The 72,089-nt window shown below is 37.7% G+C and overlaps 2 protein-coding genes and 1 long non-coding RNA gene across 3 annotated transcripts; 1 reads left to right on the top strand and 2 right to left on the bottom strand.

The window, feature by feature from the left end:
- Positions 1-8,920: 8,920 nt before the first annotated feature.
- LOC149147993 (uncharacterized) lies at positions 8,921-32,289 on the bottom strand. Its single transcript, XR_016263020.1, has 3 exons — positions 30,989-32,289; positions 29,910-29,955; positions 8,921-9,433 (listed from the first exon to the last, which is right to left on the bottom strand). It is a non-coding gene; the product is annotated as an uncharacterized LOC149147993 (long non-coding RNA).
- On the bottom strand, positions 17,090-24,843 carry LOC149147994 (replication protein A 70 kDa DNA-binding subunit A-like). Its single transcript, XM_089441937.1, has 2 exons — positions 23,580-24,843; positions 17,090-23,464 (listed from the first exon to the last, which is right to left on the bottom strand). Exons 1-2 carry the CDS (start codon positions 24,032-24,034, stop codon positions 22,762-22,764), a joined length of 1,158 nt encoding a protein of 385 aa, XP_089298063.1. The 5' UTR covers positions 24,035-24,843; the 3' UTR covers positions 17,090-22,761.
- Positions 32,290-69,379: 37,090 nt separating the features above from the next.
- Positions 69,380-69,751, top strand: LOC149147995 (uncharacterized). Its single transcript, XM_089442037.1, has one exon. It carries the CDS (start codon positions 69,380-69,382, stop codon positions 69,749-69,751), a length of 372 nt encoding a protein of 123 aa, XP_089298163.1.
- The last annotated feature ends 2,338 nt before the right edge of the window (positions 69,752-72,089 follow it).

Genomic DNA, 72,089 nt, shown 5'->3' on the forward strand with positions numbered 1-72,089 from the left:
TTCTGCTAAGGCTTGGGTTTTGAAAGTCAAATCGCACATAAACATTTCTAATAACCATTCAAAGATCATTTTGCTTTGCAGCTTAAAAATTGTTTATAATCTCCATGTGTAATCAGGAAAGTTGGATATCTTTTCATAGAAGTGAAGATTGCACTGACCTTCTGTCTTCAATCCATCATCAATTTATGACCATTTCCTACAAATTCCATGTACAGTTTAAGCTGGATGATGAAGAGTTTGATAAGTGATAGCAGCAGCTCTCATTTTTTTCACCATTCATCATGCAAAAGCCAATTGAATTGTCTATCAACTGTTTCTTTTCACCATCCAATCCCTCGGAATAGCTCAAAATTTTTGATCATTGTGTGGGCCCAACTACAGCCCCTCCAATAACAAAGGGTCCATCCTTCCTTCCTGTTGTTAAGTGTTCCATATGCATAACAGTTGTGAAACAGATGTTTTATAAAGCATACCTGCACCGAAAGATTTGCCAATCTGAAAGTTGACTTTCAGATCATTACCAAGGATCATATTACCTACTATTGTTTTTGGAATATTTTCAGTGTGATCACCATGTCAACAAAGAATGAACGAACCAGACAACAAAATCTAAACAGCTGGTCCCATAAGACATTACTGGGCTGGTCCTCACTGAAAGACTACCTTATTGGTCGATTGGGACCTTCTTGTCTGTAAGGACCCTACATATATTTTAGCTTAAGGCCTTGAAGACAGTGTTAACCAGAAGCTTGTTTATGCCATGTACAATTTAAGCTGGGCAATGAAGAGTTTGATAAGTGATAGCAGCAACTCTCATTTTTTTACCATTCATCACGCAAAATCCAATTGAATTTTCTATCAACTGTTTCTTTTCACCATCCAATCCCCCGATATAGCTCAAAATTTCCGAGCAATTGTGTGGACCCAACTACAACCCCTCAAATAACAAAGGGTCGATCCTTCCTTCCTGTTGTTAAGTGTTCCATATGCATAAAAATCATGAAACATATGTTTTATAAATCATACCAGCACCGAAAGGTTTGCCAACCTGGAAGTTGGCTTTCAGATGCAAGTCCCCATGTTGATGTGATAGCACCTCCCACACTAGGATACTAACATTACCGATGATTTCAATGCTATGCCTTGTGAAATCATATTTTCCTTGCAGTTATTATCTATGGGCTGTTGCATGCTAGCTTACCACATTGACATGTCGATGTGTTGAAGGGCCTCCTATTGATTAGCCCACAAATGATAGTCGGCCCCATAAGCACAGGAAACAACCATTTACCAATTTCCATCCATAAGACCAGTACTGCCATAAAAACTACAAATGATTGGCTGCAAGAAGAAAAAATGAGAGTGCTGCCCTGAGGGAGGGCACAAACGCACAGAATAACCCCTTGTATCTGCTGAAAAAGGCCAACAAACAGCCAAGAAAGGAGGGCACTGGAGGAAATGAGGATAAAAAAACTTTAAAAACAGTTTGTTATGCAAAATAGAATGATGAAACCTAGTTTCATACCTAAAATTTACCCTAGCTTCAGACCTAGAACAACTCTGAAACAATACAGAATAGAGAAAGAAGAGTCCACAGTAGCTATGATACCATGTTGAGATTATAAGATAGTGGATTTACAATGAAACATTCAATAAAACCTAATCCATTGCAACAGAAAAATATGACAGCACTTTAATAATGAGCACAATATATATGAACCCATACAATTTGCTTGAATGAGAAATTCAACACAAGAAAGGATGATCACTGTCGAAACACAAGTATTCAAGAGAGGGGCACTAATAGTAAGATTACCCCTACGTCTTTTATCAAAAAAAACTTGTGATTAATTTACAAATGAGGATGGTGTACACTGTATATATACAATATTACACCTAAAGTTCCTTTCAGGTTTAGAGTGCTAGCCCCCAGATGATGAGATGACTAGGCCAACATAGTCAAACATTGATAACTGATAAGTACAATAAGGTGGGTTAATTATCAATATGTAGGCTCAATAAAAAAACACTCAGACCTCAAATAGAGGGTTGACACATGGCATCAAGTGTATATTAGCCATAATCTCAATAGCAATAAGTGTGCCCTTAATACTGTTGTACTTGGTCACTGACTGTGCCCTGCTACACTAGAGAAGACTGCCAGAGCAAAACAAGGTAAAAATTTTAAAAAAATCAATCTAATTATATTCTATTTTATTCCACTTCAAGCCATTCTAACTCTGCAGGATTTACGAACATAATGTTTGGGAACTTTGCAGGGTTGTCCTGCAGCCAATCAATTAACATGTGTTTCAGATGCTCCACCTCCCACAATTGAACTTGTTGACCATCAAAATGTCTTTTGGTGAGATTTTCATTTTGAAAGTACTGTACCTGGTCACTGACTGTGCCCTGCTACTCTAGAGAAGACTTCCAGAGCTAAACAAGTAAAAATTTAACAAAATCAATCAAATTATATTCTATTTTATTCCACTTCAAGACATTCTAACTCTCCAGGATTTACAAACATAATGTTTGGGAACTTTGCAGGGTTGTCCTGCAGCAAATCACTTAACATGTTCTTCAGATGCTCCACCTCCCACGATTGAACTTGCTGACCTTGAAAATGTCTTCTGGTCTTAAACCTAAATTCTTTGTTATCATGCCTACTCCAACCATTATAGCACATTACACATAGACACATAGACATTTCCCCACCAAGATATGCAATACCTGCACTTTCGAAACGAAACGATAGTATACTACCCATGTTGCCATGGAAGTGATCCCAACACTAGAAGCAATCACAGGAAACAAATATGCATATCATTCAACCTTCTTCTTGCATCTTTTCTCAGACACCTTTCTTTGGCTTTCATTTATTTTCATTAACTCAAATGCTAACTTTGACTACAAGGGCTCATCAATATTTTCCTTCTCATCTTTCTCTAGGCCTTTCTCTGTTGCTATTTATTGAGATCCTTCACTCAATGCCATGTTGCACAATGACAAGCTTTCTACACAATAATATTAAGCAATCTTAATACTAGCAAGACCAAGGCCAGGAATGTCTTGTCTGGGAAATGGTTCAGTCCAGAAAAAATCCAACGCAATTTGTTCAGCTATAATTGCATGGTAGGGGAATTTATTTAACCTTGTGGTCCATGAAAAAAATGAATTCATCACCAATGTTGTCAGAAGAAACAAACCCCACATAACTCCCTCCTAATGCTCGTTCATTCCTTCCTTCCTTGATTACATAATTTACAGATAAACTCTTCTCAAGTCTATAATCCTTGCATGGCTGGAATTATTCATATTGGTTTTACAATAATGAAAGTATTCATTTTGCTGGCATTACAAATGGACGATGCATGGTTTGTCACAAACCTGCAACTGTTAAGCATGTTATGTGGAACTACAAGATTGACAGAGACATTTTGGTATGGCTTGCTGTTGAGTACAGGCTTCTCTTTGTTGCAGCTCTTTGTTATTAAATGGTTCCTTTTGGGGGAAAATAGATAATCTCCAAGGACAAAAACCATGGGAAACCAAATCAAACTAACATACAGCTCCTTATGGAAACAACGGTGCAGAACAACCTTCTAATCCAGTCCATTTTGGAGAAGTTTCAATTAATAGAATGGAGTTGGCTATGCAAATCTCTAATATGATTGAAAATTTTAGGGATGACGTAGATGCATTGAGATCAGACACAAAATGGACATGCAATTGTGTGGGCCCAACTACAGCCCCTAAAATAACAAAGGGTCAATCCTTCCTTCATGTTGTTAAATGTTCCATATGCATAACAGTTGTGAAACATATGTTTTATAACGCATACCTGCACCGAAAGGTTTGCCAATCTGGAAGCTGAATTTCAGATGCAAGTCCCCATGTTGATGTGATAGCATCCTCCCACACTAGGATACTAACATTACCGATGATTTCAGTGCTATGCCTTGTGAAATCATCTTTTCCTTGCATTTATTATCTATGGGCCGTTGCATGCTATCTTACCCCATAAGCACAGGAAACAACCATTTGCCAATTGCCATCCATAAGACCAGTACTGCCATAAAAACTACAAATGATTAGCTGCAAGAAGAAAAAATGAGAGTTCTCCCCTGAGGGAGGGCACAAACCCGCAGAATAAACCCTTGTATCTGCTGAAAAAGGCCAACAAACAGCCAAGAAAGGAGGGCACTGAAGGAAATTAGGATAAGAAACCTTTAAAACCAGTTTGTTATGTAAGATAGAATGATGAAACCTAGTTTCATACCTAAAATTAACCCTAGATTCAGACCTGGAACAACCCTGAAACAATACAAAATAGAGAAAGAAGAGTCCGTAGTAGCTCTGATACCATGTTGAGATTATAAGATAGTGGATTTACAGTGAAACATTCAATAAACCCTAATCCAGTGCAACAGAAAACTATGCCAGCACTTCAATAATGAGCACAATATATATGAACCCATATCATGTGCTTGAAAGAGAAATTCAACACAAAAAAGGATGATCACTGTCAAAACACAAGTATTGAAGACAAGGGCACTATAAGTAAGATTACCCCTAGGTCTTTTATCAAATAAAAACTTGAGTGATTAATTTACAAATCAGGAAGATGGTGTACACTGTATATATACAATATCATACCTAAAGCTCCATTCAGGTTTAGAGTGCTAGCCCCTAGATGATGAGATGACTAGTCCAACATAGTCAAACATTGATAACTGATAAGTGCAACTAGCAATTGTTCCAAAAGGTACAAAGAGAGGTCGACAGGATTATTAAATTAGAGTTTTCGAATTTCTCTAAAAGAGATATTGGTTCAAGCCTACAAGGAGCAAAGAGATTTGATGTTTGGAGTTCTATGCTATTTGGACATCATATTTCTTTAAATACAACTTAATTTTTTAGAAAATTTCAAGCCAACAGTTCTGCCATGTAGACATATACTTAAATTGCTACTGGACTTATGATATTGACAAATTCAAAGTAAACTGGTATACAAGAGAAAGTACCAAGCTAAACCACAAGTTACACATCTTCGAACCTGAAAAAGTACATAACGATGGTCTGGCAAATCAATAGCGATGTCATAATTGCTTTTCCTTCCACATACATACAATTGCTCCAAAGGCAAGGACAAGAAAATTTCCAGCTCTAGTGAGCACCAGTGGGTCACTAAAACAAGTGACCACAAGAAGAGACACAATTGTATTAATCCAAAGAAAATACAAAGTTGTTAATTAAAATTCTATTGTCAAACACTATTGTTCTCATAAGTAGTGTTTGTTATCACATGCGTTTACAATAGCTATTCAAGTTTCAATTTTATTAGATCAGTTAGAACTTGTTTTGGTTCACAATCAATATCTGTTATTCAACTATATGTGTTTTATGTTTTGCAGATAACATAAGGAACAAAATGGTAAATCTCATCCTTTCATCAATAATCACTATTAAGTTGTTTACATATTCTACTCTTCAGTAAACCAATGAACTGTAATTAAGATGGCCTTCATTCCAATGTCAGCCAATGGAGTGTAAGTTAGATGACCATAATTCCATTTCCAGTCACAGTGAGAAATATTATGTAAAATATTATATTGATAATAAAATGCATATAGAACCTAAGGATGTTGCCATTGTCCTAACTCAATAATCATAGACTCATCCGATAGAGATCAACCACAAGAATAATGTCAAGCTCTATCATCCAACAATAAGTTTTTCTTTTCAATTAACAAGCTACAAGTTCTTCGGCTGTCGCATAAAATATAAATTCAGGAGTTAAAGACACTAGGGCCATTATAGCTAAATATGCACCAAGGTTTACTGCTTCACCTGACCAGAATGCAAAAAAAAATGCTACAATGCAGTAGCAATGGATTCTTCAGCTAAAATTGGCCAGACTTTGATTAATTCACATAAACCTCGAACGATATCAATTGTTCAAAAGTTTTAAACAAGCAAAGAAACACAGCAGATACATCTAGTTCTTTGATCCTTTTTGTGTTCGAAAAAACAGGACAACTTTTGTAAAAGTCCCAACGCGCTCACCAAAAGACAAGAAATGTGCAAATGATTAAATTAGTTACTGAGGTGTGCTGAAATGCCTTAAAAAGTGCTTATAGACTTTAACTATATTTATTAAGGACCCCAAGAAAACATAATTTTTAAAATATGCTTATCTTTGAGATTTGAATTGATTTATCTACTTATTTCTACAAACCCTAATGCATTTCATTGAAAGACAATATGCAGGACATACATACAATTGATTAATGAAGTATGTACAACATTAATGATGCTTATTCTAACAGGTCCCTGATAGTAGTCCTTTGCCCCAACTGGAATTTGCAGAGCAAAAGGTTTTGCCCCTACGTTTGTTGTTATCATGTTCTTGTTCTCTAAAAGTTTGCTCCAAGTAGATCCATTTTGTAAAAAAAATGGAGTGGATTCTCTCTGTTGCTAACGTTGGAAACCTATAGTTGGTGCACGTGTTCTTTATGTGGAACTAATTTCAATTCTTAACTTTATCTTCTTTAGAGCTGAAAAACTATTACATATTACGCGGGGCTATGGTATCCCACATATTTGTTCTATTTATCCCAAATTATGGCCATAAGCAAACCTATCTTATCTCATAGAACAAGAAAAGAGGTTGTGCCAAAGTGACCTCTTTGTATTGCTAACATGAGAAGAGTATTTCTGTGTGTCTCTCTATTTTCTTCAGCTTAATTTACTTTCTACTAAGACAATGAATCTTAGGGAATTGAAGTGTGCAAAACTAGCATTCATTAACGTGGGGCTATGACATTTCTGTTTTTAACTGTGAAGGAATTCATCCTGGTCATTTGTTGTCCTTAACATAAATAATTAAGGTAGTAAGTGTCTACATTGTTTGACATGCATACCCATATTGTATTTGGTATTTCTTCCTATAAATAGAATGGAGATGTTCAATGCACTGTTCTTTAATGTACCATTTATACCTTTTATTTATTATAGATAATTTTGATATATTCTTATTGGTATCTCCACACATCTTATAAAATACAAAGTGGTGAAAAATGTGCCATACAGGGATGATTTTACTGATGTGTGTTTTCTTGATACTGATAATTGATGGCATATGTCCACACTACTGCCGGAGATGCCAAATAAGGGCTCCATGTTGTAATGAAGTCTTTGACTGTAGGCATTGTCATAATGAGGCCAAAGTATGCTTGTTTTTCTTTACTTCATTCGTAGCTATTTCAAGTTCAACGGTTGTGTTTGGTTTATATACTTTTAAAATAGAACTGGAACAGGGTATGCAGATCCATGGTTACATAATAAGAAATGGATTTGAATCTGATATTGTTGTGGGCACTGCAATTATAAACATGTATGCCAAATGTGGATATGTTAGCATTGCCCACAAATTGCTTGAAAGAATTCCCAAACAAGATGTTGTTTCATGGACTGCAATAATTGTTGGTTATTCTCAAAATGACCATTCCCATGAAGCCTTGGCAGTGTTCAATAAAATGCAAGTTCAGGGTATTAAACCCAATTCAGTTACCATAATTAGTGTTCTGCCTGCATGTGCCAATTTACTAGCTCTAGAACAAGGCAAGCAGATCCATGGTTACGCAATCCGAAGTGGATTTGAACCTAATATTGTTGTGGGCACGGATCTTGTTGACATGTATGCCAAATGTGGGAATGTTGACATTGCCCACAAATTGCTTGAAAGGATGCCTATACAGGATGTTGTATCATGCATGCACAGATTTATTGGCTCTGGAACAAGGTAAGCAGATCCATGGTTATGCAATACGAAATGGATTTGGATCTGATGTTGTTGTGGTTAATGGACTTGTTAACCTGTATTCTAGATGTGGTAATGTTAAAGTTGCCCACAAATTGCTTGAAAAAATGCCTAAACAGACTGTTGTGCCATGGACTGCATTAATTGCTGGTTATACCCAAAATGGCCACCCACAAGAAGCCTTGGCATTCTTCAACAAAATGCAAGTCCAAGCTATAAAACCTAACTTAATCACCATAGTTAGTGTTCTTCCTACATGTGCCAATTTATTAGTTCTAGAACATGGTAAACAGATCCACTGTTACGCAATAAGAAGTGGATTTGAATCTGATGTTGTTGTGGGCACTGCACTTATAGACATGTACGCCAAATGTGGGAATGTTAACATTGCCTACAAATTGTTTGAAAGAAGGCCTAGAAAAAACGTTGTGTCATGGAATACAATGATTCTGGCATATGGAATTCATGGACATGGTGAGGATGCTCTTGCTCTTTTTTCCCAAATGCAACAGACAGGCACAAAGCCAGATCATATCACCTTCACTGCTATTTTGACTGCCTGCTCTCATGCAGGGTTGGTCGACCAGGGTTGCCGATACTTTCAGTGCATGATACCAGATTATGGACTTTCACCTGTGCTGGAGCACTATGCATGCTTGGTTGATCTTCTTGGGTGTGCAGGGAATCTAGATGAAGCTCATGACATTATCAAAAAGATGCCATTTGAAGCCAATGCAGATGTGTGGGGAGCATTTCTTGGGGCATGCAGAATTCACTGCAATATTGAGCTTGGAGACAGAGTAGCTCAGCTTTAGATTATATAGAACAATGCACTTCTTGTACAGGTCATGAAAAGATAAAAATAATGTTGTTTTTTCCTTGAAAACAGCTTTAGCTTCATATAGTACCATTGTTCTAGTAGTAAATGGAAGCAATTATTAGGTGAGTCTGCAGAACATAGAAAAGAACAAGAAGACATTTTACAGGAAAGCATGACAATAAGCAGAGGGGTACCAATACCATATAAAACCTTTAATAGAGTACCAAGAACATGTCTTTGAAGGCATAAAAGTTGTATAAAAGCAAGTGAAACTTTTTCAACGGGGGAAAACACCATTGATGAGTGAACTGAACATTAGGAGCATGACTGTTGCATTTCACTTTAACATATGGTCTACACATAGAGATGTGTTTGGTAGGTTATAACTAAAGATATATACAATGAAAGTATTTGCTGGCTTATAAACATATGTACAATAAAAGCATTCTATCACATATAGATGTAATTGACAATGAGCAGCTAATCATATATGCATGATGGTCCATGGCATCGACAACACCAATTAGTGTTTATTGTGGTTCCAAACTGTGCAAGTTGTTCCTGCAATTGATGTCGCATTTTCCTGTGTGCATCCCTTTCATGGATGTGAATTGTTATCTTAAGTATTTTTCTTATTTTCTTTAACAACTCAATGGTTGGGCACAAACGGTAAAGAGGCAATGATTGTTGGGGCAAGATCCTTGTTTGCATATCTTGTAATGTAAGTTCTTGTTGCTGAATTTCTTGGCAATACTCATACAGCATTCGTAGGTAGCCTGTATCCATACCTATTTCCATCCAAAAAGGAAACATTGTAAGTGAAAATGGATGTGTTTGACGATTTTGTTTGAATATTTCAAATAAAATAAACAATTCCAAACGAATATAAAATCATATGAGGGTAAATGTAATAGCAAGAAAATGTATGTGAAATTTGGTTATGTAGTGAGTGGTGTTTACCATGTGGGTTATTCTGGAAGACAGGTTGTATGATTGGCTAGAGTGTATTCTCCTGAATAGATTTTGATGCAAGCAATGATTCGTCTTGCTGTCTACGCTTAAGATATGGATTCTTGTGCATTTGTGCAATGTGTGAGAATGGGAATGCTGGATTGATGTGAATGTCTGCCAATGACTGCACTCTTGAAATTGCAGTGAATGTTAGCCCTTGGCGTTCTCTGGTGCCTGTTATCACCCAGGTTGTTCCCTATGACTCCCAAGGGAATACGGCCGGGGTAACCACTAACCAATCTTTTGATCACTGTTTCTAGCCAAACTGTGATCAGAGAGGGCTCTCTCTTTATGATTTGTATTTGTTTATGATAGGGTTTTAGGCTAGGTATTTATACACAGGTTTTGTTTATGTTTTGGTTGAAGAGTTTCTTTCAGGTCTTTGTGATGTAGTATTCAAAGAGTCAGATATCATTGGGCAATGGAGTCTATGGCTGTAGGTGTCCAGAAACCTTGAGGTGAATTGGTGAAACTTACAGGGCCATTTGGATACTTCATAGAACAAATTTTGATTTATAACATGAACAGGTAAAACAAGCAGTGAAAGCATTTAAGAATTTTCACTAAAGTGTTTAAGTATTTCCACCAAATAGTTATGAGAAACGGATAGATGTCTCAGGGGCAAACCTGAATCCCTGGGAATGTCTATCACTGTAAAAGATATAGTTTTAAAGTGCAGCAATTAAGAATTACACTTCTGTCACTGTATCTGAAGAAAACATGGATAATAGCTTAGTTTGAGTTCAGGGTAATCATAGATTAAATCCTGGAACCATTCTTCTACTTTGCTATTAAGTGTAAAACATCTAATCAATAAAAGAGAACAAAAGACTCGAAAAACATGTAATACAGAGATTTAAGAAAGACTTATTGTTTTATGAAACATTCTGGAATCCTGTAACATTCACCATTCATCACAATGCATCAAGGTACGCCAAGCTTTGGAAATTCCATTCTCCCTTTGTATTATTTCTCTGAGAATTTTACAGCAAGTGAGATCTCCAAAAGGAAAATAACAACAACCCCTTAAGCTTCTGTGAGGGGTGAATATATACTTGCGATTTTTACAAAAATATCTGAGTTCTAAGTTATCTCAGACTTAATATTCTCACCAACTTTTGAGATATTATTATCAGAAATTTATTACAGCATTGAATACAAAATAAAGGCGTCTTGATGTTCTGTCAGAAGATATTTTGGCCTTTGGGAGCTGCTGAGTCGGTTGAGATACTTTGATCAAATGCTGGAGAACCCGACTTTATGGCTCGTGCGCTGTATTTTGGGTCTGCTACCTTGTGATGGTGATTGCTGCTGTGGTGAGTAAATAGCCCTGCTGAGTTGGCTCAGCATCTGTCTTTTCCTTTTAGATTTATCCACCAACATTCTGCCCGAGCATGACTGCTCAAAAACTGGAGACAATTAGCGCTACAGGTTCTGGCCTGATAAGATTACCTGTGTCAAATTCCTCCACACTTCCTGTGTGGGCAATTGGTGTCTTATGATTGCTTCCAAAGTTTCATCTGCTTCTGTATACTTGAAGAAATTTGGTGGTGTATCAAACAGGTGATCAATTTCATTCATAATGAAAAACAAGTTATCCACTCTGTCATACAAATTCTGCCCTGATGCTGGCCCTGTTTCTGCTGAGGTACTGGGCTGTTTTGCAATTTGTGCTGCAGCATGGGCATCAACCCTTTTGATGTAATTTTCCAGGGTAAGCAGCCTTCCTACACTGCTTAATATGCTGGGGAGGCCTCTGTTTTGTAATGCCACAAATCTGTCCAGGAATTTATTGATCTCGGTCTGCATATCCTGTGTTCTCCTCTCCAGCGTTCCAACTAGGTTTCTTAGTGTCAGGACTCTTTTAGCTACTGAAATTGTTTCAGTCCTGTTAGTAATTCCCATGGTAGCTAGTTGAGAGCTAGTTTTGTTATTTAGAATATTGATCATTCTGCTGGCAGCATCTGGCATGTGGCCAAGGCTTGCTCTAGCTCTCTGTATTTCCCTGTTTGCCTTGGTAATGAGTACTATTTGCTCATCCATAGTCTCAATATACTGCCACTGATTGGTGATGGACCGACCAATGTTACCCCAGAGGACTGCTTTTAGCTCTGCTGTTACCTTTTCTAGAGCGAGCTCCTTTTCAAGTTCAGTTATCCTCTTCTTTAGAATTTTTATTTCTTTTTCCTTTGCAGCCTCACTCTGCTTGCTCTTATCATATCTTTCATTCACTTTAGCCAAAGATTTTTTGACTTCATCAAGCTCTTTCATTTGAGCCTCAAGAACTTGGATTTCTGCTTGCAGCTTCTGCATATCCAGACTAGGAGTCTGCTCTGTTGGTGGTGTAGCTGTTGCTGTAGTTGGTGCTGTAGGCCCTGTCTGTTGAGGAGGAGGAGTAGTTGTTGGAGGGGCTTCCTCAAGATTGATTATCACAAGAGGAGGCTGGGAGGGTTGGCCCTCTTCTTTTTGCTTTAGTGCTGTTTGTAGTGCTGCCTTTGCAGCCTCTAATTCTCCCAGTTTATCTTGAGTCCGAACTAGCTCCTTGTACAGGGATATCATTAGATCTGTGGCATCTTTTTCCTGCCTTTGCTGGGCAACCTCGTCTGTTTGTGGATGGATGGTAGCTGGGAGCTTGATTTTCTTTCTTAAGGCCGCCATGTCTGCATCCCTTAGCTTCAAGAGTTCTTGGATACCTTTAACATCTTTAGGATCATGTCCTATTTCTATGATTACATCTTCCAAGGACTTGATTCTGTTGTCCTTGGCTTGTGATGATGCTCTCTCCAATTCCAGCTGAGAGGCTGTATTGTCAAGGCTGCTCTTTAATTTGTAGTTTTCCAATGTTTCATCTGCCAAGGAGGCATACACCATTTCACCCGTTTGTTTATGCAATTCGATTTTATCCATCGGGTGTATGTCTTTAGCCAGAACCTCCATGTTGGTTCTTAGGTAATCCGAGGTAGATTGAGGATGCAGAGTTGTGGGCATGAAGTGACTCATGATCATCTTGCCTTCACTTACATCAAAGGCAGACATGAGTCTTTGCTGATTGGTAGGAGCCAGGTTCAGCAAATGATTGTACAGCTGTACTTTAATAGGATCACTCCTCCTTTTAATATCAATAAATTGTTGTTTGATGCTTACCTGTCCTTCTGTGTGCTGGCTGGAGGAGCTGACCTCTCCTCCTATAACCCTATCATGTTCATGCTGGAATGAACTGGCTGAGACTTCTCCGCTGGGTGGGCCCATGCCCGTTGCTTGTCTAATTGCTATGTCATCTTCTGGAAAGTCATTTAGCCTTTGTCTTTTCTCTCCCTGATTGATGAATGAAGTCAGGGGAGTCTCTCTATCTCTTTTCCTGGTTAAGTCCTCCTTTTGTGGGGTTTGGAGGACGGAGGTATCAAAAGTGGTTTCTGCCCCAAGAGGCACTATTTTCTGAGCCTGTTGCTCAGAGGAACTTGGAGCATCAATAACTTTTTCTTGCTGCAAGGGCTGCTGTTTATCATATTGTACCTCTTCTTGTTGCTGCCCTTGTTCCTGCTGCTCCATCTCTTCTTGCTGTTGTAGCAAAGTATCCACTTGTTCTTCTGTCAATGGAGGTGGCTGTTCCACCTGCTTCCCTTTATCTTTGCTGGCTGTCTGTGGTGCTTTCTCGGCAGTTTGCTGCTGTGTTGTTGATGATGTAGTGGCTGCTCCAAGCTGCTTTTTGTATGAGAGAGGCACCTGTCCACAAATTTCTAAGTCAGCTTCCTTTTGCATATTTCTAGCCTCCCTCTCAAGTAGCTCTTCACTAGTAATTTCCTCCTCTAAAGTACCCTCTTCCCAACTTGATGCATTGGCATACTGTTCAATCTCAGGTTGTCTCTTGTGTGCATAGCTACCCAATTTATATTTTATCCTCCTGAGGGAGACAAAATGATTGGGGTCATAGGGTATCCATTCAAAACTAGTTTGCAGTTTGAAGCCCTCCAGGATATTGGCTGCCTCCTTCCACCCCTCCTCTTTTCTGTTGTATAAGAAAGGACCCAGCTGGCTCCTTACTTTTAACTGTGACTTCTTGTTTTTGCTCTGAAAATGGAGGTAGTCTGAGTTCCCAAACTGTCTGAAATATTCCAAGGCAAAGAGCCTCATGGGGACATACCTTGGCAACCTAAAAGGGTTCAACTCACAGCCATATATCCTGATGACTGTGTGGTTTTGGTAGAGGTACCAATTACCAATGCTGTAGGACTTATTCAAATGGAGAATTCTCCTCATGTCATCAGTTAGTCTAGGAGGAGGAGTACCATGTAATACTGTCAGGGCTGGGTAAATGAATAAATCAATGAATTCAGAGTATGTGTAAGGTGATACAGAGGAATGATGAAAAACAGAGGTCCAGAACACAACTGACCTTGGACTTCCCTGGGCATTGAGTGGCTTCAAAGGAAAAGAGAAGGTGGCTGGCTGATAGAACAAGAATAGGTGGTATATATATGAGGTATACCTGAATAGTCTTTCCCTCCTCAAGTTCATAAACTGCTCATGGATTTTTTCTGCAATGTATGTAGCATAGTCATAGAGTACAGCTGGGGGTTTACCAGGAGAGAATATAGACAGCATTGCCATTATGCTATCATCCACATCCTCCATTCCCTTGAATCCTAGGGCATAGCTGATCAAATCCACTAACATCCTGCCCAATTCATTCAAGTACTGATATCCAATAGGAGGAGTTCTGATGGATTCAGAGCCTGGTTTTACAAACAGCTGATTGATTTTAACAAGTTGGTCACTTGACAGCTTGCTCCCTTTCTTTATCAAGCTCTGCATATGAAGGGGGGTCAATTGCTTGGCAGTATGGAAGTGCAACATTTCATTGATACTCTCTGGGGTGATATAGAACAGGACTGAGCCTGTGGGGCTGATGACCGCTCTTTGGTTTGGGTCATATCATTCCTAGCAGCTGTAGACCAACTCTGGCATAGGATTTACTTGGGGGAGGTTGTAGATGGGCAAGTTTGAGTCCCAAATTCCCAAGATGTCTGCCCCACTCAGGTGCTGGGCTTTCAACTCATTCATCATCTGGATATTGTATTTGGAGCCCATAAGGAACCAGTCCAGCATTTGATAATCCATATCTCCCAGGGCTTTCCATGCTAATTCCTGGTGAGGAGCATTGAGGGGCTTGATATTCAGAGCAATAGGAGTCTCCATGATCTTCTTCAAAGTTCAACAATTGTAGGTGGATGGTTTAATGGAAGCAACACAGAATAGAAGTGATTTTCTGTAAAAACAGTTTGTATCTCAGATACCAGAGGAGGAATTTACACAACAGCAGTTGAAATACTGTTTGTTTCAGGAGCAGGGCTTCTCTATGGTCTCACTATGTCCTCTTTTAGCGGGTGAATTGAGTTTAACAAGAAATTTGCCGGGAATACGCGGTGAATGTTGTTTTTGAGCGAAATTACAGGTATTAAGGCTCGACTGGTGTTTTTTGGACTTCACAGTTGCAAATGTGGACGTGCAGAGGGAAATGGCCGGTGAAAATATAATTTTTAAGGTCTCCTTAGCCCTCTGAGTAACTTTAATTTCAATAACAGGCGTATGGGGGGCAGCAAACGGTAAATACCTGTTAATTGACGAACAGAGGTCGCATGGGCGTGCACGGTTGGAGCTCTGGAGGTCGCCTTGGTTAACTGAGTAGGTTGGCGAAAATTTGGATGTAAACAGTCATGCAGAGCCGAAGTAGCGACAGGAGTAAAAAGTGAAAAAAAACACGGTTTTTTGGGTTAATATGGACCTTTTTACCATTTTGGCGCTTTTTAGTGATGACGTCAGCATGACGTCATTGGTGGGCCAAGGTGAGGTGACGTCAGCTGACGTCATCGGGTGACGTGGCGGTAAGCTATTGGTCCATCGGGGCGATGAGGTGGCAGCCATGTCATCAGCGAGGTGGACCAATCAACGGCAAAAGGATAAGCAGAAATGACGTGGCGATATGACATAGGAGGACAGCTGGCGGTCAGGACCGTAGCGGTTACGGTTAAGGCTAGCCGCTACGGTCTCTCGGGGCGGTTTGGGTACGGCGCTGAAAGTGTCAGGCCTGGCTCCGAGAGCCCTTATTGTTTGACGCGTGGCCTGCCCGTGACGTGACGCAACGTCACTTTCTCGGGCGGTAAAGGACCACCATGGGGGCCGCTCCGATATCCGCTGTGGATCGTCGGATCCTTAAGATCTGATCCGACGGTGGGTGAGGTAAAAAGGTGCTTGATTTATAAGCGTAGACGGAAAACTTTGTAATATGGTTTTTTAATGGTTTTTCAATGTTTTCCATTAAAACAAACTGCGCGCTAACCTTTTGGAAATGTGCCAGAGGCGGGCTTTTTAGACTTTGGGTAATTTTTGCAAAGGATTTTAAGGGTAAAAGAGGGTTTATAAGGGTTTTTTCAATGCAAATGGTGGTTTGAGGAGCAAGTTGGCTTGTAGCAAGGGGGAATGGGATGTGATAGGTTCACCAAGGTGACCAGAGGTCACTTTGGTTCCTTTTGAAGAAGATATGGCTATAATGCCAAGGGGGGGAGTATTTATAGAATTTGGGGCTTTTATACACCATAGTGTTAATATTATTAGGGGAAAAGGTAAGATAGGGGAGCTATATAGTAGAATTAGAGGTTAATATGAATGAGGGGGGGCAAATGAGGGGGATCTCACTGAGTTCATGTGAAACTGCTTTAGTTTAGAGACTAGATCAAAAAGTTTGAGACAAGAAATGTGGCTTCTGAATGAACTAGAACCACCATAAAACCATGATCTCTCTTCATGAATCTCAGCTAAAAGGGAATGTTAGTAATGAAGTGAAGGGGGAAAGGGAGGTTAGTCATGCTCCTTGATGTAATTTGATGGAATTAACCACTTTGTCCATTGACAGATTTTGCCTTGGCAAAACACCTTTTAACGTATGTGCCATGGTGAAAATACCCTTTCTGCAACCACAACTGCTTACCCAGCTATTTTCCTAGCATTTTTTGTTTCTCCTTGGAGGGTGCATTTGGACTAGAAAACCCTTACTTGCCTTTTCTTTTCTTTGGCTTTTTCTTTATTATTTTCTATCTACTTCTACCCTTATCTCTTCCAAGGTCCCAGATTAAGCTGTTGGGAACCTTTTCTTCTCTACCTGAACTACTGGTCTGCCAAGATTAAGCAGTTTGGACAGACTTCTTTCTCTATTCTATAACTCAAAATTGAAACATGGCATGATCCAGATTAAACTGTTGGATCATCCACAAAATTGAAATAAGGTCCTCAACATTTGAAACCATTTACACACCTCTTGTTCTCTAGGAAATATGGGATCTTGGTGATACCAAAGCAGAGCATATTTGGACTTTCCTTGGCCAATCATGAAATATGAAACCTATTGGTATAGGTATCCAACAGTGCCGATGTCTATTGTTGCTTTGTCTAATGTCATTCCTTGTGACTTGTGTATTATTAAAGCCCATGCCAGTTGAAGTGGTATCTGACGGCGTGTACCCCTTGTGATGGGAGAAATGGGTACATATATTGGGTGTGAAATGTCCCATGGTGTTCCTTTGTATTGTCTAAAGCTGACAACAATGAAGGATGGTAATTCTGGGGGCTTTGAGCCAATTGAATAAAATATTGAGATGACCTTCCGAAGTGCGCCATTGACGAGGCCTGCATTTACCCATAAGTTGCTGGTGAGCATAACTTTTTGTTCATTGCATAAGAGCACTTTTGCAGGCAAATGTTCATCTTCTGTTGTAGTAGGAGTTTTCTGCCTTTGTTGTTCTGCAGATCAAAGCGCTACTGCGATTTTCAATTTTTAAGCATTTTCCTATTATGCAAGACAACTGAGTTGTTTGTTGCATATAGGTGCATGGATTCTTCAAATGTGCATTTCTCTTCATGTGTAAGAGACAAACTTGTTCTTGACATTAGGTGTTGCCAATCTTCATGTGTAGATATTCCATTTCTGAGATTTGCAAGTATTTGCCGGAAAGCAACCTGGGATGGGCTAGCTACTTGTTGACAGAAAACGGTTGTTATGAATATGTCGAAGCTGCACCAAAGTGCAGTGCCACGTGATGTCCCAGCATATAAAGGAATGTCTTTTACAGGTGTTAGCTGGCCTAAATATCCAACAAGGATAATTGAGAAATTACCAAATGGTGCATTGCGGTGAAGAGGGAATGCCTCTCTTAGACGATCGTCAATGCGAGAAAGCATTTTTGGACCATTGAAGCTCATTTCATCAATGAGAATGTATTCTACATGACGGAGTTGCTCTTGCAGTTGTAGGAGTGGTTGGCCTTTGAGAGGATGCAATGTTTGGATAGGGATACGAAGGGCAGAGTGAATGTGAGGGCATTTATGTTGAAAGCTGCAACGCCGGTTGGTGCAAGTAACAACAAAGGGTTTTTGTTTTCTAGTGAGTTTTCCACAAACGCTTGGTGCAGGCATTTAATCAAATGGGATTTTCCTGTGCCAGTTGTTCCTTGTATGATGATTTTGCGTGGGGGTTTTGGCAAAGGGGTTTTAAAGTGTGAAAAAATAGTGGTAAAAGCTATGTTTTGGGTAGGAGATAATGTGCGATCTTGGGAAAGGTTGGGAAAAGAATGATGTTGGTTTTGAATGGTTGAGCGGTTGAATTCAATGAAATTTATGGCAGTTTCTTGCAAGTGGGGAGGGATAGTATTATGTGACCAACTGTGGTTGGCATCGAAGTCGCAATAGCCAATCATGTCGAGGTCATCAATTGCAATATTGTAACCTGGGTGCAGTTGCGAGAGGATTTGCCATTCATTCATCTACATGGAATCAGAAGGGGTGTGCGGGGTAGTTTGATCTTCAGTATGTGGGGTTTGTGGGTTCTCAATTTCTCAATGGACATGCCATGGTGTATATGTACCCTTTTTTTTCTCCCAGTGTGCAATAATTTCTGCATCAGTTGAACCAATATCATTGGGGAGTGTTCGAAAGGGGAAATACAATAGTAATTCACTTCAGCAAAAGGTGGCATAAGAAGGATCATCAGAGGAAGGAATGACATTGTAATGAGGCAAGACATGTACAATCATTGGAGGGAATATGTGTTTCCATTGGTTTTTTCTCCGCTGGGCAGAATATGACCACGAGCGTGTAGCTTCAAGGAGGGGGAGTGATTCTAATGAGACAAGCTTGTTCATATATGCAAGGATAAAGTTTGGTGTCGAACCGGGATTCTCAGTATCTTATGAAACACATTTGAAAACAACCCTGTTGACATTCAAAGAACGAAATGTACGGCTGCAGAGAGAGAGAGGTAGCTTTTGTAACATATGGCATATTTCTTGTGCACCAATGTCTCTATCTGCAATGGTTTTTGTAAGGAGTTTTCAGATGACAACAACAGTAGGTGCTTCTGGAATGGCACTTTGTGATAGCCGTGATAGCATTTGACGATAGCTCTCAGATATTGTTTCTACTTTTGCTGCACACTTTGAAATATATTTCAACACAGCATGGCGAGAAAGGACTGGTTGGAAATCAATATTTGCTCTCCAAATAGAGAGTAGATCGACCTTGTGAATATTCAATCTCTCATCATTGCGAGCAAGGACGTAGGTTTTATGACCTTTATCATCAATGAAAAGTGAAAAAGTGGACTTCAACTCCCACGTACTCCATATCGGTAGCTAAGTACATTGTCTTTCTTGTGAAGACAAGAAGATTCATCACACTTTTTATGACATTAAACGTAGTTGACGAGCTTTGTATAGTCTTCAAACTGACTGGACGTGAATATTGATGCTGTGTCAAGAAGACATGGGTTATGAATTGTTGATTGGTGAAGCGGAATATTTCGGTGTTCTGCCTGACGTGGATTCCAGGTAGTTACGTAGTGGTCGAAATATTTCTGTGCATTAGCAACTTCTAATGCATTATCCCAGTCAAGTGTGTCCATGTTTGGTGCATTTTGCAGCCAAAGGAAGCCATGAATGTCTGCGGATCCTCTATGTTGCCATTCGTATCTGAATATAATACGAAGGTTATATTTGGTTAATACATATATATGAAATGTATAAAATTAATGTAGAGGGAAATGGATATTAAATAATACCTGCACCAGTAGTCTACCGCATGGAAGCCTTTTTCCAGGATTTCTTCAAGGAAAATTGTAAATCTGCAATGCATATATTGCGCTGTTAGATGTGGGTTTTTAATTATGTTTTGAATTTTCCATTGGAAGTGGTTGATTGAATTGGAAGGAACACTAGTAGACATGATCGTGTGCAAGTCATGCCATTTAGTATCAACTACGCTGAGAGTGAAAAAGAATGTCGGGCTTCCTATTTGCGTGATCATGTCAGTCAGCTCAGATCATCGTTTGTTCCAAAAAGACCGTGTTCCTCGTAGGGCTGAACTAAACCGCATTATTTTCTCTGGCAATCTTGAATCTGGAGAGTCATGAAGACACTGGCGTAGGTCTGAAACCGTTGTTGGCAAGTTGTTCTCAATGTACTTCTTGATGAAAACACTAGAAGTTACTTGGCTACGCGCATTAGAATGTTATAAAGATAGTAGCGGAATCTTGGGTAAATCGGTTATCATGGTAGTGCAACTAGTGTAAAGCATATTCATGCATCTCAACTTTTGTAAGTCTTGGTTGCATGATCATTGCAATGCCTGTAGGGAAGAGTGTGGGGAATGCCATGGCAAAGAGGCTGATGGTGTTGTATTCATTTATAGCAGTTAAATATATTGGAGGCCAATTGATAGAGCTTGTTGAATTTGAATGGTTCAAGTGCAAATAATTACAAATGTGCTCAATCTCAGTGCATGAATTTGGGAGTACTGGAACGAAAGAAGAGGGTTGGATTTCTAATGGAGGTAGCATGACATTAGTATCATAAGTAGAATCAGGAGTGGTTTGATGGTTCAAACGAGGAGGCGGTTACGTTATCGAGAAGAGAAGAAATATCTATAGGGTGATCTGGTAGCGCAAAAATTGCAGATGAATTGAATTGAACATCACAGTAGTGAGGGTCATTTTTTTATTTTGTATTCAAGGGCTGCAAGGACACGTGATTTGCAAACGAAGAATTCGTAAGCCTTTTCAGATGGATTTTTCCTTTTCACAATGAGGATGTCTAAGTCAGAAAGCATTCGGGGTAAGTATTTGGCAATAGTGGTGATGTCTTGAGGGAAGCTAATTGTATGGCCACTATATTTGTATTGACCACCACGGGCATGAGTGACTTGTAGAATGGGGTTGACACGTGCAATGAGCATTTCTTCAACTTGTGTTAACTGTTGAAGGACATAGGGTTGTTCTCCAGGGTTCATGTTGTTCAGTTCAGAAAAACAATTGGTAGATTTAGATGATGCACAACGAAAACAAGAAAGTCTACCATGGAAAAGCTTTGTTTTCATTCCTGGTATGCTTCCTTGCATATTCTGCAAACATGCATGGTAGAAAGTCCATCAATCCTTTCTCGAAAGTGACAGTGTTCTTCATTAAGGGGAGGGTTATATTGGATTTGATGAATGTGAGATGGGTTGGTTTGTATAGTTGGGAGAGCATTTGAGGTGGGAAGGGATGTAGAGAAAATAGTAGAGTTGTTGCGGTTTTCATAAAGTAGCCGCCGTCATGCATTTATTCTATCCTTTTGTTGTGCATAAAGAAGACGTCACCACTCGTTTGTCTGCATTTTGATTGTTTTTGGCATATCTAAACAAGTACAAATAATTATTGTTAGTTTTCATAAACGAGTAGTGCATGTTTGGAGAATGTATTACAAGTTTTAGAATTAACTTTTTTTATTTGAACATAGAATTAATTTTTTTTTATTTCAACATCGGTGAAGGTAGGTAGATTAGGTAGAAGGAAAAACATGCAATTAGGAGTACTATAAAATCATATGTTATTTTGGCATCTATTATTGAGAGGAGAGAAGCAAGATAAACAATATTTTGCTCCCTTCTTCTTCATTTTTTTTTTTGACAAGTTTGAACGATAACATGAATAGATTAGCAAGCAAGAGATCAATGTATAGCATGTAGACAACGAACGGGAAACGTATGTAGTAACTCTTTACAAATGTTGATATCTATATTATGTAAAATGAAAAGGGTAAACATACATATTTTGGAATAACTGGAAGAGAGTATTTGCAGCGACAACGACAGTCTGCATCATAATAACATGGGTGTATAATTTACAACAATATGAAAAAATGAGTTGTGCGGAAATGTTTGTTTATGTACAAACAGTAGTGCTAAAAGAGACCCTCAAAACATTTCAAAGGCGGCGAACAATAGGTCGTTTTGAAGTGGACATTGCTTGAATGTCAGTGAGTGCTTCCTTACATGCTGAGGCATATTGAATTTCTTCTGAATTGATCAGTATTGGTTGCAACCGCTGAACATCGTTGAAGTAATATGCTTTAATGGAAAGTGTTAGCAGGAAGCGGCGTCCTGAAATTCGACCACAAATTTCCTACAAATCAGTTGGTTCGATAGAAAGAAGGAACAGGTCTTTTTCCGTGATACCCATGAGCTCGTTCCCTGCATCATTGAAAGTTGTGACGTTCTGTAGGTGCCCGGTGTGGTCATGTAGCTCAATTTTAATTTTTTAATGGTAGTCACATTCTCGGAAGTCACCGTTACATTTTGTACAATGCCAAAGATTATTAGAATGCTCCACAACCTTCTTCATGAATTGTTTTGCATTGAAATCTAATGGACATGCTAGAAAGTAGAAGTCGTCCATATGAAGAGCAGTGATTGTTGCTCGAACTGAAACCCATATTTCTTTATCGGAGGTTTACTTCCCAACAATTTCATGAAACGTCTTTCGTGGTAGGGCACGTTTCAAAGCAACACCATAGTTTCTACTCAAAGATGGAGAAGAAGAGCTATAACCTGTTTCACGGAACCATGCATGTAGTTGGTGAGTTTCTTCAACTTGTGGATTTATGATGAGAGTGCTTGTTGATATCGTCTCTATTGTGGTGCCATTAAATTCAGATACACGACCTCCTTTGATTGCAAGGATTGGTGGGTTTTCGAAAGAGTAGAATTCAGAAAGATTTTGTCCTATATAGTCACAATGGTCTCCTCATAATGTTACATCAATGCTAAAATCCGAATTGTCTTTTAATATGAGTGTTTTCCTTAATGTTTCACTTCCGTCTTTTCGTCGAATTGTTGATGCAGGTGAAGTGGAGGTAACAACACCAATGACATCCACATTCGTATTTGGACTTGCACTTTTTATTTCAGCAATAGTCTTGAAGTGAAAGCTCTGGTAAGGAAACGTTGGATCATCTATGGGACATGGATTGATAGTGGAAGCAGCAAACAAGTAAATTTCCCATTTGTTCTTGAGGTGGTTGTAGTTTGGATTTGCTTCTTTCACTGTGCCATTTGAAACAATGTATAGCTGCCCAACTTGAATTAGATTGTAAAGAGATTCGACCAATTCAGCAAATGCAGAAAGGTGGATCTCTTCCTTATCACAATTGATAAGGTCAAATCCAAAAACTTTTCCTGAGCCTCGCACATTGTTGTAAGTCTTCAATGATGTTTTTGTAGATGCCCTACCTTGGATTGACCAATATTTGCGGTAAGGACTGAGTGTCGTGAATGAAATTGTTGTAGTTATTGCCGTAGTTGGTGGAGTAACTACAGAGGGCAAGGTATCTTCTGCTGATAAAGAGCTAAATTGGGATGTACCTGCCTTTACATGTAGTAGCGTCGATGAGTCCTTCGTCAATGTTGCTGAGCGCATCACAACTTCAAGCTCAACCACTCGGATGGACCTTATGTAAACAAATGAGAAATGAATTAATGAAGATTCCATTTTCCTTTTTGTAATGCAAGAAGCGTTTAGAAGGAAAAAAATAAAAGAGGGTAACTTCAAATGGTGGGCCTTACGAGGAGTTTTGAAGCACTGTGCAAGCTACTTTTTTAAGCAGAATTATCGAGCCAATTTGGATGTCTCCAGATACAACCTGTGGGCTATATGCGGATGGTAGCAAAGTCTTGTGTTGATGTGTTCCATCAGATAGAGTAATGTGGAAGTGTGAGGATGTTGTTTTTAATGACGTAACAGAACCAACATCAATTATCTGAAGTAGTGGTTGAATCTCAGTGGAACCATTCAGCAACAGAGGAATGGCATTCATTGTCAAGGTTGTCTCCATAATATTAACAAGAGGATTCTTTTTCCCATGATAGTAGTACCTGCAATTCATCAATTTCACCACAACACAAAATTCTAGTAAAAGAAGACGTGATGTGAATGCAGAATCTAGTCTAACAAGGCTAACTTTTGATGGTGAAACAATAATAAGGGCACAACCTAGATGGGGAGGAGAACAACCTCTCATATTAACCACCCAAGGTAGACCACATTAACAAAATCCCTGTTAATAAGATTCAGTGACAAGGTACATATTGTGCAAATTTGGAAGTACCTCAAGCGACTCAAAGATCCTTATAGTCTTACAGTACCTTTAAAACATGTATGAAATAGGAACATTTTCCAGCCATGCCTAATACTGATCCTCTCAGCAATATTCTGTTCGCACGTGATATGTGATCCTTGTAGGAAAAATCCACATGTTTCTTACACAATGTAAAACCCATTAAGAGATGTGTTTCAATCAAGGCATTTGCCATGTATTTCACTCACTTAATTTACCCTTTGCAGACCTCTTTTAAAGGCTGACTGGACTCCTTATGGCTTTGTAATAATATTTTATAAGTGGTTCATATTAGTAGGCCTTGGAGGCATCGACATAAAGTGCCCACATTTAGGGCAGGCAGTGTGAGACCCATCACTTGGAAGCAGTGTGCTTCTTTTGTGAATCTTGTGCATAATTCATGATATTTTAACTATTTTCTGAACAATCCACAATTTTTTTTATTATTATGCTATATTCGGTTGTACTCACTGTGCTTGTGCAGTTTTGCACATTATAGGGAATCACTTTCATTAATCTTCTCTAAAACTATTAGGAAATTTGTTGGAGAATATTCAATGGTGTCCTCAGGGCCATTGAACATATGTTGAATAGTAGCCATTGCATATGACAAACACGCTATTCAAACACTATGTATAGCTTTCAATAAATTTGTGAGTCTGATGCATGAAAGGGTAGAGCTATTGAATCTGAAAGTTCACACATTCCTTCAGTCCAGGCATCTAGAAGAGCTATCTGGGGCCAAGCTCATGTTTGTAATAAGAGCCACTAGAAGAGCTATCCGGGTCCCTCTTGTCAGAAATAGGACCCTGAAAACAACATCCAGACCATAACAATAATCAGATACCATCAGACACACAACTATGGCCAAATTGCAGACTATCATGGGCAGTTTCTATATATTTGCAGCCTCACCAACCCATCTAAATGCAATGATTTGCAAAAAGAGGAGTAATTCAATTCCCATTCCCTTTTCATACAAAGTTACAAAGAGCCAAATGGAGTATGATGTGCAAGTGGAAAGAATGTGGGCAGTTTCGATATAATTTTAGCCTCACCAACCCATGTAATTTCATGGACTGCAAGGAAATAAATTTATGTTCCTCCTACTCTGATTAACTGCTTACATGACAAATTACACAGGATTGATAATCTTGAAGCAAATGTCCTCCAAACAAGAGGGCTTGCAAGTGTAATACAACACATAGTTTATCACCTGATCCATCGCACCCAAAAGTGAATGCATCAATATCACTACATGACCCTTCCACGTGATCAACAGCCATGAATAATTATATGTACCAACGCCCCCTGCATGTCCCATCCCCATCAATCTGTATTGAAATAGGCTCTCAACCAAGGCCAAGCTCATGTTTGTAATAAGGGCCACTAGAAGAGCTATCTGGGTCCTCCCTCTTATCAGAAACAGGGCCCTGAAAACAGCATCCAGACCATAACAACAATCAGATTCCATAGACACACAATTGTGGCCAGGTTGCAGACTATCATGGCATGTGCAAACACAATTGAATAAAGAATTGCCCCACAAACAGCAGCCCCAATCATCCATACTGTAGGAAATCCCAGTACAGATACCCCATTAATGATTGCAGACATTAACACAAACATTAGGGCATTGAATCCTAGGATCAACAGACAGACCCAGATATATGTCACCACAAAGGTGTTTCCAGAGCTTGGGCAGTTGTTTAATCAACCTCTGTCATGAAGGCCTATTGCCTGCATAAATATAGGCAACTGTATGGGCCACTGCTGCTCTTGCCCACATTGAAAATTCGACTAGAAATGGCAGGCAGAGAGCATAAGAAATCATGGTCTCGGAGAGCTTGTGATATATGAGTTTGGTGAGATGGGTATCATGATCATCATATGAGAATAAACCCAATGCTTGGATTTGTTGTGAGATTTTGGCTACAAGGAGGCGATCAAGAAGGGCTTGGGAGAGAACAATCACAGAAGAAACCAGGTATAAAAGTAGAAAGGAAATTGAAGTGAAGAAGGAAAGATGGTTCACAACAATCACTACAGACCCCTTGAAGATACCCATTAAACTCAAGAGGAAGAAATCCTCCAAATTCCTTTGCTTTTTCTGAGCCATGGCAATCCCAGAAGTGATACACAGTTACTTTAATCTTCCAAACCATAACACCTGATAGAACCTACAGTAATCTCCACTCTGTGAACCCCTTAGCAGTCTGTGTGTATGGGTGCCAGAAATAGCAATGTCAATACAACTGAAAGAGAACTGATTTGAATTGTGAGAGCGCGTGGGAATCCAAGAGCCCGCCTAATGAAGATGAGTTCCGTCTTGGCATTGATTAAGAAACAGAGACAAACTTAATTGTCATAACCCACCTGTTTTTGAGGCAATAGGCTATCACTTTGCTGTCTGTGAGGAAATTAGTGTGGTAGATTAGACAGCCGCATTGTGTAAGCACTAATACCCAAAGAAACTATCCATTAAGCTAAGGGAATGGATAACGTAAACATACAAAGACATCAAGCAATGCTAGCGTGAGAAAGGACACTAATGAGGACCTGCGCAATGAAGTGTACCTACAGGATAAAGCTTTAGGACGGTATTGCGTGTAAAGCCATAGGTGGACAAGAAGGGGATTATTGATCATGTGGAATAAAATCTCAATACAGGGATATGACTATTCCAGAATTTTGATAGACATGAGCAAAGCTAACTGATCTTTAAGCGAAATCAACTGATTTTTGATGGACATGAGAAAAGTCAACTGTTTGACTTTGATCATATCAATCATATCAGGTATTCCACTATAATAAGATAGCTTGCCATCACATATATAACAACTACAAGTCAGATATGGCACACAAGACAGGACACTGAAACCACTGATGTTGTTTGTATCAGAGCAAGAGAAAAATGACATAAATGCATTGTATGATTTTGCACCCGGTATAGCTAGGCAATCCGAAGCTAGCTCTAGAAGTGGGTATGGATATCAACTAATGAGAAACAGAATCTTGTGAGTAAGAATGCTTGTCATAGCAGAAAGCATTGTATTCTAGTAAGGGTTCTCCTTTCTTTATGGGGTAATGTAAAAGAGTAGTTCTTATGGAAGAGTTCAACAATTTCTTAGGTCAATTTATAAAATTTTATAAGACCAAAGAGGAGAGTAAATCTTCAATTGCACCTGAACATGCATAGAACAGTCAAGAAAGGTATGCCTCATAGGGTTGACCTAAATTTGAAAGGATTTCAATGAACCCATACAGATGACTATGGAAGTACAATCTTGAAATGCAGACTCTGCCAAGATGCAGGCCGTCTAATGACTGCCTGCACAAGAAAGGTACAGCAAGTGGAAGGACATTCAGAGCCATAATAGATCTCCCATAGATGGCCTGCAGTGGGATTCAAAAAGTTGAGAGGACGAAAATAAGACCCGGTTAGATTAGAAGACAACCAAAAGGAAAGCAACCAAAATTATAGAAACAACAGCTACAGAGAAGGCCCATGAAGAAGGAAGAAAACTCCTACAGACTCTCGAGTCTCAGCACAGGAGAAGACCACATTTGAGAACAGGAACCAGGAGAAGAAAACCAACCACAGCCGAATTTGTGAAAAAAAGAAATGAAGAAGACCACAGAACATCAAGATCCCTTTGCCAAATCCTCAACAGTGGAAAGTGGATACAAAAATCGATTCAAACAAGGAGCAAAAAGCAATGTCTGTTTGGTGGTTTTGTTTTAGCAGAATAGACATGCCTCATACATGGCTTCTAAGCCAAAGGAAGCCATACTATGCAGTGCAGCTCCTCAGGACATGTTTCTTAAAACTTCCATTAGAGAAAAAGCATCAAGCAAACAGAAGTGAACTGCTTCAAATAAATAGAAGGAAAAGAGTGCTACCTTGGAGACATGTTCCAGAGTGACTGCTTGAGGAAAAATGGGAATCCTAAGCTTGATGGAGACAAGAACATCACTACCCTTGAGTGGAAGACACCTCCCTGGCTCACCAAATTTGGGGGTCAATATTTCATTAGCAAGAGGGTGAAGGTTGTTCAAGGAAAATATCCTTTTGAATATCTCTCTCCAAGACAGAGATAACTTATTGCCAGCATAATATCCTTCAGAATGATATAAAAGTTTTCCTCCACCACTAGCTATTGCATAATCGACTCTCCCTATTCCATCAGCTGAATGTTTCTCAATCTCTGCTTCAACCATCTTCTGTACGGCGGCATGGAAATCGCTGAAACTAATGGTAGACTTCCTATCTGCAACTGCACCCTTTTCATTCATAAGAGCATTTATAAGATCCATGGAATCTGTGACAATAAGAAGACCATTTCATCGTAACTACATGGATATTCCTTCCAAATGATCGAGATAAAATATTGTGATATGCACTGACCTGAGTTGCTTGGAGAATTTGAATGTCATTTCTGCCGCAGAATTACAATAACGTGTGTAAAACGGGGAAACACTATTAAAACAAATTAATACAATAGTTGTCCCTAAGTACCTTAGACATTTGTCGTTAACTGGGTATTTAACTCTGTTTATTGTATTTAAATCACATTTCCACTTGTTAAACACCATCCATTCATACACCCGACATATAATGGAAAGGGCGTACACCTGGGTTGTTGCATGGCGACTCCCCTTCTGTCACACACTTTCTACCACATGTTGGCCACATGGAGTAAGGTGGGTAGCATTCTTGGGTTTTATTGAATGATCCAAATTACTCGAGGTAATCAAATGGTTATCCCTAGACATTCAAACCCTAACCCTTCATGAAGCACCCGACATTCATAGTTTTATGCGATCGGCGATAGATTTTATGGAATTGGAAGGGCTTGAGTTTCTCTTGAAAATCTCTTGTTCATAAGTCTTGCAAAGTGCAGCAAGCACAAATTCAACAGCAAAGTGATAGCCTATTGCCTCAAAAACAGGTCAGTTATGACAATTAAGTTTGTCTCTGTTTATTAATCAATGCCAAGGTTCCACCAAGGTATGATATGTTTTCTTATTCAATGCCCTGTTGTGCTTTGGATTCTTCTAGTTCAATTCAGAGGACGTTGTACCTGGGCTGAACCAAGCTTATGCCCTTCTTAGACAGGAATTCTCAGATCATTCGCTAGCGTCAAAGGGGTTGGAGTCTTAGACTGAGTCTCCTTCCCAAAATTGGTTTGACATTTCCCTCTCCTACCCAACTCTTCCATTGTTAACGGGCAGGTAAGCTAATCAGAGTCAGTGAAGAGAAATGGGAATGGCAGGCGCCACTGTACTCTCTGGTGCTTTCTAGACAATGGTAAAAGTTACTTATCATCTAACAGGACATTGACCATACAGCTAAGAGCAATTGCTCTGCAATATTGTGTAATAAGCTAGGGTAATTTTATGCTATGGTTCTGTAGGAATTTAACAAATTTTCTTCTAATACATAAATTAATTCAACATCAGTGACATCCTCTGCTATAAATAGTGCCAATTGTTATAATAAACTGGAACAGAGCAATAAGTTTTTCACAACAATTAATGTTTCAGTCCAACGTATTATTTGTATATTCACACCAATAAAACACAAAATTACAATGTGTTCCATGTTCAGTAACCTGAAACGATTTGTCTAATCCTTGATGAGGTATGAGTATGTTAGGTTAATGCACATACTCAAACTGCAGATGCCAAGCAAATACTTAATACAACCAAGAATCAATAAAAAACCAGGAAAATGAGAGAGAATGGGATTAGAAAACCCATTTTTGATAGCACTAACCTGGAACCTGCGCAAACAATTTCTGCACAGGAAAACAGAGTTGTACCTGCCATAAAAAACCCATAAGAAAACACTGGACTAAAATTAAAATGTTGGAAGCAAAATGAGAGAGAATGGGATCAAAAAACCCATTTTTGAGAGCGCTGACCTGAAAATTGAGCAGGAACAATTTCTGAACAGTAAAACAGAGGTGTAAACAGTGTATACTTGAGCACCTGAGTGAACAATTTCTGAACAGTAAAACGAAGGTGTAAACAGTGTATATTGATAACAGAGGGCTAGGTCGTGCACAACAGATTGCACAGCGAAAACTTGACACATTATTGCAGCAGTAAGAGGAAGAGCACAAAAATATTATTGCAGAGGGCATGGAAGAGAACAGGAAGAGCAGAAAATGGATAGATATGGTGGAAGAAAACAGGAAATTCTCCGAAATTGCTGAGAAGAAACAGAAATTGCATGACACATGTGAACAATTTGCCCACCGAATCCCTGCTGAATGTGCATGCCAGCCATCAAGCTTAGAAACAAAAGGACGACGAAAGGCTCACTCAAAGGAAGGCCTATCGGCCTAATAAGGTGGGTTAGTTATAAATATGTAGGCTCAATTAAAACACTGAGACCTCAAATAGAGGGCTGACACATGGCCTCAGACAACTAGTCCAACATAGTCAAACATTGATAACTGATAAGTACAATAAGGTGGGTTAATTATCAATATGTAGGCTCAATAAAAACACTGAGACCTCAAATAGAGGGCTGACACATGTCCTCAAGTGTATATTAGCCATAATCTCAACAGCAATAATTGTACCCTTACTGTTGTTGTACCTGGTCACTGACTGTTCTGTGCTACTCTAGAGAAGACTGCCAGAGCAAAACAAGGTCAAAATTAAAAAAAAAAATCAATCTAATTATATTCTATTTTATTCCATGGTTTGTCACAAACCTGCAACAGTTAAGCATGTTATGTGGAACTACAAGATTGACAGAGACTTCCCAAGTACCCAGATTAATAGTTCATTATACTTTAAACAGATTTGAACGGTTCATGTAATTATAATGGTATTTGCACTTACAAATGCATTGTTGCAATCAAAATTAGATGGTAAAGAGTCACGAGATTGATAACCCAAAAAATGACATGCACTGTCTAATTTCTGAGCTGTGTATGTCCCTTCTGCAAAACAGAACAATCGTTAATGTTACAATACTTTTGCTAGAATATCATACAAGAATCTAGATTTGTTAGATTATATACAAACTTATTTAGTTCAATAAAAACAATTCTAAAATCGAGATCATGGTAAAAGCTCAAGGTCCTGAAAATATTGGAGGCTTAGATCCCTAGACTACTTGAGTGCATCAAACATATGTTGTTCTAACTCTTAACCAATAAATGGCATCGCACATAGATCATTACAGTACGCCACTTTCTCAAGTATTGTACAAGGGAAGAGAGAACATCAAACCTTCTGCTTCCCTGGCTTCCTCAACTAATTTTGCCAGAAATTTTTCGGTTTCTATTTGAGTATCCAGCAAAAAGGTAAATTTTAGTCTATGTGCATAACAAAATGACTATGCCAACACTTTAAATTTGATACAGAACTTTGAGGAAGCAATCAAAATCTTTTGATTAGTTTCTTCTCCTAAACTCATATGAACTTTGGAATCATATCATGTAATATCAACTACATATAACAACTGATGACACTTCAAGAAACATCAAATCTTTGAGATCAATCTCCCACTACAGAAACACACTCAAACTTACGTTGAAGTTTCTTATGAAAAATTATAAATGCCTGACTTACATAAAATTTTAAAGGGGATTATGTCATTCAAAATTTTATTGGCACTATACCTAATATCAAACATTTGGATTTAATTGACACTACCTTTCTAAAAACATTAAGCATACAAAATATGTTTATTTCTGTTTAAATGATTGAATTTAAACATGATAATGAGAAACCAGAGAAAAAAATCTAAACAGTTGGTCCTCTAAGACATTACTCGTTTGTTCCTAACTGAAAGACTACCTTACTAATTGATTGGGACCTTACTATCTGTAAGGACCCTACATAGATTTTGGCTTGAGGCCTTTAAGACACAGTGTTAACCAGAAGCTTGTTTATGCCATGTACAGTTTATGCTGGGCAATGAAGAGTTTGATAAGTGATAGCAGCAACTCTCATTTTTTTACCATTCATCACACAAAAGCCAATTGAATTGTCTATCAACTGTTTCTTTTCACCATCCAATTCCGTGGTATAGCTCAAAATTTTTGAGCAATTGTGTGGGCCCAACTACAGCCCCTAAAATAACAAAGGTTCAATCCTTCCTTCCTGTTGTTAAGTGTTCCATATGCATAACAGTTATGAAACATATGTTTTATAAAGCATACATGTACCGAAAGGTTTGTCAATCTGGAAGCTGACTTTCAGATGCAAGTCCCCACGTTGATGTAATAGTATCCTCCGGGCTCCCACACTAGGATACTAACATTATCGATGATTTCAGTGCTATGCGTTGTGAAATCATCTTTTCCTTGCATTTATTATCTATGGGTTGTTGCATGCTATCTTACCACATTGACATGTCGATGTGTTAAAGGGCCTCCTATTCATTAAACCACCAATGATAGTCAGCCCCATAAGCACATGAAACAACCATTTGTCAATTGCCATCCATAAGACCAGTACTACCATAAAAACTACAAATGATTGGCTGTAAGAAGAAAAAATGAGAGTGCTGCCCTGAGGGAGGGCACGAACCCGCAGAATAACCCCCTTGTATCTGCTGAAAAAACACATATATTCTAGTAAATTTTGTTTTACTTGTCCTTATACAATCGCTTCACAGAATACAGCATAGAACAAATAGTAAACTAAATAAAACTTGTAATTTAAATAATAATGGGAGATTTCCCTTAAAAAATATTTTCTTGTTTAACGCCTGAAAGAAGTGGGAAGTAGTGAATTAACTCAAAACAATGCTTCGAAGAGATGACCTGTAGTATCTCCAATGCAAATTATTGCAGCAATGATGATTTCCATCTTGCTCAAATTCACATTCTCCCATTGCAAAACGGGCTATTCATACAATCTCGAGCCAAGTGGCTAGTCTGGCGATAGTTATTGCAAGCCTTATCATTAGGACAGTTTGGCATAATATGCCCAGGCAAATAACACTTCTTGCAGAGTGTGTATTTTAGAAGTCCTACCTCGTGAGCAGAACATTCCTTTGCCATGTGACCTGTTTTACCACAAATGTTACAGACAGGCTCATTGCGGCAATCAGCAGCAAGATGACCAAGCTTCTTGCAATTCCTGCATAATTTCTCTTTTGGACACTTCAATGCAATGGGACTGACCCTGAAAATGTCTTCTGGTGTTAAACCTGAATTCTTTGTTATCATGCCTACTCCAACCATTATAGCACATTACACATAGACACATAGACATTTCCCCACCTAGACATGCAATACCTGCACTTTCCAAACAAAACGATAGTAGACTACCCCTGCTGCCGTGGAAGTGATCCCAACACTAGAAGCAATCACAGGAAACAAATATTGGTTGAATTAGGTTTGTGATGGTAGCCATGTAACTGTAATATGACAAGACATAATGCTAACTAGAGTCTGTAAGAAAAGAGCATCAATCTGTTGAAGGTACACATTACTCTGAAACGCTTGATTAGCTTCCCAAGTACCCTGTTTATTAGCTCATTATACTTTAAACACATTTGAATGGTTCGTGTAATTATAATGGTATTTGCATTTACAAATGCATTGTTGCAATCAAAATTAGATGGTAAAGAGTCACGAGATTGATAACCCAAAAAATGACACGCATTGTCTAATTTCTGAGTTGTGCATATGCAAAACAGAACAATCGTTAATGTTACAATACTTTTGCTAGAATATCAGAAAAGAATTTAGATTTGTTAATTATATACAAACTTATTTAGTTCAATAAAAACAACTCTAAAATCAAGACCATGGTAAAAGCTCAAGGTCCTGAAAATATTGGAGGCTTAAATCCCTAGACTACTGGAGTGCATCAAACATATGTTGTTCTAACTCTTAACCAATAAATGGCATCCCACATAGATTATTACAGTATGCCACTTTCTCAAGTATTATACAACGTAAGAGAGAACATCAAACCTTCTGCTTCCCTGGCTCCTCAACTAATTTTTCCAGAAATTTTTCAGTTTCTATTTGAGTATCCAGCAAAAAGGAAAAGTTTAGTCCATGTGCATAACAAAATGACTATGCCAAGACTTTAAATTTGATACAGAACTCTGAGGAAGCAATCAAAATCTTTTGATTAGTTTCTTCTTCTAAACTCATATGAACTTTCGAATCATATCATGTAATATCTATTATCAACTACATATAACAACTGATGACACTTCAAGAAACATCAAATATTTGAAATCAATCTCCCACTATAGAAATACACTCAAACTTACATTGAAGTTTCTTATGAAAAATCAAACTTACATTGAAGTTTCCTATGAAAAATTATAAATGCCTGACATAAAATTTTAATGGGGATTATGTCATACAAAATTTTATTGGCTTTGGATTTAATTGAAACTACCTTTCTAAAGGCAAGCATTTGGATTAATTGAAACTACCTTTCTAAAGGCAAGCATTTGGATTTAATTGAAACTACCTCTCTAAAGGCATCCAATGCCAGATTTCCAGGTCCTATCTAGCCACAAACAAGATAGCAGTGGCCTTCCTCAAACGTGCCCTCCTCTTGCTAAGAAAGGGCCTCCAGGGATTTGGATTGGGTATCTTATTTAATAAAGCCACTAACTAGATAGATGTGGCCTTCCTCAAATGCACCCTCATAGCAGTGGCCTCCCTCAAACGTGCCATCCTCCTGCTGAGAAAGGGCCTCCTGGGATTTGGATTGGGTATCTGCTATTACCGGTGTTGTTACTACTGGTGTTGTTATTGCTGGTGCTGCTAGTGCTGTTGTTTCTGAACTGCACCCCCTCCTCCTCTTGCTCCTCTAACCGTAAAAGCCGCACACAATTTTCTTCATTTGGAATGGATATTCTACATACCCATCTGGATAGACATTACCTTAGATTGTAAAAGCAGCAAAGGAACTGGTAGAAGTTGCAGGTGACACATTATTTCTGGCGGTGTCTCTGTCCACAGATGCCCCCAATTTCAGAGCGGTTTGTCCTCCACAGCCCATTATAATTATTCCTATACAACACCCTAAAACCCTTTGATCTCTGCAACCCTTCAACAAGTGAGATTTATTAAGAGAAGCACGAGCCCCATGGCAGGAAATTTATTCAGAGACCCACGAAGGAGTTATGAATATGTCTGCAACCTTTCAATAAATGAGATTTCTTCAGAGAAGCACGAGCCCCATGGGAGGAAATTTCTTCAAAGCCCCACGAAGGATTTATGAAAACTGAATAATATTGAAACGGAATGACGGACAATAACATGGTGACACCGCTTTCAATTATTTAACGGTGAATAACAAATCCACCAATGATGACAAGGGAGTTGTTTTCAAAGGGAAACGCCTTATGGATTATAAGATTCAAAATGATGTACCTAACAAAAACAAATCTTGTAATAATATAAATATGGACAAATATTTATTAAATGTAAATAAGTGAATAAATTTAATCATCACCTTTTCAATTTAATCATCACATTTTGCAAGAACATAACCTCCTCTATTCCTCAATGGTCTAGCCAACTTTGAGCAACCTTATGCCACCTTCGTTTAAATTGAAAGTGGGGGTTTTGATTAGAAGCAATTTTAAAAACCTCTTGGCATCTAATTCAATGGACATTTGATTATCACATTTGATTATCATTGGTTCTTGTGGCGCTCTCCAATATCTTTCTGGATTCTTCTAAGTTATATTTTTTCACATGCAACATTGGATAATGCTTTGTACTTGGCTTTAGTGGATGATGGTGAAATAGTATGTTGTTTTTTGTTGCTCCACAAGATGGCTCCAGATCCTATATTGAACACATTTCCAAAAGTGGACCTCCTATCCTCTGGATTTCCAACCCAATCTCAATCAATATTACTTGTTCACTCAACATTATAATAATTAGTATATTCAATCCCAAAATTAATAGTTTCATTGAAATAATAAAGGACCCTCTTTGCAACACTTCATTGGAAAATTGGAAATTGGAAAACCCTTCCTAAACCTTGTTAGTTTCAGATTTACTCATTCAAGCAGTTGCAGAATTTCAAGGAAATTCTACAGTAAGGATTAAAACAATGCAAGTGAAATGACTCAATAGATTTTGCATTCAATTGAAAGGAGGCACAAGAAAACCTTCATAGCCAAAGTAGACATATCCAAAAAAAATCACAAAATCAACAAGACAAATCTTCATCTACTTCTCATGTAGGTTGAATTCTCTTCCTCCCTTATTAACTAGATAGAGACTTGTAACGATTCTATTTCATATGCAATTCTAACAAATGGATTGACCACTCAATTTTTTTCCATCTCCTCTGCCTCCTCCTCTTGCTTTTGCTCAACTAAGGTTTAACAAAACTAATACTTGATAGACTCAGTTCAAGGACCATAAGAGGCATCAAGATAGAAGCAGGGGTGAAAACATCACATTTAATGACTACATACAACCTCTTGTAGTTTGGTAATGGTTCTGTGGTAGAAATAAAGGTATATATGACCATAAAATATGTTTTGCAATGCAACTAGGATGAAATTTGAGGAAATCCTACATGTACTTCCACAGAGTTAATCAAATGCACTGAAAGATAGTGCTTGGATATCCAAGATTCATTGTTCAACCATTTCAGGACAATTTAATGTAAATGGAATTCTATTCGAAGCCAATATTATTTTTGACTTTTGAGCAAAATGCAACCATGAATCTAGCCAAGGGAGGATGAAAGCTTTAACATCAAAGCACGACCTTTGGCAACAAATCTTGTATTACAAATACATATATACCAAGAAAATAGAGGAATGGGTGTGATTCCCTAGCAAGCACACCAGGGGAGGCTCAAGCTTGAAGAAGACCCTCATTGAGTCACTCGACATTATTGGTAATTGCCTTTACTAGAAAACGAAAAACATCAAATTAATTCAGCTAGGTAAGCACAAAGGAATAGGGAAGGAAACAACGTACAAAATGACCATAATCCTACATTACTCAGGATTTGACATCTTGAGTTCATCTCAAATGTTGTTATTGCATTAACCTAACCATTCATGGACTAGATTTGGCTCAACAAAGATGATATGAGATTCACAAGAGAGACAACAAATCAACGAATCATTTTCAGAGTTTCACTAGTAAAAAAGAGTATCAAGTTAGGGATGAGAAGGATATACTTCTCTTAAGTTCCAATTCAGTCAAGGACTCTTGTACCTCTTGATACACTGCCATATATACCAAAGAAATTTATAACACAATCGCAACCCGTCCAAAACAAAAGGTAAGAAATAGGTCCCACAAGGACTTGTATCATGCTAGTATCAAGAGAAGGAGCAATCATGTAATCAAGGTTATTTCTTTGCCAAAATTGATATGAAAACATAACAAGATATCCATCATCAAATTCATTACATTTTGTATATTGAAATAAAAGAAGGATGGATGTAGGATTATGCTTTGAGGAGAAAATCTCGAAGAACAAAAATTTCATCCAACAGGGAAACGTATGCATGATGACAAAAGGAAGATGATTGACAAGAATTTATAAATAACATGGGGAAACAAGGCTAGTTGCTCAACTTGATGCTTGGGATTAGCCACAAAGTATTTTCCCATGCTATCAACAAATCACATCAGGCTAGGTGCTTTGTGTGGTTCCGAGTATCATACACAAAGGATTTGTCCATGCTATAAACAAACCACATGTTTAGTGCCATGTGGAAAAAGCATATGATAGGACCAAGATTTTATTATATTTGATGCTAACTTTAGGCAGTTGTTACCAGTTATTATCACAAAATAACTAAAATGCCCACTACGTAATGGAAATTGTTGCCATATCCATGCCATGCCAAGTGAAACTACCAACCAAATCAAATGAAAAAATATTTGAAACTTAATTTCAATACGACTCAGTTGAAGTGAAAAATCGAACTTGAAAGAGGAATTTCAATTTGAATAGGGCACACATCAAATCCACAAGTTGATCAATCTCAATTTCAATATGATCTAGTTGTAATGGGGAATCGAGCTTGAAAAAGGAATTTTAATTCATTGACACAACCATACCCAGAAATATATAAATATTCTATGCATTCCTTATATACATATGATAGAGCATTCAACATACAAGAGTTTCCGTGGTAACTCATTGTGTGATAATTCCGAGATAAAATGTTACCTCCACAGAACATGGGCAATGGGGATAGGAACTCACTACCTAATCACAAACTATCGACACCCATTTCTTTCTTTATACATTTGTCTCTCTTGAGCCAAATTCTAGGGCGTAAGGAGACTGCTTCAAGCACAAAGCCCAAACTGTCGATTGATCTAGGGACTTCATTGAAAAATATTTCCCTCTTGTTCCATAACCTTCTTTTCTCCTAGCCTATGTGTTTCCTTTGCATTCTGTCCCCGACGGGTATAAGGAGGATTTCTTAAGTCCCACTCCCACTAGCAGCTTGTCCATTTTTGCCAATCTGTCCTAAAACTTATGGACCAATCAAATGCAACCCATTTTTCCTTTGTCCATTTTTTTTTGTTGGTTAGCTTGTTAGCCTTTGTTTTCATGTTTCTTTCATGGTCTTGTAGACAACTCACCTCAATACCACTTGCCCCATTTCTTGACACCAGTTAATCTTTCTTTCCATTTATCCCTTGAGCAAAGTCCATCTCAACCCTGGAATCTGTCATCCCTTTTCCCTGTGTGCCTGTGTTTTCTTTTTGAATATTACACATTTATAAATGGACGGAAGTATACACATTAAGTATATTCCGAATCGCGATAAAAAACGTGTGACCTTGTTTCCACAAACGTTTCACACAACTTCATCGAATCAGACTACAACATTAAATGATGCACATACATCCATTCCTCTATGCCGCATAAAATGGATGGACATATACACACTTTTTATATACCAAATCCCGATATAAAAAAACGTTTGCACCTTGTTTCTCTGAACTCCTTACACAAACCCATCGAATCAGACAAAAAAATTGCGATATTCTCAAATAGACAAAATCTTAGACTAAATATGTACTCCAATTCCCAATACAAAGACCTCATAAGATTTACAATACAACCTATCCCACAAGAGTAAACTGACTTCATTACAACGGAAAAAAACATTAAAAAGCCCTCTCGACAGAAAGCTCTTAAACAAAGACAAAAAATATAACTTTGAAAGATCATTACAGAATCCTAAGATAGCATTCTTTCCATGTAATATCCACCCATTCGAAACAAAACAGATCAAACTTCAAAACTTTAACAGCCTAGGGTTTCCAACACAAGCCATCCGCGTAACGTTAAGATAAATCTCGGCTAAAAAACCAATCCTGGACAAATATCTTAACACAAGATCCCGCAACAAGCGCCCCCGCAATAGTCATGAGATTTAAATTCCTCAGCCGAAGAAAAAGCAACTGGCATTAAATGAAGAAGAATAGAAAAATGAAAATAGGGCATGCACTTACCTGCTGTATTAGCCACTAAAACCCCAAATTCTCGAAGCTTGGAACCAAGTATAGAGCCTCTGAGAGCAGTGATGTTGTGCTCTGTTTGGCCACTTCTCGCGACTGTACGTTTATAGGAGGGAAGGCGTAATAGGAATGAATGGAGGGCGCGGACAAAGGGTGGATCCATTTATCCGCGCCCTCCATTCATTCCTATTACGCCTTCCCTCCTATAAACGTACAGTCGCGAGAAGTGGCCAAGCACAACGTAACATCAGTGCTCTCAAAGGCCTTATACCTAGTTCCAATAACATGCACCATGTCTATAGTCCCAATTCCCCGGCTAATTCCAAGCGACTCGACTGCCTTCCTATTCCGGCAGGGTAACAACTTGTTGTACTTGATGCAGTTAATACAGGTTGGAGACAAGACTCCCCTGACTCCTTTAGTGCAGATGTAATTAACGCAGGTACATTTTCACTCACGCGTTCAATATTTCAAACTGAGCACTCCAGCTAGAAAATTTTGAATTTTTTTTTAAAAGAGCTTATAGTGGGTGGGATGGATTACTACCGCTGAACACTGCGAGAGTAAGCGGAAGTTGTTGTTCATGCAACGGAGTTTCTTAGATGTGCTCAAAATTGAAGACGCTGCCGAGGCTTCCGCCAAGATTAACTTCAGTGGAAAGTCACTAATAACTTCAATAGAAAGCTCAGATTCGGTTTGGATCTATATATGAAAGCATTTTGAAGGGTATGGCTACCAGCCCATTGAGGATGGAAATATTGGTTTCCATGCAAGGGAGGCCTGCGCAAGTGTGTTTGGCAGATAGTGAAGATGTTCTCAACGTGCTCATACTCATGCATTCAAACTGACTCATGTTTTTAGTAATAGTATACCTGTCATTGCCTTGCCACTGCAAGAATCATCCATGTGCAAGACATCCGGTAGAGGCAGATTTTGTTTTTTGTATTGGAATTACTTGCTTGTTAGTGTTTGATAAAGGTGAATAGAGTGCTTTTGTTGCCATGAATAGGGAAGTTCCATCTAATGGAAAAAGTGGGTCCAAAAATAATTTTGAATACTCCAATGATCCAAGTAACTTTGCCGGAGGTAACTAATCTACACTCTATCTATCCACAAATGTCGTTATATGTAGATTTAATGGGTTCTGGCCGAAATCTGATGCCCTACATCAATGGATTCTCACAACATGGTCACTTGACTGTGAAATTCACCTATGCTCAAAAGGGTTTTTCATAGTTAGATTCAACACAGAACAAGAACGTGACAATATTATCAATCAAGGACCTTGGTTTTGGGGCAATGCTGTCCTCTTCACCACCCCCTGGTTTTCTGATTTTAATGCAAATACTATAAAATCTCAACAATGCATGTTTGGGTGAGGCTACATAACCTCCCTCTACACTTCTAGCATCACACATTTTTAATAGCCATTGGCAATTCCTTGGGGAAATTCCTAAAAATACATAGACATAGAGTTAACCAGGGAATTTTCACATTTGCCATAATATATGTAGAAGTGGACCTGAGTCAGGGGCTACCTGATCACATTACATTGAACTATAATAATACACTGAGGACACAACCGCTTGACTATGAAAATACAACATTCAGATGTCGTAGCTGCATGCAAACAGGGCATCTTCAAAACACCTGTCCACTGACAAGGAAGTACCCCAAAGGGAATAAGAAACAACAAAAGAAGCCCAAAGGATGGCAGCATACCGATTGGCAGGAAGAAGAGGACAAGTAGGCAGAACCTACAGGGAACCAATCAGAACCTGACATACAAATGGGACAGAAATACACACAGGAAGAAAATATGCCAGATACACATTTGGGGCCTGACAATATGAAATAGCAACAAGATTTTCAGCTAGAAGTAAGCGACACCAAATGAACTCATGGATCTGAAGGATCGGAATCTGACAAAAAAGACTAATAAACACAATGGGAAACCAGCTTGCTATAACTATACCCACTTCCAACTCTGAAGGTTGGCGAAGGGTGGAGAAGAAGAAGGGCAGGAAAGTATAGGCCAGCAGGGATTTTTTTTTTCTATATTGTAATCTTTGTTCACCTGTGATTACAGGGACATCGATCTACATATGCTTAATGCATCTACAAAATGTAATTTTTTCATATGAATAAAATTACAACTTTTTCCACTGGAAAAAAAAAAAATGGTTTTAATGTGGTTTGTTCATTGTTTGAGACATTGATGCATGAGTTGATATTGGAATTGTTTAGTATGAAGCAACGAGTTATATTGATTAATGATAAATTTGCATTCGGTGTGGTTGGAGTGCAAACTTGCTCGCTAATCAATACATTCAAAATCTCCTCGATTTCTTTAACATATGTATGCTTTCAAACTCACTACGTTATATGTATGCTTTCAAACTCGCTACGTTAGAGTCCTTTATATATTAATATTCTTTCACACAGTACCTGTTAACGATTTTTAAATCATATTTTTATTTTTTATTTTTTATTTTTTTTGCAATAATGGATAACTTTTAAATTGAATTTTAATTTGAATTGTTACTGTATATTTGTTCTTAAAAGAAATAAAAAGCTTTTGTTTTTAAAGAAGAGAAGTATACATGCTAGGTTGAACCCCAACCATTTATCTAGAATTTTTTATTTTTATTTCTTTTTTATAAGAAAGACCAAGATATTATTTGATGATAAAAAGAGATAAATAAATAAATTAGGATTGTACTTTTATACAAATTACAGTGAGAAATTACACCAGAATCTGAAATCTAAGATAGACATATCATGCCATACAAACAACATAGATATAGCCAAAATCTACATCCTGATATCAAAGACTTCGATTATGGAGCCATCACAAACTTTTCAATAACTGAATGTTCCAACAAAGAGCTCCAAAACATTTTTGAATAGTTTATCTGTTGTGTGGTGGTTGTGTGTTGAGTTCTTTGACAATGGATTTAAAAGAGAGTCAATCAAAAGACATCATAGATTTTGAATGATTTGTAGAAGAAGCCTAAAGTCAAATGCTTAATCATGATTTGCAAACTAGTTTATTCGGTTATTAGTTGAGAATCACCAAAAATCTAGACTTCTCTTTTTCTTTTTTCTTTTTTCACTACCTCCATTAATAACCAAAACCCAAAATCTCCACCTTACTGTTAGTTCCTTTGCCATAAAGTTCTCTAACCTGAATTAAACTAATTTTGCTTTAAAAAAGACATCTCCTTAACAAACACCATCAAAATACTCCATCGAACAACAAAATCTATATTCACGACAACTAGCCATCTAGACTTTCTATATCTTAATAAGCAAATTGAGCTTTTTGGTCTTTAAATTTACTTCATATTCCCTAACCCTTTTGCAAAGGGAATTATTATTTTATGGTTATAAATATTATTGGTTAAATTCTTTTGTGTTTTTTAAATTTATTTTAAATGAAATTTAAATTTTTGAATAATGTAAATAAAAATGTGAAAATATATTTATATTTATATTCTAGGAAAGAAAGATAATTATAATTAGGAGTGAAAAATAAATATTATTAATTAGATTTTATTCTTATTTTTACTCAGTGATTTTAGATTAAATTTTCATCTTTTAATAATGTAAATAAGAATATGGAAATATATTTATATATCAGGGAAGGAATATATTTATATTTAAGATAGAAAGAAATAAAAATGAAATCTATATAATTCAGATTTGAAATTTGGGGTCGCCAAAGATTTTATTATTGTAGTTGACGATTCAATTTAAATGTAAAAGATTGAAAATGACATTGGATAAATTGCCGAATTTTATTAAAAACATATATTAATATAGTCAATCCATAATTAGCATCTAAACACTGTGACACATGTCATGGTATCAATTCAATTTAACTACAGATCTAGCAAGTGTAGAGAGGGATAAAATTATATGAGGCACAAAGCTCTAAAAGAATAAAATTATATGAGGCACAAACCTCTAAAAGAGGGATAAAATTTCATGAGGCACAAACCTCTTTTTAAAGTACACAATTTAAACATGAAATTCGAATAAATTTTTGATGGAATTTACACTCGATTGTAATATCAACTTGGCATTGATGTTTTATAATACTTTTAATCAAATTACTCAAATATGTATATTCGTTTTATTTTTTCTATATCGTATTTTAATTTAGAGAATATTTTATTTTTAATTTCATAGGAACATAAAAATCATAAATTATTATTATTATTATTATTATTATTATAAGTTAAATATATATGCATTTAAATAAATATGTAACAAAACATTTTAAGGATTAAATTTCATTTTATCATGGAGATTTTTAATTTGTAAATAGGTTTTGTTAGAATACCATGACCTTTTGACATTTTAATTTAATTAAAGGGAAAAAAAATGGAATAACTACTTTGAATATAGATTCCAACTTTTGATTTGTGAATATTGCTAAGAATATTTCATAGAGATTAAATTCTTACAATTTAACTCACAATTATTGATATTTAAAAAGAATTTCTCAAAATCCTATTCCAAAATAAACAAATCTACTCATATAATTTGTATAAAGAAGCCAAAACATAAGACATAAATTTGTAATAGATTTTTAAATAAAATATCATTCCCAACATGGAGGTTAAATGTAGAAAAAGAATTCTTAACAAATTAAAAATTATATGTTTCAAGTTATATGAGATTTTACGAGCTCTTTTTACTGAATAAAATTGATGGGTTTTACATTTTTTTTAATATTTACCAGGTAAACAACGTCATTAGATGCACCCACTAACTTGATCTAATAGGACTCATTATTGTGGCTTTCTTTCGTGGGTCCATGTAAGCCCCTGCCTAACATGCATTTATTTTTTGGTTCTCGTTTTGAGGGAAGCCTATGAAGAACTCACCAAATCTGACCACATAGTATGATTAACTCATGAAATTTGCTAAAAGAAAGTTCAAGCTCCCTTGTAATGGTAAGGTAGTACAAGGGTTAGTGTTGCATGCATTTTAGGGTAACTTTTTTTACTATGGAAGAAACACTAGCCAATTACCCAGAGGACCCCCTAGAGGGAAAATCCATTTTCACCTCACGTCAAACTAGTCCTTGAGGTGAGAAACAACCCCCTTAGTGGTTCAGAAACAATGGATCCATCGACGTTGCACTTTCCTCTCCAAGGAAGTGTTTTGGACGGTCAATTTCTGATAGGAACATGCTCAAAATCCCTATTGGAGGATGTTGTTGGACCGGTTCTTCCCTCAGACACCTCAAACCGTGAAGGTGGTCAATTCACAGTTCCCTTCCATGCCTCCCCTTATGGTAATACTTAATCTACCTCTTTCTTTTCTTTGTATGAAGGTGCAACTCCTTTCCAGAATTTTGGGTTTCTTCTTTGAAAATCACATTTGAATTGATCCTGGTATCCTCAATCATACAAGCCACCACTTGATTTTGTCCTTTTGAGAACATACATTGCCTATGAGTTTCTCTCCTCGGACATCCCTTTATCCCCTCTTCATTGAATCTATAAGGCTTCCCATTTTGATGCAGGGGCATCATTTAAAATTTTTATTTTGTCTTGTTGACTTCTAGAAAGTCTAGGTTGTTTGAGTGAGTGGTGAGTTTTGTGTGTAATAATGGCCTCACTGTCAAGTGGAGCTTGAGATCATCCGAAGGGTTGAGTGTTAGAAAATTATATATTACAGAGCAACCGCATAAAATATATTGCAGAACTATAAACACAGAAAACACATAAAACAAGAGAGACACAAATATACGTGGTTCACCCAATTTGGGCTACGTCCATGGGAAACAGCCAGTCCTTTCTTTTATATTATCCAACAAACTGAAGAGATACAACCTACAACAGATCCACTGTAATTCCGTCTTCTCTCACAATCTCCTCTCTCTTTCTCACTCAAAATACAAATCTACATAGATGCAATACAATTCCCTCATATATAGCGAGGGGTTGCTTTCTAGGGAAAAAAAACCCTAAATTAAACATAACTTCTACCATTAGATCTCCACCTAATGAACGACCCAGTTGAATGCAAAATTACAATATTTTGCAAGGAAATTTTACATCTATTTTTAGCTTCGGGGGTGCTACCCCTGATCCCCCGCCCGGGGGGGGCGGGCTCCTGAAGATCACTGCCACCCCCTTGGACCTCCCTTGCAGCACAAATATTACCGGCAACATTTTCACCACATTACGAACTGGGGTCCAATGCGGCGATACCTTTGAATAAAGAAGATAATCAGGCTCCACACCCAACAATCTCCCACTTGGAGACTGAGTATAACAACTCCACCGCTGCTTCATTTGCTAGACAATGACTCCATTTTGGACCTGGCTATTTCTCATATTCTTCATCATACTTGAAGAACAATTGAAACTGAGCAGAATCTCAATTTCTCCCTAGTTACAACTTTTGTTAACATATCTGAAGGATTCTAGCTAGTGTGTATCTTTTCCAGCTTCAACTACCCATCTTCCAACACTGACCGTATGAAATGATACTTGAGATGCATATGTTTTGTCTTGGAATGAAATGCAGGGTTGTTTGCAAGATGTATGGCACTGTGGTTGTCACTGTATAACCTGCCCAACTCCTGCTTCTTACCCAATTCGTCTAGAAACCTTTGTAACCAAATCATTTCTTTACTAGCCTCTGTAGCAATAACATACTTTGCTTCCGTTGTTGAGAGTGCAACAACACTTTGTAGTTTTGAAACCCAGTTGACAATTGTTCCACCAACAGTAAACACATACCTTGTTGTGCTCCTCCTATTATCTCTATCACCCACCATATCTGCATCAACATATCCCTGTAGAGCAATGTTTGGACCACCAAAGCATAATGCCTGATTTGTGGTACCTATCAAATACCTAGAGAATCCACTTCACTGCCATCCAATGTTCTTTTCCTGTATTTTTCATGTACCTTCTTACAACTCCCATTGCATGTGCAATATCAGGCCTTGTGCAGGCCATTGCATACATTAAGCTTCCAACTGCTGATGCATATGGAACTTTAGACATATAAGCCATTTCTTCCTGAGTCTTGGGACACACCTCCTTACTTATTTTGAAATGGATAGCCAAAGGTATACTAACTGGTTTTGCATTTTTTATATTAAATCTTTTCAACATCTTTTCTATGTACTCACTCCAAGACAATGTTAATTTTTTATTCTTCCTGTCTCTAGTTATTCTCATACCAAGAATTTGTTTTGCAGCACCCAAATCCTTCATTGCAAATGAGTTCGCCAATTTGCTTTTGAGCACATTTATTTCCTACATGTTAGAACCTGCAACAAGCAAGCCATCTACATACAATAACAATATGATAGTTGCCATCATTTTTCCTTTTGAGATAAACATAATGATTAGAGTGACATCTAGTATAACCTTATTCAGAGATAAACCTGTCAAATTTTAGATACCACTACCTTGGAGCCTGTTTTAAACCATACAAGCTCTTCTTCAACCTGCATACCTGTTTCTCCTTCCCTTTTACCTCATATCCTTGTGGCTGCTGCATATATGTCTCTTCCTCCAAATCCCCATGGAGAAAGGTTGTCTTTACATCTAACTACTAAAGATGCAAATCTTCAGCTGCTACTAGACTTAAAATAGTTTGATTGAAGTCATTTTAACAACAGAAGAAATTATATCATCATAGTCTATACCCTTTTTCTGTGCAAACCCCTTCACCACAAGTCTAGATTTATACCTTTTTCTACCTTCATCTTCTTCCTTCAACCTGTAAACCCATTTATTCTGCAACACTTTTTTACCTGCAGGCAACTTGACTAAGTTCCAAGTCTGGTTTATGTGCTAAGGAGTCCATCTCTTCTTTCATGGTTTGCTCCCACTTCTTCTTGGTTTATATCTGCACTTCTTCTTCATAACATTTTGGTTCACCAGAATCAGTCAACAATACATAATATAATGGATGAGAGTATCGTTCAGGGGGTCTACTTATCCTGGTAGATCTTCTAACGCTACTTTCAGACGTTTGAGGTTCTTGTTGTTTTTATGGTTGTTGTTGTTGTTCTGGCTATTGATCATTATGATTTTCAAGCACCTTCAGTTTTTTTGTGATCTCATCAAGCACTGTGTATTCTATGTTTTCTTTTTCCTGCATCTGATCCTTATATAAAACCTTTTCATTGAATATAACATCTCTACTCCTAATGATTTTGTGTTTTTCATAATCATAAAAGCGATAACCAAAATCATTAACACCATATCCAATAAAGATACATTTCTTTGATTTTACCTCAAGCTTTGTTCTATTTTCTTTATTAATGTGGACAAAGGCTGCACAACCAAAAGTCTTTAAAAATGAGTAGTTTACCTTTTTACCTGCCCATGCCTCCTCTGGAATACCACCATCCAAGGAACTTGAAGGCCCTCTATTTATTAGATAAACAATAGTATCTACATCATCTACCTAGAATTATAAAGGCAATCCTACATACAATCTCATGCACCTTGCACGCTCCATGATTGTCTTGTTCATCCTTTCTGACACACCATTTTCTTGTGGTGTTCCCGGAACTGTCTTCTCTCCATGAATTCCATTCTCTGAATAGTACCTATCAAATTCTTTGCTGCAATATTCACCTCCATTTTCTGATCTGAGACACTTCAAACTTTTTCCTGTCTCATTTTCAACCAAAGCTTTCCATTTCTTGAAAGTACCAAATACATCAGATTTATTTCAAATACAATAAATCCAGGTTTTCCTGGTTGCATCATCAATAAAAGTAACATAATAACGAGATCCACCGAGAGATGATACCTGAGCAGGTCCTCATACATTTGTATGCACAAGCTCTAATTTTTCGCTCTTCTTCTCTTTCTCAACTCTAAGGAATCTGACTCTCTTCTGTTTTCCATAAACACAATTCTCATAGAGTTTTAAATCAACATTCTTCAAACCCGGAAACAAATTTCTTGAGTCAAGAATCTGCATCCCCTTCTCACTCATGTGCCCAAGCCTATGATGCCACAATGCCATATCTTCTCATATAGAGGTTAAAGCATTAACAAAATTAGAAATACCATTGCATAAATACAATGTACCAACCTTTTCTCCTTTTCCTATTACCAAGGCTTCTTTAGTGACCTTCCAGGTTTTATCTATAAAAGTTAGCTAAACAAATCTTGGTATTATTGGCCCTTTTGGCAACAGTCCACAGAGCGCGGACTAAGGTATCACCCGAAGTAGTATGGGAGGGTGGTAGAACCAGGTTTCTGCGCCCTGTAGATGTCTGATGAGTTCAAGTGGTCTATTGTTTGACACTGCGAGCAAGTTGCTTCGTGCACATTTCCATACCTCGCAGCCTGATATACTGCATTCGCACAACACTGCTCGGGGGCCAAATGTTGCGCTTCTGCATTATTACCCAAGTCCTTACTTGTATTCCAATGTTAGTTGATTATTTTAGCCTACTTACGTGCTTTAACTTATACTTAACAACATAAACCATTCATACATGTGCGCGCAGTAAATAAATAGTATATTTGCAAATTATATCAGACATGCATTAACCAAGAACAAATACACAGAATTCTAATAAAAATTCTCTTTATTAATTCCTTATTTGGTTACAGACTCGACTCCGCCCTGCGCACTCAGCTGCAGGGGTCCGCGCATTCAGCTGTGGACTACTAGGCCTCTGCGCACTCAACTGCAGAGCCTTCTCCTACTCTACGACCCAAAGACACACTTCACATTACTTCCTTAACTTCTCTTCCTTTCTCTCTTCTTTTTCCCTTTTACACTTAGAGCCTCACTCTATTTATACAATCCCATGGTCCACGGACCATGGGTAGGTCTATCCAGCCGACATTACATTACAAAACTATGGCAAACAACCCTGTGACTCTATCATACATTTCGCGCTCTGCACCCACAATTTGCGGAGCTTTACAACAAGATTGGGTCAAAACTTGGGCTTTGAGCCCCAAAACATGCCTTGGGGGTGATTCCATGCCCAACATGCCCCCAACACAAACATCGTGACTCGCCCTCGAGTTACTCTGTTTGCGCGGCGAACTTTGCACGGAGTCCCTCCAACTGTTCTCGAACTGTGCGGAGGTCAGCAGCGCACTGAGCTTTTGCTTGGTGTATCTGCTACATGTGTGTTCCGAGACCTCTGTGTCTGAATTTCTTCTCTACATCTGTACCGGTATCTGCTACATATGTTTATAGTCCCACTCCTTTGTCTGAATCCTTGGAGCGCGAAGACTGTGCTTATGTCGTTTAGTCAGATAGCTGGGCCACCCGTGTAGGGCTTCAAGCGGCTACCATTCACCTTGCCTGGAAAAGCCTCTCCAAATAGTTTGACTAGCTGTACTACACCTCCATCTGTGACCTCCTTAACCACGTATGGTCCCAGCCAATGCATTCTGAATTTTACCTAGAATTTGTCAAACTTACTGTCGTACAACAACACTAAGTCATTTACCTTGAATGTGCGCAACATAATATGGTGATTGTGCCAGGTCTTTTCACGTTGCTTTTGTACATACTGATGAAAACTAGCCAGGAATCGTTCCTCCTCAAGTTCTTCCAATTGCGCGAGCCTTTCTTCCAGTAGTCCGTCATACTTGTGAGCATTGCTATTCATAGACTAGGTAAAATATACTCCATCGGCATGACAACTTCCACACCATAAACTAACTGGAAATGTGTTTGTCCCATCAATTTCTTGCACATTGTCCTATAAGTCCACAGTACTGCAGGTATGCGTAGGTTCCAATTTCTTCGCTGCGTGTTGCACACTTTGTTTAGCGCAGTCTCCAATATTTTGTTAAATGCTTCTACTGTCCCATTGGCTTGTGGGTGATACAGTGTGCTTTTCTGATGATACACTTGGAACTGTTCTGTGAGCGTGCTAATGGTTTCATTTAGGAAATGTGTACCACGATCACTCATTAAGATTTTCGAATAACCAAATTGGGACAACACGTGTTCAAAAAAAATCTTCACAGCCGTAGCAGCCATGCAGTCCTTGACCGACTGCGCTTCCGGCCAGCGCGTCAGGTACTTCATCGTGGTGATGATGTACCGCGTGCCAATTTTCCCTGGGGTTTGATAGGTCCCACAAATTCGATTGCCCACTTTTCGAAGGGCTGCAGCGTCATTTGTGGATTAAAAGGCATCTCATTCCTTCATGATGGTTTACTGGTCCTTTGACATATATCACAGGCCTTACAGTGTGCTTTTGAATCCTGATTAAGGGTTTGCCACCACAACCTTACGCGAAGAATCTTTTGTGCTGTTACTCGTCCTGCACAGTGTCCTCCTGCAGCGCCCCCATGTGCTTCCATGAGGATTTGACTTCGCTCAAATTCAGGTACGTACCTTCGCAGTATCACATCATTTCCCATTTTTGTATAGGTGCCCCGTGATGATAGAAAAATCCATTGCACGAACCACCAATTCCTTCTTCTGTTGAATGAAGCATTCATTCGGCACAGTCCCTGTTGTCAAAAAGTGGATCATATCTTCGAAGTGTCTATCTGCGATGCGCACAACAAAGAGTTGTGCGTCAGGTAATCCTTCCTCCAAACTAGTAGGTTCCTCACTTGTCTCAATACGCGACAAGTGATCTGGTCCTGCATTCAGTCATCCACGCTTTACCATGACCTCAAAGTCATATTCTTGGAAGAATAAAAGCCACCTACAGATGCACCCCCCCCAACACAGGCTTATTGACCAAGTATTTTTGCATGGAATGGTCTGTATACATCTTGAAATGTCCTCCCAGTAAATAGTGTCGGTATTTTTGGAGCGCGTACACCATAGCCAACCCCTTGTGTTCGGTTTTGGAATAGTTCTTTTCGGCTTTGAACAACATGTGACTTGCGAACGCAATAGGGTGATCCATGCCCTCTCCACCCTATTATGTTAGCACCGCTCCCAGCGCTATGCATGATGCATCAACATGGACATGAAACTCCACATCCCATTTTGGGAAGACCAAGATTGGGGCGGAGGCCAATTTCCCCTTTAGGGCATCCAAACTCTTCATCAATCATCGTTCCAGCAGAATGTAACATCCTTTTTCAATAGTTTCTCCATCGGCGCAATGACCTGGGCATAGCTTTCAATGAACTTCCTGTAGTACCCTGTGTGTCCCAACGTAGTGTGAAACTATTTAACACTTCACGGTGCTACCAAATTCAGAATTACTGCAATCTTCATGGGGTCTACCATTAGTCCCTGTTTGCAGACCACATATCCCAGTGGGTTCCCAAAGGGAACGAGGAATGTACACTTCTTAAAGTTCAGCGCAATCTGATGTCGTCGGCAAGTATCCAGCATCATCCGTAAGCTTGCTACATGGTGCTTAACCAATCCAAAGACAGTCTAGTCATACAGATAGACCTCCAGTAATTTTTGGATATATTCTTTGAAGGAGGCAACAACTATACGTGAAAAGATGGTTGGCACATTTTTTAACCCAAACGGGATGACGGTGTATTGAAAATAGCCCCATACAGTGGCGAAGGTGGTCTTGCTCCTGTCTTCCAGCGCGATTTTGATCTGGTGGTACCCTGAGAACCCATCGGTGAAAGAATATGCTTCTTGCCCACCAACATTTTCCGATACTTTATCTATGAATGGGGTCGGGAATAGGTCATGTACGCAGGCGAAATTCAACTTCCTGAGGTCCACGCATATTCTTATCTCGCCCTTCTATTTTTTCTCCTGTACTACCATAGGGATTACCCAGTCGGATTCTTCCACCGGCTCAATAATTCCGGCTACGAGCATTTTGTCTAGTTCTATGCGGACCTTTTCCTTGTACTTCGGATTCAAGCGGTAAGGCCTCTGCTTAACCGGCTTCGCGTTGGGTTTTAGGGTGATCTTCATCATCCCTAAATTGCCAACGATCCCCTTTAAGTCCATAATCTTGGTCGAGAATAAGTCTTGGTACTCACAGAGTAACTCAACGACCTTATCCACCGTGGCATCATCCCAATAGTCACCGAGCATTGCATACTTCAGTTCAGCCTCCATCCCAATGTTTACCTGCTTTGTTTTTACTGCTGCAGTGATGTCAGGATCTTCAATCAATGGTTCTTGAACCTCGCAATAGCCTTTGAAATATCTTGCACATGTGAAGTGGTGAGCTTCTATTTTTTAGAGAAATATCATCTTGCACATGTGAGGTGGCCAACTTCTATTTTTTAGGGCAATAGCTTAGTGACTTCATTTTAAAAAAATCACGCATTCTAGAGGAAAAACATGCACATTAACACTCATTATCACTTCATTTGTGATTTTTTCAATAATAATAACATAATTCTTCTATTTTATGAATATGAAAAAACAACTCATAAATATATTCATTACATTATATATTTTACCTAATAAAAAAAATTATACAATAAAAAATAATAAACTTAATTAATTAATATTATGTTAGAATAACTATATCTCAAAATATTACTTATTTCAATCTACAATCTACATGGTGTGGTACATAACACTCTCAACCACTTAAATTTGTAACGAATTCGTTGGAGTTAATGCTTACATCCTATATTTGAGATGCTTATTTAAGATGGTTGAGAAATTCTCTCATCCTCTCCTTCTAAGTTAGGAATAAGTTAGATCTAGGAAACTCTATATATAAGAGTAATCTTTGAATGTAATGTGTGTGTGTGTTGAACGCATACACCTTTGTGTGCAATATATGAGTTATTTCAGCCATCTTTAACATGGTCTGAAAGCCTGAGTCGAGACGCTTTAAACCTATGTAGTGTGGCGAGTGATTGTAGATGACTATGCTTCAGATTTTGTAGCGAGAGATATCACAATAGAGAATTCATATGGTCCCAGTGGTATGACTTCGGATGATCAAGCTGTGGCATTGAGAATTTCAGCAAATCATTGTGCATTTTATAGTTGCAGATTTCTAGCATATCAAGAAACCGTGTTAGTCGAAAGTGGGAATCTTAGCTCTATGTTTTTTTTGTTCAGCGCCAGAGTGTGAGTTGACCAGAGCTGCGGAGTTGTATGACTTGTTGAGATGTCTGAACATTGATGCTTGCGATGGGAGCGCGACAATAATGTGAGGTGTAGGTGCGAGCTGGACACATAGACCTGCTCTCTATGGTGTGCGCGACGAAGAGGAGACTATGTTGAGCATGAAATGAGCATCATCATCATCATGAGTTTGAGTTTCCACCATTCTTCATACCAATAGTGCTCTAGTCAAGAATGCATCTGCTTATTGTACAAAATTTGAAGCAAACTTACCTATAAGTCGTGGAGCGTAGATGAGTTTTTCAGAGGTCACTGTTCATAAATTATAAAATAAAAATTCTCCTTCGCTGCACATTTCAACTCATTCCTATGTGATACTGTTTTGTTCGAACTTCAAGGTCTATTCGAGGCATGCCACTTTCACAAAGCAACTAAAGAGTTTCTTTTAATTGTAGAAGGGTACAACGGTGTTGAAGTTTAAAAGGTATTTCATTATTTTTTCATCATGGAGTTTATGGTTTTAGAAAAATTTAGCGGCGCAAATTTCCCTTCATGGAAAGTAAAAATTCAAATGCAATTAATGAAGAAAAAATTGTGGGGTATAGTGAATGGTTCAAAAGTAGCACCTACAGATGCTAAACAATTAATTGAATGGAAAAATAGAGATGACAAAGCTAAATCCATTATTGGACTTGCTCTTTCAGATTCACAATTACATCTTGTAGATCTCACTAAACCATCTAACTAAATATGAGAACATTTGACTCAATGATTTGGTGTAAAAGCTACAAATGCAAAATTTTCCATAAAATTGCAATCATTTAGACTAAAAATGAATGAAGAGACATCTATGTCCACTCATGTAAACAATTTAATGTCTCTTATAAGACAATTAGCTAAAGCAGGTGCCAAGGTGGAGGATGAAGATGCTAAAGAAATATTACTAAATAGTCTTCTTTCAAGTTATAGTAATGTTGTCTTCACTTTGATTCAAATGTCTTCACAAAATTACATGAGACAATTGCAACACTTCTCGCAAAAGAAAAGAGACTAAAACTGGAGGATACAGAAGAGAACTCTCCAATAGAAAACAAATTGCTTACAAAGACAAGGATGAAAAAGAAAAATACCGGAGGATACAGAAGAGAACTCTCCAATAGAAAACACATTGTTTACAAAGAGAAGGATGAAAAATAAAAATGCAAACAAAAGTGAAATTGAATGCTACTATTGCAGGAAAATTGGACATATAGCGTGGAATTGCAGAAGTCATGCTAGTGATTTGTTAAAAGAGAAAGAATCAACGAATATAACCACAAATGAATATACATTGAATTCAGATGATGAATTCTATGAAGAATTTGAACCTCTTAAACTTTTTTAGAACACCGCAGTGAAAAGGCTCAACATGGATGGTTTTCTAGATAGTACCATAGTTGCGGATCTTGGGAAGAACCCCTCATTTGTTGAAGACATGGGAGCGGTCTTCTAATGAGGTTATGTGACGGCTTGGGATGTTGTTCAATAATTGACTTCGGGAGATCCTTGATGCGGGAGTTCAGGTGTCGAACTCGAGAATCCAACTTGCCAACTACACTTTTACGAGGGTTATGAGGCAATTTGATGGAGTCTATACTGATAAGTTGTAAGCCAGTTAAAGAATGATTGTTTATATTGTTGTTTGTGGATTATTTGAATAAATTTATGTAATGTAAGAATTAAGAAGGGATGTTGGAGTTAATGCTTACATCCTATATTTGAGATGGTTGAGAAATTCTCTCGACCTCTCCTTTTAAGTTAGGAATAAGTTAGCTCTGAGAAACTATATATATTAGAGTAATCTTTAAATGTAGTGTGTGTTGAGAACATACACCTTTGTGTGCAATATATGAGTGCTTTCAACCATCTTTAACATAATTAACATGATCGCCAATTATTAAGCTTAATATTATGTAACATATTCAATGATTAAATTTAATATCATTTTACATAATCAATATATAAGTAAAAGATGAATAATCTAATATGGAATTATAAATGAGTGAATTGAATATCGAAGTGTGACCTTTAAGCTACATCCAAATTGAGTTTTGAATGCCATGTTGTCATTTTCAAATTTCGTTATTCTTTTAAAATGTGAGAATGAAATTTGTGAAAGTATAATTTTATTTAAAATCGTGTGGAGTTTAGTTCAGAATGTTAAATAGAAAATTATCCATTTATGTGACTAAAATAAAATATTGAAAGGTTGATATCTTATTATTGTGTAAATAAAATACTGTCATTAAAATTATGGAAAATTTTAATAATTTTTTATTATTTATTTTTTTAACTAAATAATTCAGGCTCTCTACACCATTTAAATTTCAAATTTGGTACCAACTAGACTTCATAATTTAAATTTCAAATTTGGTACCAACTAGACTCCATAAAAATGAACCGATAACACTTACATATTTACACACCGCAAACAAAAATATCTCACATCTCGATGTTAAAGGGAAGTAAATAGTTCCTGAACTTCATATATAATTGTGGAACCAGAAGTGCAGCGGCCATGGAAGTTTTTTGTTGATGGGAAAGTGCTATCATGATCCAAGGAATGAGGGCTCATGTCGCTGTGGATTCTGTCAGCAGAAAAACAAGCTTTATATTGAAAATATAAGAGGTTGTTGCATATTCAAGATGTCACATATAATGTATCATATATCATAGACATCATGTATCACTCTCGGTAAACCCCTTATCAAGTTATGAGCAGAAACATTTAAAGAAATGAATTAAATGAATAATCATATGTGCACCAAATATATTCAAGATGTGCACATAGTATATAGAACAAAACAATGCATGTATCTATGTGAAAGTTTTGTCCATGCTTGATCTTATTCAAAGACCAGAAGAAAAATTTAGAAAGTAGGATTAAATGACTCTGCAGCTACAACACTCTCACAGTTGACTAGTACCATATAATGAAATATCCTTAAAAACATTAATGTATTTCAATTTCAGCATTGCAATATACATTTCTCAAATAAATGAATACCTGCAAACTATATCGTATTTTAACCACACAATAAGAAAATGCTTAGTATAGCGTGCAATCTCTTCACCCAAATGTTAATAAATCTCCAAGCGGGTTGTCGGTTTCAGCGATGGTATCCAGACTTGGCTTCCATGGAGATTGCCAAGAGGAACCCTGGATTGAGGGAGGCAGCACTAGATTTTCCATCACTATGTTGGCGTTATTGGCCTAAAGAAATAAAACGAGGTCTTCTTCAGGGAAAACTTTAAGAACCACCCTAAATTTATACGTATAATAAATGGGGTAATCCCCATGATACATATGAAAAATGGGAGGTGATTTTATCAATAATAGAACATGTATATATAATTTTTTTGGCGAATCTCTCACCAAATTATATTATCTTGTACAATGATGGAGAATCTTTCATTGAATTACAAAATCTTGTAAGATCTTGGCAAATCTTTTATTGAATAATAAAAAATTGTAAAGTCTTGGCGAATGTTTTGTTAAAGTATGAAACCATATATGATAATAAGAAAACATATTCATTAAACTGTAATATACTAACATACATGTTTGGAAAAAAGAAGCATAATTTTCTCTTCCTACCAACAATGTTCCAAGTTTCAATGGTCGTGTTTGTCAAGGTTCTTACAATACACTCTTTCATATGCTTCTATTAGTTTTGATAATATTCCACAACAAAGTTCTTGTAGGTGTTGATATTGACAACATACATGTTTGGAAAAAAGAAACATAATTTTCTCTTCCTACAAACAATGTTCCAAGTTTCAGTCGTCGTGTTTGTCAAGGTTCTTACAATACACTCTTTCATATGTTTCTATTATTTTTGATAATATTCCACAACAAAGTTCTTGTGGGTGTTGATATTGACAACGAGTTCTGTCAAGGTAGGAGAGATTAATATTTTCTCTACAACTTTTGTCAAGCTAACAATTTTTTCAAGTTATCAAATTTCTTTCTTATTCCATAGACTCCAACTGCAAGATAAAAAAAAAAACACATCAAGTTTGTTTACCCTAACACGCCAACAAGTAGCAAGCCCCAACTATATCATATAAGAAAGTATTAGATATCCCAAAGGCTTGAAGGGGATCTAATTGAAAGAAGTGACCATTGTGAAAGTCCTTCCAATCAATATATGAATATATAAATGTAGATTTATTATTATTTTAATTGGAAATATTCAATTAAATAATAAAATTTAATTACTTCTCTCCCAATCTAAATTGCTTATTAGCATAATTCACTACCCTCACAGGGCTCGCATTTTTTAACAACGTTGTAACATATAGATTAATTTCCTTTTTGGTGAACAATCTCCACCTTTTAGGAAAATATGGCGCAGTGGCTCCAACCCCTATAGATCATTAGGACAAACTAAGAATAGCACAGAAGATGAAAGGTTGTACAAACCAGCTTATTTTTCAAACAACTAATCCAACATCAGTACCTAAACTTTTTCATGAAGATATCATATTGAGAATGTTTGAAAAATGGTGAGAAATCTTCTGTGAGGGTGATGCGAAAAGAGTGATAAGTTTTCATTGTTTTGAATTTTTTTTTTAAATTAGAAAAAAGTTAAAAACCAATATTAATGGAAATATTGGTATTTTTTACTAAATTTTATGAAGTGACTAAATGTATCTTTAACTATTCACTTTAAGATGTTTTTACAATATAATTTCCTAAGTCTATTTAATATCTTCATTATCATAAAAACCAACCTATATCCATCTTAACTCCACATCTACCACTCTTAGGGGAATGAAATCTATTTATCCCTCTGAGCACTTGGTAGACCTAGAATTAGGATGGATCTACCAAGTGAGGGATCAAATATTTTTTCACTCCATGCTAGTTTGCATATCCTTCTCGGGGTTCAGTAGATCCAGAGTAAAGATGGATCTATGCTTGTTTGATTCCCCCATTTAAATAGGTTACATTCTACGTGAATACCATGGGTCAATACCATGTGCCATTTTTATTTTTATCAATACTAATATTAGGGTTAATAATGTTTTTTGCATGGTATTAATAATAATCTAGCCCATGGTATATGGCCCATAGGTTTGACCTAAACATAATGCATTTTTTGAGTGTTTGTAAATATAAGGTGACTTATGGAGTAAATATAAAAAATGTTTTATTTGTTTACCATACCTCTCGTTTATTTATATTTTTATTAATTTACCATACCTCTTTTACAAATATGATATATTTTTATTAATTTACCATACCTCTTTTACAAATATGATATTTGGCCCATAGGATTCACTTAAATAAAACCTAGGTTTTATTTATTTACCATACGTCTAGTTTATTTATATTTTTATTTTTTACCATACCTTTTGAGTAAGTATAAAAAGATGTTTTATTTATTTACCATACCTCCACTTTATTTATATTTTTATTTGTTTACACCCTTGCATATATATAAACTGATTTATGGAGTAAATATAAAAAATGTTTTATTTATTTACTATACCTCTCATTTATTTATATTTTTATTAATTTACCATACTTATTTTATAAATATGGTATTTGGCCATAGGATTCACTTAAATAAAACATATTCTTGAAAATTAGGGCAAATGGAAGGTTGTAACTACTAATTTCAAGGGCTAAATTTACCTTTTTTACCCTCTCCTTTAAAATAAGGTGGGCTATTTGAGGCAATTTGTAAAAATATACTATGATACAAAATATTCGTCCACTAAAAATTTAAAATCCCTTAATTTGGCCTAAAGGCAAACATTCGCCCCTAAAATTTTCCATGGTCTTTTTTTTTTTAATTATAAGCTTCACACGCAAGGTGGATCCGTTGGTGGAGTGAGTAGAAGAAACAATCGTGGCTTTGGGGTGCATCGCCTTGAAGGGCTACGGGCTAGAGTAAGCGTCAGGTGTTGGGATTCCCATATGCTCCGTTGCAATAATAAGTAGAATCTTCGAATCAATCTTGGTATAACGAAGGGGGAATCTTCGATATCTCCTTCCATGAAGATGAGTAAAGCCAGTGATTTTTTCAATCTCCCAAATTGTAGGCATCCTCATATCATGCCCTTGCACAAATCTTGGATGGCTATGCTCGCTACCACCAGAATTTGCGACCCATAGATGATTAAGTCAGGCACAGATTTTTGAAATTTCTGCATAGTTTTTTCCATATTGCATTCCCTTCGCATTTCAATTTTTTGAATTTGCCGCCAAATCTAACCTTGCTCCTCACTTGTTTCATTTAAATTTTTAAAAATTCTCAGTGACTAACCAAGTTTGAAATATAATGGGAAGCAACATTGTCATTCAATTCATGTTCCACCAACTTTCTATTCACATTAACAAAAGATGCAGATTGTCAGATCAGTTTAAGTTGGAGTGGTGTTGTGTGTGGACGTTGGAGAGATGGATCTGATCGGAAAGTGAATGCTAATGAAATATGGTGGAAAGGTGACACTAAACTTAGTTAAAAACCATTTACGAAGAAAAACCATTCTCGACTTTGGCGTGTGAGAATCTCCATCGGTATCACATATTGTTGCTTTGTTATGGAACCAACAGTCCAGCACAAAGCTCCATTGTCATAAAAAAAAAAACGCAGTCAGGTACTTTGCCACCAAAATTGTGTATGCAAGTCCAAACTTTAAGTGGCATTGAAAACCAATGACTCATGGATGAATAATATTACCAGGAAGTGATAGGAACGAGGAAGTGACATTACAAACCACAGATTAAGAAACAAAATTAACTCTGCAAATTTATCTATAGAATTGGGATGAGAACGATTGTTCAATTGTCAAATGGCTGTAGCGATTTGTGTGTGGAAGGAATGGTGAGAATGGATCCAAACAATCCACCAATGCCCAACCAGGGACTCCTCGTCCTGCTGTTCCCAACCAAGGACTCCTCGTCTTGCTCTCCGTCATCTCCATCTCCATCCTCCATGGGCTGGTAGGCATACCCTTCAAAATGCCTTCCTATACAGATCCGAACCGAATTAGAGATTTCTGCTGAAGTTATCAGCGACTTTCTGCTGAAGTTAATCTTGGCGGAAGCCTCGGCAGCGTCTTCAATTTTGAGCACATCTGAGCAATTCCGTTGCATGAACAACTCCTTCCGCTTACTCTCGCAGTGCTCAATGGTAGTAATCCATCCCATTCTTGCAGTGCTCAGCGATAGTAATCTATCCCACCCACTATAAGTTCATTGAAAAAAAATCAAAATTTTTTCGCGGGAGTGCTCAGTTCGAAATATTGAACGCGTGAGTGAAAGTGCCTGCATTAATTACATCTGCACTAAAAGAGTCAGGGCAGTCTTGTCTTGAACCTGCATCAACTGCATCAAGCACAATGAGCTGTTAATAGGAAGGCTAGCAGAGGAATCGAGACTATACACATGGTGCATGTTATGGGCATGGTATGGTGGAGCTACTATCGAGCGCATTAAATCCCTGATAGCAGGTTGGTTAGCTTTTGCCCTTTTTCTTTGGCTGAGGAATTTAAATCGCAGTTGTCTATAATGCGACTTTTTGAAAGCCTTTCCGGCAGGTTTTTCCGGTCGAAATCCGGCAGGAATTTATTGGAATCGCAAGTTTGATAGCTAGTTTCTGCACAATGAAAGCGTCCTAGGGGTTTTTCAGGGTGCTGAATCCAAATATGCAGTTAAAAAACCATTTTAACTGCAACAAATCAAGATTTAACCTCAATTTCTTCCACCGGATTCTGTCACCGGAATCTCCAAAATGTTGCATTATAGACAATTCCATTTAAATCTCATCACTGTTGCGGGGGCGCTTGCTGCGAGATCCTGTATTAAGATATTATAATAAAGATTTTATTGGTGAAGAGTAAAATTTTAAACATAATTTTTTTTGACTGGTTGTATAAAAACCCAAGACGTTTAAAAGAAATTGTATGACAGGTAAAAAAAATCCAAATTCCAACCCTCGATACACCCATACATATATTACAACTAGTTGTTTTTATATATATCTCGGGTGAGTATTTTATTTTTGAATTTCTATTTAATTATCTTACTCATAATTAATTTATGGTGATAAGCAAGAAAACAACTATGACAAGAGGGTTGGCAATGATCTAAATCATAGAATTGAAAATTACATACAAGTAAAAAGATTACATACATATAATATTTGTTATAGAAAAATTACATAAAAATAGAATATAAACATTTGGAAATGCGTTTGTGCAGTATGTTAGTTAGATCCAAAATACTTTCTGCGTTTAAAATGATTTGGAAGATTTGAAAATTATCATGCAAACCCCACGTTTTGGGATGTCACGTATTTAGCGTGGATTTCCAGAAACCGCTCAACGTGAATGGTGCCACCTTACCCGTGCTGTAAGCTTTATCCAATGGATGTTTTGGAATGCCAGGTATTCACCATGGATTCCCGGAAATGGAGATGAACCGATCCTCAACGTGAATGGCGCCGCCTTACACGTGTTGTAAGCGTTATCCAATGCCGTCTTTATATTTATGTTTGAAGAATAGAATTTAAAATTTTCTATATTTTTTATTTGTCGATAAAAAATTGTTTTGAAGTATCTTATTTAATTTTAATAAATAGAACATTAAAAATAAATTAGAGCAAAACTTAAAAAAAAATTGAAAAAGATTAATTCATTTTTATTTTAAATATATAAAAGGTAAAATGAAATAATATTTAAAGATAGAAAAATATTAAAATTTAAAATTTATTTACAAATAATGTTAGGATGCTAATACAATATATTTATAGAACTCATTTAATTATTTTGATAATAATGAATAAAGTGCATTAAGAGTTATATGGTCTAAAGGACTTTATGCAAATAGGATATTAAATATTATGTCTAAAAATAAGTGGGAGAACCTCTCCTAAATCATCATAATTTTGTTGAATTAAAAAGTCAAGAAGTTTGGTAGTGTGACAAATATTTAGAAAATTAAATGAGTGTGAATTTAAGATGGACAATATAAAAAAAAGTGTTTTTGATTGCACAAGCCACAAAGTCAAGACAAAGAGATAATTTTGGTTTCGATCACTTCTTTATATTATTATAGTCTTATTTTTCTTTCAACTCTTTAGTTGCCCACAATATCTCCTTAAATATGGAAATAATAATATTTTGAATACTATTTGAATTTTGCAACATCATCTCCTCCTTTATTCCCCAATGTTCTGAGCAAAGTCGGCAGTCCTTATGCCCTTCATTTAAAGTGTGGAATTTTGTACTAGAGTTAGAAGCAATTTTAATTAAAATCTTGGCATCCATGTTGTACAACTTCTTCTTATACTAGCCATACTCACGTTTTCATGGATTTGTTCAATCTTCATCCATGACTCTCTCAATATACTACCACTTCAAATTTCACATCCATATAAAATAATAGAAGTTACAAGGCTCTCAAAGAGGAGGTATTTTATTCCTAATCCAAAGACCCAATTGTTTTCAAGCCCATCATTACCTTTCTAACCTCCATTTATCTTTTTGTCAATGCTATAATTTCAATTGAGCTTATATGGATATCAATTCCAGATATTTGTATGAAGGAACTTCTTGTAAGGAACTGTTGTTCTAACTAAGATGATCATAGGTGATATTTTTTATTTAATTATAATGAATTTAGTTTTCTCCGTATTTACATTCATATCATTATTGGAGTAGAAATTTTGGATAATTCTAAGTTGTTTTCCATAATCGTAATGGTTCTTTGTCAAAAGAACAACATCATCAACTTAAAAAAAAAGAGTTATGACCATACAAGTGAGTGTAAGGTCAATGCAACCTTTATCCTCCAAATATTCTTCTAGCTTATTAATATACATACCCAAAAATGAAAGATAAAATATACCATGACTTGACTCCAATAATAACATGAAAAAGTCATGAACAAAATTTATGTAGAATAACATTCTTTTATTAATATTAGAGATATCAATTTCTTTTAATTAAATTGGCATTATTTATAAGGAAGTTTGAATGGTAATTTAAATATGTTATGAATTTTGTGAAAAGGAAAAAAGCCTCCTTTTTAATCAAATCTTTAAAAAAATAATTAAGATAATATAAATAAAATTGTAATAACATGAATACATGGAAGTTAAGGTCATTTTCAACTAAGAATATAGTTGAAGATGAGCTAAGATGGAGAACGAGAGGAATGGAGGCAGAGGCGATGAGGGTTAGGGTTTGAGGTTGAACCACTGCGAGCAGATCGAAATCGAAGACCAGGTGCAGGGGAGGCTTGCTCCTCTTGCACTTGACCAAATCATAGATTGTAGATACGGGCGAAGGGTAGGAGGCAAAAAACTAGGGGATGTGATGGTGAAATGGAAACTGAAGCGGGGAGGGGAGAGATCCCCTCCTACAAAAACACAGCAGCAGGGGAGTCAAACAGAAACGGAGCGCAAAGTGGTTTAGGGAAAAACAACAGAGATACTCTGGTAATGGGAGCCCGATGGCAAGCGGGATTGAGCGGTAAGTGTCTCCCAAGGGCATCGAAAAAACCCAGGTTTGTAATTCCGAACAATAAACTCGAAGAATATAGAAGCTACATGAGAGATCATACTTTAATTTGTAAGTTCTTAGGGTTTTGGCCGTCTGAGAAGGATTTTTCCAAATGGATACAGTAGAGGTGGAACCTAAGGGGCATATAGATTTAAAATTGGGGGCAAAGGGTTTTTTCACAGTCATATTCTCTAATCTGGAAGATAAGGAAATGATTTTTGAGGGAGGAACCTACTTTATAAACAATGTTGGTCTATTCATGCGGCACTGGTAGGAATGCTAACCCAGACAAGGAAAAAATGTTAGCAGCACCCATTTGGATCAGACTTTTTGGACTACCAATGGAGTTTTGGGACCCAGAGATCCTAGAAGGAATAGGCAATACAATTGGGAAATTTGTTAAAGTAGCTAAGACCACCAAAAGAGGGAGATACACATCCTTTTCAAGATATCTATATACATGAATATAATAGAGCCGCTTCCGGAGTTCATCGAGTTAGAATACCATGATGAGGTTTGGCAGCAACCGGTGAATTACGAACACATCCCATTTCGCTGTAGAATATGCCATGAATATGGCCACCTCTTCAAACAATGCCCTTTAAATACCGCAGAGGAATCAACTGAAAAGAAAGAAGAAGAGAAGAAGGAAACAGAGGCAACTGGAGGGACGGACGAGGGATTTAAAGAAGTGCCCACCAGAAGGAAATCTGAAAAAGGATCGCCCTTGCTGCAACCACTCGTCAAAATAGCGCCATTGGAAAATTAAAACAAGTTTAAGGCCCTTCAGGAAGAGGAAATGGAGATGGAAAAGGAAGATAGTGATGAAGAACCTATGGAACTATCGAAAGAAACAAAAGAAAATGACACAATTCAGATAAACATGGAACAAGGAGGGGTAGAGGATAACATGGACTTGCTAAAAGACCAAATCCAAATGGAGGTAAATCCTCAAAAAGACAGAGGAAGCGAAGAGGAACCAATAATGAGGAGACTGTTACAGGAATGGAGATATCTAGATGAGAGATTTATACCAAAAGAACAAAAGCAATTCTATAAAGAGATGTTCCAAAAATACAAGGAGAAGGTAGGAGTACTTTTGGCCAGTCAACCAGAACAACTAGGAGTGCAAGGAACTCAAAGTATAAGAATGGGCAGTACTGGAAAAGGAGGAAGGAAACGTGGTAGGCACCCAATGATTGAGACCATCCAAGTGGTAGGGGAGATGCTGGTGAATTCAGGAAGAGTTATACCTCTCTCAGAGGTATTTCAACAACTGTCAAAAATATTAAAATGATAATCACAAGCTGGAATATCAGAGGTCTCAATAGCAGGGGAAAACAAAGATATCTGAGGGATAGGTTGAAAAAAGATAAACCCAGTATAATGATAATTCAAGAAACTAAGATTAGTACTGAGAAAATGGAAGAAATAATGAGAAGATTCAATACTCACTATGAGATAATGGGTCAGGATGTGGTAGGCAGTGCAGGAGGTCTAGCAGTCCTATGGAATCCTGAAGAAGTTCAATTCGAAAATTGGGTTAGCTTCCCTCGAATTCTTTCAGGAACTTTTAGAATGATAGGTTCGTCGGAATGGTTAATCCTTACAGGGGTATATGGTCTGCATTTATCAAGTGAGCGTAGAAGCTTTCTTCAAAATATGAGAACAATTTGAAGACTGTTCCCAGATATGCCATGGATTGTAGGAGGGGACTTTAACATGATTACAACCATAACGGAAAAACGAGGAGGATTGAGAAGAACAGAGCAAGACATGGAAGCCTTTGGTGACATGATATCGGAGCAAAGACTAGTTGATATTCCCATAATAAACGGGATCCATACATGGAACAATAGAAGAGGGGGCAAAAATCAAATTGATTTGAGATTGGACAGATTTTTAATATCGGAGCAAATCATAAATAGAGATATATTCATAGAAATAATGATCCTTCCAGCAATGGGCTCAGACCACTGGCCAATCAGGCTAGAAATTGAAATTAAAACGAGCCCAAAAAGATGCCCTTTCAGGTTTGAAGCATTCTGACTTAGGAATCTGCAGTTCATGCCAAAGGTAGAGGAGTGGTGGACCTAGAGCCAACGAAGAGGATGAAGCAAGATGCAAACTTTCTAGCTAAAACTAAAAGAACTTAGAGAAAAAATAAAAAAATGGAACAAATATGAATTCGGGAATATATTCATGGAGCAACAACGTTTAGAACAAAAAATGAGAGTACTGCAACAAGAAATTATAACAGAAGGCAGAAGTGAGGAAAGAAGCAGAGAAGAGGGCATAGTGATAAGCCAAATTGAGGAACAAAGAAAATAGGAAGAGATATTATGGAAGCAAAAGTCTCGAATAAACTGGCTTCATGAAGGAGAAAGGAATACGAAGTTCTTCCACCAAGTCATGATCCAGCACCGACAAAGGAATATAATATTTTCCATCAAAAATGAGGAAGGGCAACATCTAACCCGGCATAAAGAAATATAACAGGCTCTAGTCGGACACTTTAAAGACATCCTTACTGAACCCCAAGTGAATAACGAAGAAGCTATAGGAAGGATATGCAACGAAATCCCAAGAATGATCACCAGGGTCCAGAATTTAGCTCTGATGAAGGAAACTACCCTGGAGGAAGTGGAGGAAATAGTGAAAGGGATGAAAAGAAATAAAGCTCTAGAACCAGACCGATTTATAGGGGAATTTTACCAAGTAGGCTGGCACTTCCTAAGGCAAGATATCCTGGAGGTGGTAGAGGAATCATGTAGACACCAGAAGGTATGGCCTGGCCTAAACTCAACCCTTTTATCTCTTATTCCTAAATCTGCTCATTCAGAAACGGCTCAAGGTTTTCGTCCTATTGCTCTTTGTAATGTAATATATAAGATTATTGCTACTCTAATGGCTAAGAGATTGAAACCAATTCTATCTAGTATTATCTCCTCGGAACAGACTGGGTTTGTGGAAGGGAGACAAATTCTAGATGGCCTGGTGGTATCTCAGGAAGTGGTTCATTCTTTGAAACAAAAAAAGGAAATGGGAATGATGATAAAATTGGATCTTTCAAAGGCGTATGACCATCTAAATTGGAATTACCTTAAAACAATTTTAATGGCATTTGGCTTTTGCAATAGATGGGTAAACTGGATCTATGATATATCCATCCCTAGTTTCTCCATTCTCTTAAATGGATCACCAACTTCAACTTTCAATGCCACAAGAGGATTGCAACAGGGGGATCCTTTATCCCCATTCTTGTTTATCATATCAGCGGAAGGACTGGGACGATACCTCAAAAACGAACTGAGGGAGAGAAAAATCAAAGGATTGAGGCCATGGGGAAACAACTTACCAGTTAGTCATCAGCAATTCATTGATGACATTATGCTTTTTTGTGTTGTCTCACTAAGAGAAGTTAAAAGGGTTAAATGGATTCTTGGATTCTGGACCTCTTTATGGAAGCATCAGGCACAAAAATTAACAAAGACAAATCATGCACATTCCTCTTCAATACACCAGATGCGGTCAAAGCCCACCTAACCAGCATTTTGGGTTTTCGCTCTGGAGAATTACCTACAAAATACTTGGGGAATCAATTAGCTTTAAATCCGTTGAGGATAGCAAATTGGTAGCAAACCATTGAGAAACTCAAAAACAGACTGGCTAATTGGTCCTTCCGATCTCTGAATATAGCGGGAAGACTAGTGCTTCTTAAATCAGTTCTTCAAGCAATTCCTATCTACCCTCTCTCGGCAATGGTAGTCCCTAAAGGAGTATGCACAAAAATGACGAATATATTCAGAAAATTCATCTGGGGAGGACCAAAGCAACAAAAGAAATGGGCTTTAATATCATGGAAGGGCCTAATAAAAAATAAAGAAGAAGGGGGACTAGGTCTCAGAGACCCGTATACTTTGAACCAAGTTCTAGGAGCGAAGCTGTGGTGGAGATGGATGAGGGGTGGAGAGGATCTATGGAAAAAGATATGGACCCAAAAATACAATATGCCCTCAAATACTGAAGGCATTCTTAGACTGGTGGAAGTTCCAAGAGGATCCATAATATGGGACATGATTAGTCAAAACAAAGATATTATAGGCAAACATGCATTCTGGGAAATAAGGAATGGAAATGCAGCTAAATTTTGGGAGGAACCCTGGCAGAAAAGAGAGAGAATGATAGAAATACAAGACCTGAAAAATAAATATTAGAAGGCTACAGCGGAGGGGTTAAATTATGTTGGTGAATACTGGAAGGAAGAAAGGCAATATGAGACCTGGCGAACCTGGAAGAAGCTGGAAGAATGGGATAGCAACATTAATCCTGAACATAAATCTCTATTTGTAAAGGAAATGGAATCAAGAAGAATTAAAATCAGAACAGGCCCGGATATACTTCGATGGGGTAGATCCACAAAGGGAAATTTTACGGTAAGGGAAGCCTATTATCTAACCCCCTGACAGGAGCAGATGAAGATACACTGATGTGGAAACAAATATGGCAGAACAATTGGTGGCCAAAGGTAACCTTGTTCATTTGGTTAGTAGGAAAATGACGAATTTTGACTTGGGATCAGATACAGAAGTGAGGATTCCATGGACCTTCCAGATGTAGCCTTTGTAAACAGGATAAAGAAACGTAAGAACATCTCTTGAACTCATGCCCTATTGCCCAGTAGCAATGGGAAGAAATCAGGAACCTTTTTGGGAGGACAAACAGGGATCCTCATGACATTAAACAAACCATTTACCAATGGGGGAAAGGTCAATTCTCAAGCCCAGTGGTTAAGAGAGCCTAGAGTCTAGCAATGGGGTTTAATATATGGCTAATATGGAAAGAGAGAAACCAAAGAATATTTCAAGACAACGACAACCCTCCAGAGATGATTTGGAAGCGAACCCAAAAATTTATAAGGGAAACTATCCTAGCGGAAGCCTGGGCGCAAGAAGACTGGAAAACAACCTCAGAAGAAGGTCGAATCCTAACAAGTCAAAAACTGGAACAAGGCATGGTTTATCTTCAAAAGCAAAAAAAATAGAGCATTCATAACTAGAGCTCAACCAAGTTCAAATGTCCTCGCGAAGACTTCATCAAACTAAATTTTGATGGGGCATCTAAAGGAAACCCGGGGCCAACAGGGTTGGGTGGCATTTTTAGAGATAATCAAGGATGGACCAGATGGGTTTGTGCTGATCGGGGAGGTATAATGAGCAATAACGAAGCTAAATTAATGGCAGTCTACCAAGGCATCAGAATAGCAATCCGAAACGGGTATACCAAGTTGGAAATTGAAGGAGATTCGAACCTAGTAATAGAGATGCTTAGAAAATTGAATAACGGTAAGGATTGGGAACAGGTAGCGAAGAGTTGGAGGATGGCCGGACTAATTCAGGACCTGGTAGAAATAATGAAACGCATTGACTACAAGATCATCAACCATGTTAGAAGGGATGGTAATAAGGCCACGGATTTCCTAGCTAACTGGGGTTGCAATGAACAAGATGGAAAGGTAGACAATATATGGGCAATTCATTTGGAAAAGTCACGATGGAAGACCTTCAATTTAATCATTACTTAGGATAATGATGAGATTACAGGTTCAAGATAAAGGTTACAGATGGTCCCTAATCGGGGTGGACGAGGTGGCGACGTGTGAAAATATGATGAAGGAAGGAAGATGGCAATGCAAGCCACCACTCAAGGGGTGGCCTGCAGGCATGGTAGAATCTCGTGGTATGGAGGCGGTAGGGAAGTGGAGGAAGAAGTAGGAAGGAACAGTGGCGATCGGACGATGGGACGTCGGGTAGGTGGCATAAGCTTAATAAGGGTAGGAGAGGGCAAAACCAAAGTTAGCATGTTGCAAAGGAAGGAGACGAAGGGAGCTCGAGGCAGTCTGGAGTTCTCTGCAACTCGTCATAGAACGTGGTATGTATTTGTAAAACCATTCCTTGCCTTCTTTGCAATCTCCAGCAATATTAAGGAAAAGGGATGGGGGTTAGTCGTTGCAGAAGGTAAACGAAGGGAAAGGGACGTAGAATCCTCCCCTGTTATTACTAGTCAGAAGATAGAGGGTGGGAGAATGAGAAAAGCTGGGGTAGAATCCAGCAAGGCAGGGAGCTGGGCAGGTCAAGACAAATTCATGCAAGGATCAGGGTTAGATACTGATCAGGGACAATTGGAGACGGAAAAATAGATGTTTTGGGAGGAAGAGAAGACCCCCGAAAACATTTACCAATTTCATTCCAGGAGAGGAGGGTCGGAGAAGGCCAATTTTTTTGAAAAAGAGCTGTAAGTGGAGGGCACGAATTTGGAAAAGAAAGCCAAGGAGCCTGGAGGCGAGGAACTCACAGAGAATGCATCTTTCGCTATTGGGCAGGGGAGTTAGGCGGCAGCCAAGAACAAACCAGCTCGCCTAGGTCGCAGAAGATGATGTAGAGGCAGAGGAAGAACTTGATAATCAAGCAGACATGAATTAAGAACCCCCTCTCCTGTATGTTAGAGACGAGGCCGAAAAACCAGGAGACATATGGTGCAAGAAGCTAAAAAATCCTACAACGAAGGAACTGACGCAGATATCCACAGGATTATTCAAGAATTAGAAGCAAATGCAATGCAGGAAGACTCGGAACCAGAGATGGAAGACTGGGGCAACCTTATTCCTGACTCGGGCAAAACCAGGGGACGCCTGTCCTTATACAAGCAGGCTTTACATGTATATTGGGTGCTGAAGAGATATCTTGAAAAGGCAATGGAGCAGGTTGCAGTGGAAATGGCAAAGATGGTTCAGGGTATACCCAATTTAAGGCGAGAAATGAAAAATCTCCAAATCACTATGCTCATGCAGGACAGTAAGTTGGAGGAAATTCAACAACAGCTAAAGAAGCTTGCTCCAGCAACAAGAGATGAAGACACTCCTCCTGAAATCATGTTAGATTAATATTTCTAGTTGTTCCAATGGTTTTCCTTGTTAGTTCTTTCAGAACAATCTCCCCTCTTTCTATTTATAGTTTCTAATGACGGTAGGTGTTGAGCCCTGAAACTAAATCTCTCCTACACACTTTCCTAGAATTTTTCCCCTCAGTAGTACCTCATAAGCTATCAAACATCATTACATATTGATTCTAAAATAGCATTTAAGTGGTTTTCTAGCTATGTTTTTGTGTTTACTGTTTGACTTAGATTTTGCTCATTAGCTGCGGAATGCAGCCACTTCTCGCAGTTGATTCAACTTTCCACAGTTGTTTTTGTTAATCTCTAGGTTACAGGTGTCATCAAGCAAAACGAGGCACGTGGGCAAGTTAGGAATGATCTGGACATGGATCAGGTCCTATTGGTTCAGCCAAATTCGCAGAGGAAGCCCTTGGTCAAACGATGGTCAAACGAAGAGTTCTACGGCAAGCAGGACTCTGTTTTCAAACAAGTGAAGTATCCGGAACCGTTTCAGATCCATGGGTTCATTTTGACAACTGTAGACTGCCCCGACGACGCAAATCCAATAACCACTTTTGATAGACTGAATGATCTTGACAACCATCATGCTGAGCTTACGGATGCTGTCTTTTTACGTGTCCTTAGTTGAAGATGTTTCATAGGAAAACAATTATGTAATCTCCCTTATAAATAATGCATTTCCACACACATAGAACTAGTTAGTTTTTGTTGTCGTTTTGCTGTTAGTCATTGTACTGTGCCGTGAACTAGTCCTGCTGCTGTAACGAGAGGATTCTTCCTCTGTTTGCAATATAACAAAACTCTGTTTTATATGATTGTGTGAGCGTAATTCCAAACTGATAGTGTGTTGACTAAGGCTATGCAGAGGGCCCCTGCTGGCTGAGGTTTTGTTTTCTTTATTTCTGTAGAGTTTTTATGTGTTGTTTCCTTATTTCCATTGCACATATTTCATATTTTATCCACCT

This window comes from Pinus tabuliformis, chromosome 9 (assembly GCF_031772625.1).
Source record: "Pinus tabuliformis cultivar Carrire ecotype Pingquan chromosome 9, CPIR1, whole genome shotgun sequence".
In the NCBI taxonomy this organism is placed as follows: domain Eukaryota; kingdom Viridiplantae; phylum Streptophyta; class Pinopsida; order Pinales; family Pinaceae; genus Pinus; species Pinus tabuliformis.

Bases quoted from the DNA above. Each gene is read 5' to 3' on its own strand.
- LOC149147995 (XM_089442037.1), top strand. From the start codon at position 69,380: ATGAGCAATAACGAAGCTAAATTAATGGCAGTCTACCAAGGCATCAGA.
- LOC149147994 (XM_089441937.1), bottom strand. From the start codon at position 24,034: ATGAGAGGTTGTTCTCCTCCCCATCTAGGTTGTGCCCTTATTATTGTT. The intron at 23,465-23,579 runs GTAAGGCCCACC...TGTTTACATAAG, and splicing joins ACAGTGCTTCAAAACTCCTC to GTCCATCCGAGTGGTTGAGC.